General features: G+C 36.5%; 1 protein-coding gene and 2 non-coding genes across 3 annotated transcripts; 1 reads left to right on the top strand and 2 right to left on the bottom strand.

Moving 5' to 3' along the window:
* The first annotated feature begins 5,850 nt into the window (after positions 1-5,850).
* Positions 5,851-5,956, top strand: LOC119986358. The gene has a single exon (XR_005465246.1). It is a non-coding gene; the product is annotated as a small nucleolar RNA R71 (small nucleolar RNA).
* A 36,433-nt stretch (positions 5,957-42,389) lies between these two features.
* LOC119986350 lies at positions 42,390-42,494 on the bottom strand. The gene has a single exon (XR_005465240.1). It is a non-coding gene; the product is annotated as a small nucleolar RNA R71 (small nucleolar RNA).
* A 5,610-nt stretch (positions 42,495-48,104) lies between these two features.
* Positions 48,105-49,957, bottom strand: LOC119986158 (premnaspirodiene oxygenase-like). The gene is made up of 2 exons (XM_038830712.1): positions 49,036-49,957; positions 48,105-48,955 (listed from the first exon to the last, which is right to left on the bottom strand). Exons 1-2 carry the CDS (start codon positions 49,936-49,938, stop codon positions 48,329-48,331), a joined length of 1,530 nt encoding a protein of 509 aa, XP_038686640.1. The 5' UTR covers positions 49,939-49,957; the 3' UTR covers positions 48,105-48,328.
* Between the last annotated feature and the right edge of the window lie 22,132 nt (positions 49,958-72,089).

The following is a 72,089-nucleotide window of genomic DNA, read 5'->3' on the forward strand; positions in this document are numbered from 1 at the left end:
AACACAATTTCCATGTAACTCATCAAAGCACATCAAACAATCAATTCTCGTTCAATTATTCATTCAACTCAATGGCTCTCAAAAGGAAATAGGAAATTCAGTTTCATTGATCAAAAGAACCTCAATTAAATATGGTAAGGTTGATTAGCCATGAACAAAAAGGTTTGTGTTTAGGTCCAAAAAGGGTACTAGCGATAAACATATGTAAGGGTAGGCTAGAAAGATAAACAAACAAATCGAAGAAGACCTACTTTCATCTCTCGAGATCAACATGATCATCATAAGAAAAGTTCATCAAGACACAAATTCACGAAGATGTATCCTAAGCAAAGTGATCAAAACAAGGAATATAAGATCTATTTCATTAAATATTAAGCACGGAAGAAACTATGGAGTACAAACAAAATCCCTCAGAATAAAATGATTGGCTCAAAATCTCACTGGATATAAGTCTCAACAATTATGTATGTGATGAACAACACCATGTAATTTTTTTACTTCACATGCAAATTAATGATTAATGAAACATGTAATCTTCAAATCAGAAATTCAAGCCAATAATCTTTAGAGCAATTAAATGGCACAAAATTAATTTCATCATTGTGAAGGAGTATTGAACCCATGTCTCATGACAAAGACTCTAACTAATCCTAACATCCCATTGTCATAGAGAATCACAATGGTATTTAGTGCATACCACAAGTCTTTAAACCCATAAGTGTCCCCAGTGGACGAGTTATAGTCTCGTGAGTCACCAGGGCAATACCCACAAACATCACAATATTTTTTTTTGGTTTTTTTTTTCTTTTTTTTTGAACCAAAAAGAACGAGACTCCACCCCCACAATTGAATCGTGCAATGTCCTCAGTGCATACAATAAAGGAAACGTGCTAAGTTAGGGTAACACAACCTGAAACGAAACCATCTAGGAAGGAATTCCCGTGTAAACTTCAGCACTGTGCAGTAGTCACAAAATTATCAATTTCTTCTTCATCTGAGCTCCGATTGATGAACCGTAAAATTCTACAGGAACTAGACATCCGCAGCTTTCTGCAATATATGGCTTGCATTCTGATTCGTCCTGAGCGCTTCCCAGAAAACTTTTCAATCTAGCACTTTTGTACAGCTTTTTCTCGGCGGCATTTGCTGCACAAATAATCAAACTCAATTCAGTGTGGGATGAGTGCTCTTCTATAACGAACTAAAAAAAATAATATGAAATAAAAGGAACGAATTTACCGGGTGGGTTGCCTCCCACCAAGTGCTTTATTTAACGTCTAGGCGAGACATAACTCTTCAAGTAGCTAGATTAGTGAACTTGGAAGCCCACTTTCAGCTCATTGGGTTGTAGCAATCGCCTTCCTCTAGCCACACCCACTTCAACATCCAGAGCATAACTTCCGTCCTTTATACCGGAAGTATCTCTATCTCTAATCCCTGTTATGTCTAACAATCAGATTCAAAAGACAAAGACCCATTAAGATTTATGGATTAACCATTTAGCGATTGCATAGGTCACGCCCCTATATTTCTATGGTCAATGCATTCTCTATCATCTATGGCTTGAGGCAAACCCTAGAAATCTCATTCCAATCTCAATCTAGGCAACAAATCATTTAGATGGTGATCAAACATCCAAAAGCATTCAGCACACCCATAAACAATCAATAAGAGAGAGAAATCAAGAAATGTGGAAACCAAGTTTATTGAATCTTCAAGGTTTAGTTACATTAAGACCCTAGTAAAGAAATCTAACCACTCATGGAAGCAAAATACATCAATAAACACAGGAAATCAACCATAGAAGCTAGGATAGAAAATGAGAGAGAAAACCCCCTTGTAGACCCTCTTCTTCTCCAAGCTCCAAAGGTGCCTCCAAGCTCTCCAATGGTGGTAGATTGTGTGAGTGTGAGAGAGATCCCCCTAAAACCCTAAAGACTACTATTTATAACTCTCTAAACCCCATAGTCGTTTATAATGATGATTGGTGTCGTTTGTGTCGGACCCACATGAGTTTTGGGTGTTTTTGAAAATCTGGAAAGTGCAGAAATCACGATCTGGGCTGGTCCGATCGATCGGAATTGGGGCCTGATCAATCGAATTTTCGTTCTGGGAAGTCTTCATTAAACCAGTCAGATCGATAAGAATCGCGACCCGATCGATCGGATTTTCGTTCTGGCAAATTCTGGAACTTTCTTCAATCTTTGCTCCGATTTGACTCCAATTCGTCCCGTATGCTCCTAGGCACCTGCAATGTGCAAATATACAATTCTTAGGTAACATAAATCCCAATTTGACTCTGAACAATACAAGATTGCATGTAAAGGATGTATAATTATATGTATATAATTATCACATCAAACACCCCCACACTTAACCTTTGTTCGTCCTTGAGCAAACTAAGGATCAAAGGACAGAAGTTCTCAATTCAGCTCAAATGAAAATCAAAACAACAAATACTAAAGGAAAAATAAGAAACTAAACTACGTCAATTTTGTAGGGCTCACGATGACACTTAGCATGTGCCACAAGGCTTTAAACCCCTAGGTGCCCTAGTAGGAGGAGTTGTGTCTCCTGAGGGTTTACCCTGATGAAATCCACAAACATTAAACAACTTCAATGGTAAAATTCATGCCATCAACAAGAGTATAAAATGGATTCACAATTGCAACCTTATCCACACTAACAAATCCAGCATCAAGGCATTCAAACCAATCAAAGCATTCCTTCAAGAATCTTATCTTATTCATCTTGCTTAACAATTCAAAAATTGATGCACATAATGATTTCACTTGATATTTGGCTTCAAAGTGACATAAACAAAGGCCATGTAGTTTTCCAGGAACAATAAGAATCAAAGAGCAAAAACAATGAGCATTTATTCAAACTTCATTCTTATTCACATTCTTCTTTTCTTTCTTTTTCTTCTCAAATGTGACTTGTGCAATGCTCAACCCCCTTAAGCTTTCTAAATGACCCACGTAACGAGCTTTCAAACAATGACTCCCAATCCAGTTGGCTTAGGGCACTAGGTGTTAAGACACCCCAACGGATTTAATTACCCGAGTCAAAAAGGCTACGAGCTTAAACCAGTCACCAATGTACTCTAACATTCATTTCCTACCTTTTTACGTGAAACTCATCGCTTGCTAGGCAAGAGGTCCGGTTACTTAGCAGAAAACTTATGAAAGAAACCATTTATTTATAGACACAATTGTTTTTTTTCCTTTATGTTTTCTATATAAATATATTTTTTTTTCTATTTTTTTTCATTGCTCAAGTAGTGGTACTTAGAATCAAATTGATCTCAAACAATCACAAATGTTAAAGTCAAGTCATATTTCATACCCCACAATCAAGTGTTCCATATTCACAAAAGCACAATGGACAAACAATTTTGAAGATAGGAAAAACTCAATTGGAGAGAATGTCCATGGCAAGATCCATCAATGCTTCAAAGATCACAAAATTCATCCAAATACACTCAAGAATGAAATGATATAAGACATTTGAAGTCAAAAATTTTATTTTTTTACAAAAAACTAGAAACCTAAATTCCCACCCCCACACTTAAAATATGCAATGTCCTCAATGCATGGAATAGGTGAAAATAAAACTAAAAAGACGGGGATATAATAATACAACCTGGGTTGCCTCCCGCAAACGCTTGGTTTATAGTCTTTAGCCTGATTCCCCTTGTTGAATTCAACTGGGGTCCCTGAGGGTTGTGGTGTAGACTCCCCTTGATGGCTTCTTGGGATTAATATTTGATGGCTTAGATATCATACAAGGAGCACAAGTCTTCATCACTATCTCTTCTTTAGGATATGTATTTTTCTTCATTTTCTTAGTCTTCCTCTTCTTTTGCTTCTCTTTGGCTCCTCAACTAGAGACTTTGATACATCATTTTCAGCTTGGGTGGCTACCTTGGGAACTTCATGCGTCACTTTGGAGTCTTGGCCTAGGAAAACTACAATCGGAATATAATGAGCTTCCTTCTCAATAGTGTCGGGAATGACCACGCCAACATGCTCCACCTGGAAGCATTGTTGAGAAACCTCCTCTTGCCTTCTATTACCAAGCACCTTAAAAGTGATTTGGTCACGTCCCGCACCTCTCAAAGTAAGCTTCCCTTTTTCAACATCTATCAAAGCTCTCCCGGTGCTCAAGAATGGCCTTCGCAAGATTATGGGAGTAGTGGGGTTGACTTCCATATTTAAGATAAGAAAATCCACCGGGAACATAAGCTCACCTACCTTCACAAGAACATCGTCTACTATGCCAATAGGGTACTTTATAGATCTATCCGCCATTCGTAAGAACACCGTGGTTGGACTAATATCTTTCACTCCAATTTGCTTTGCAATCAATAATGGCATCAAATTGATACTCGCTCCAAAATCACACAAGGATCTCTCAATCAAGGTGTTACCTATAGTACACGGGATTGTGAAACTTCCCGGATCTTCTTGTTTGATTGGGAGTTTCCTTTGCACAATGACACTACACTCTTTGATTAGTTGAATCTTTTCATACTCCTTCAATCTCCGCTTCTTGGATAAGATCTCCTTCATAAACTTGGCATAGCTAGGAATTTGCTCTAAAGGTTCGGCAAATGGGATGTTCACTTGAAGCTTTTTGAATACCTTCAAGAACTTAGAGAATTGATCATCCCTTTTCTTGTTGCTCCTTAACTTTTGACTGGAGGTGCAGGAAGCGAACTATCAGGCCAATCTAATTCCACAGTATACCACGTCTGTATATTTTTCTCATTTTTCACTTTTTCACCCTTTTCTGCATCTTGCCAATCGATCGGGATGGGGTCCGATTGATCGGAATTCGCCTCGGGTAAATTTTTACCAAAGAGGTTTGATTGATCAGGAACCCCCTCCGATCGATCGAAAATAGCCCCTAGACACTTTTCAACTTCTTTTCCCCCTGTTTTGCCGCACTCCTCCTTTTCCTGTAAAATTTTTGCCTTTTCGACATCTAGATCAACAACAGTTTTAACTACCTTATCAGTCCAGAGAGTGATTGCCATGCATTGCACCTTATCCTTCCCTTTTGGATTCACCTCCAATTGGCTTGGCAATGTACCCTTTTTCTCTAGATGATACAGTGTTAGCTATTTGCCCCATTTGTACCTCAAGATTTCGGATGGAATCTTCATAGTTTTGCATCAAATTTGCTTGAGCTTGAATAGTGGCATCGGTTTCGCTCATGTATTGTTCTGTCCTTGTCATAAATTGGGAGGTATGAGTTGTAAGTATATCTAGGCCTCTGGCTAGCTTTGAAAACATCTCATCAAGATCCCTCTCCTTCTCTTGGGGTTGCACTAGATGTTGAGGATTTTGTACATTTTGAGTATTGCTCCAAGAGAAGTTGGGTGATTCATAAATCCCCGAATTGTAGAAGTGGGAATGAGGATCATTGCGGGGTTGATTGAAATTACCTCCACCAAGGACATTCACTTGGTCACTAGATTTAGAAGAAGAAGCAATAAGACACTCCCCCGTATGATGACGTCCACAACAATAATCACAAGACATATGCGAAGGTATGCTTTGCATAGCATGCACTCCTTGAGCTTGATTTAGCGTCAATGCATCAATCTTCTTTGCCATAATAGCCAAGGTAGACATAACTTCATCATCTCTACAACTTTCCCCTTGCTTTGGATTCCCCCTCATCGAGGACCAAGAGTTAGTGGTCTTGGCCACTTTATCAAGTAATTCTCGAGGCTCGTCTTGATTTTTGGTCATAAAAGAATGTCCCGCAGCCATATCAATAGTCTCCTTAGTATGCATGCTCAACCCATTATAAAAGACTTGATATACCACCCATTCCGGAAGTTCGTGGTTTGGGCAACTTCGAATAATGCCTTTAAAGCACTCCCAAGCATCATAAAATGATTCAAGAACCTTTTGAGCAAAAGACAAGATATCCACCCTAATTTGCACTGCCTTGATCGGAGGAAAGAATTTTGCCAAGAATTGCTCCGCCATTTCATCCCAAGTGGTGATAGCATTGGGAGGCAAGGACATCAACCATCTCTTAGCCTTGTCCCTCAAAGAAAATGAGAATAATCTCAACAAGATAACATCCTTAGAAGCTCTGTTAATCCCAAAAGTAGTGCACACATGCAAGAAAGAGCGCAGATGGACATTGGGCTCTTCATTAGGAAAACCATAGAAACTCACCGAGTTAGAGATAATGTTGATGATAGCTGACTTGATCTCAAAATTAGTAGCATTGATAGGAGGATAGCGGATGCTTGAAGGAGATGTATCCCAAGTAGGCCTAGCACAATCCTCAAGAGAGCGAGGATCAAATTTCCTAGGAGGGTTTCAACCTCTTCACCACCATTTCTTCCATTAGCACCTCCACCATTACCATTGCCATCATTACCATTTAAACCTCCACCGGGCTCACCAACATTCCTCCTTGCTTGATTGTCTCTCATGCCTTCCATGATATTATTAGTATGCTCCCGCCTAAGATTGTGAAGTGTCCTCTCAATTTCCAAATCAATATCAATCAATTTCGAATTAAGAGTACGCCTTCCCATGCTCATAAAAGAGACAGAAATTCTGTAGAAAAATTAAAAACCAATTAGCACAATTGAAAAACCTAATTTGACAGAAACCAATTGCCTCAATCCCTGACAACAGCGCCAAAAACTTGGATATGGATTTAATTACAAGCGCACAAATCGCACAAGTAATAAAAAGCTAGTAAATTATCGTTCCCACAAGGATATGTTGGCAATCAAAATCAATGTCAAAATAAGCAACAACTATGAAAATTGGGTAAAAGGATTCATGATTGGTTTTTGTTTTTAAACTAAACTAAAGCAAGGAACAACAGAGCAATTAAGTAATCACAAATCTAATTAAAGATGGGAAGCACTAGGGCAATTAATTTCACCTCACCTATCCAATTCAACTCCCTTGGTTCCTTAATCCCTAATTCCTCTCTTAATAATGACAATTGGTTTCCTTATCCTATCCAATGCTCTATGTCTAGTCACACCGGAAGTATTTCTATCTCTAATCCCTGTTATGTCTAACAATCGGATTCAAAAGACAAAGACCCATTAAGATTTGTGGATTAACCATTTAGCGATTGCATAGGTCACGCCCCTATATTTCTATGATTCATACACCTTATGTTATCTATGGCTTGAGGCAAACCCTAGAAATCTCCTTCCGGTCTCAATCTAGGCAACAAATCATTTAGATGGTGATCAAGCATCCAAAAGCATTAAGCACACCCATAGACAATCAAGAAGAGAGAGAAATCAATAAATAAGGAAACCAAGTTTATTGAATCTTCAAGGTTTGGTTACATTAACACCATAGTAAAGAAATCTAGACACTCATGGAACCAAAATATATCAATAAACACAGAAAATCAACCATAGAAACTAGGATAGAAAAGGAGAGAGAAAACTCCCTTGTAGACCATTTTATTCTCCGAGCTCCAAAGGTGCTTCCAAGCTCTCCAATGGTGGTAGATTGTGTGAGAGTGTGAGAGAGATCCCCCCTAAAACCCTGAAGACTACCTATTTATACCCCTCTAAACCCTATAGTCATTTATAATGATGATTGGTGTCGTTTTGAGTCGGACCCACATGAGTTTAGGGTTTTTTAGAAATCTGGAAAGTGCAGAAATCACGATCTGGGCTGGTGTGATCGATCGAAATTGTGGCTCAATCGAATCGATCTGATTTTCGTTCTGGCAGATTTTGCAACTTCCTTCAATCTTTACTCTGATTTGACTCCAATTGGTCCTGTATGCTCCTAGGCACCTGCAATGTGAAAATATACAATTCTTAGGTAGCATAAATCCCAATTTGACTCTAAACAATATAAGATTGCATGTAAGGGATGTATAATTATATGTATATAATTATCACATCATTGTTCCAACTGCATGATCTTGTCCATTAATGCGTCAGTTTTCTGAGTTGAGAAAATTTCTCCAAGAACTTGTTTTGAATCTCTGTCTACATACGGAGTGATCCAGGCTGCAGACTATTGAGCCACATCTTCGCATTGTCCTTCATAGTGTAAGGGAAGATCTTCATCCTTAGATGTTCCTCAGTGACTCTTGTAGTTAAAGACATGCTAGAAACCATATTAAAAATTTCACGAATGTGATTAAGCAGATCTTCCGAACTTAAACCATGAAAAGAATGCATCATATTGAAGTGAATGGTCTTAAGCTCATAGTTTCTAGATGCTATCGGAAGTATGATACAAGATAGGGATTCCGGAATGGTGGGGATGCCAAGATCACCCATCGTCTAAGCTGGAACTATTGCTGTCATTGCTTACAACTTGAAAAGTAAAAAAATTAAAAATTAAAAGAAAACGCAAGCTATGTACACAATTAAATTAAACTAGTCCCCGGCAACGGCGTCAAAAACTTGATATAATAATTCTCGCAAGTGCATAAAAGTCTACGATTAGCACGGTGCATGCAAGTATGAGGCTGATCCCAGATAGACTAATTAATCTAATTAATGTACCTAACTTGATGAATGATTGAGATTTGTGAAAAAAGGAAGAATTGATTGATCTAAATAAAATAAGCAAGCAAAGAAATAAAATTCAGATTTTGTATCCAATAAGAGAAGAACACTAGGGCAATGATTTCACCTAGTAATCCTATTACAAGCATTCAATTAACAAATACACAGTTATGGTTCTGATTTAAGCGTTGATTATTTCTTAAATATGTTGGTTCGTTTGTTCGTGGTGCCAACAAATATTATTACCAATCGATTAATCCTATTCGGTTTGTAGTTTTTAACCCCAAGGCTAACAACTCATTACGATCTAAAGAAATATAACAACCAATCAATCCACTAAACCTTGTTCATGGCTGTCGACAATTGATTTCCTTAATTCTAGTTCCGCTAGAACATGTGAATTCGGTTCATTCCTTAGTCTTAACTAGATGAATCTAATTGAGCATTCAATTGGTGCCCAATCAATCAAACAAGCAATATATTAGAAGCTTGGAAATTAAAGGCAAGAATCATGAACCAAAATTATGCATTCAATTAATTGACATACTTGCAACAATTATACTAGGCTACGTGAAGCCCTAACAAAGAAGTTTAGCTACAATTCATCATTCGAGTAACACAATAAAGTCTAGAGAGAGAAGAATATAAGAGAGAGATGAATGAAAAAACCCCTTGAATTGATGAAATTGTGGTTGGATCGGAAGCCTCAAATCTCTGAATCTTGCAAAAGCTTGAAGAAACTTGGTTTTGCTGCTTGGACAACCCAGGGAAAAGTGTGTCCAACCCTAGAAACGTGGCCCCTCTTTTATATCCTACTTAGGAATCAAAAGAAACCTAATTTTAGTCAATCTCATAAAACTATCCCATCAAGCACCGCTCCAAAGGTAATGGCCGCTCGATCCGTGGTAAATGCAGCTTCTGGTCCTGCAGCTTTGTTCTAGTCCGCTCGAGCTCTACTGGCCGCTTGAGCGGTGCTTTGATGACCCTCTATTGCAGGAGATAGATACTGGGTCGCTTGAGCTAAGATTTGTGCTTAAGCTACCTGTACAAGATCCAACTTCAATGTTACTCCTTCCTTGATGCAATTTCAACCATCTTCACATCTTTCCATTTCATACTCTTGTGCCGGCTCTCCTACAATAAAAACGCAAAGAATTCATGTAATATCAACCCAATTTCATCAAAAATACCAAGAACGAATATAGAAATATGCACAAGAGTGGGATCAAATGTGTGCATAACATGACTCCTTTTCTCAATAACCCTTCTCCTTCCTCTATCAGTCTACTCGGACTTCTCAGATCCCTTACATGTTTCTTTCTTTTTCTTCTTCTATTTGAGAAGGGTCCCACAACCAAGAATCTATTGTTGGCCTTGATTTTAATCTCAACAACACTTTTCTTTGCAAATCATAACAAGATCAATCAGAGCTTCTCAATCGTCAAGCAACAATAGGAGTCGAACTCGAAGAAATTTGGGTTTACTTCGTGGATGAGACCGCATAAGAGACCCCACTATATATATATAAGGACAATGTTATATACCCCCAAAAGTACCCCAAATCTATGCTCTCTCTCTTTCTCACCCGTACTCTCTCTCTAACTGAAGACCCTAGCATAGCCGTAGCCACCTCAAACCAGAGGCATCCGCACAAGCTTGGGTATCATCAATGACAGCCACAGGAGGGAGTGAACGACTAAGTAGTTCTCTTCTTTTCAGCTTGCTTTCTCTAAAATTTTGGGTAACCATGGTGGCAGCACCGATGGTCACTTTGGGGGCTTGCCGCATGTAATAGTGCGTGCTCCTGGACAAGGGGAAATCCATCATATGTAAATTTGGTAGGAGATGGGTTTGGTCGGGAGAGAGAGTCACCCGATAAATTTTCGTTACAATAATTATGTTTAACTAGTATGCACAAAATCTTAACTTAGAATTAGAGGTCATGTTGCAAATTTGAACTTTGCATAGATTTGGTAAAGCAAGCTTTATCATATGTAAGAAAATTGACATCTGATACGAATCATTATCTCATGAAACAAAGTCATATTTGCCCAATATAATATACATTCGTTGGGTTGGATTTGGATTGGCACTGGGGTAGGATCAAGATCATCAGTTGCAAGGTAGAGCTAATTACACTATTGTGCACATCAAATTGCATTACACACTTTAGGATTAAACATCAGTTGGGGCATATGAAAGTAATTTGAAGTTTGGCCTTAATTTCTCAAAAGAGTCGTATTTTATAGACCTGAATAGGTCTTTAAAATTTTTGGGAAATTGGGTAGGTTTATTCAAGGTTGTCCGGTATTAAATTAAAAATTTTAATAATCGAAAATTTCTTTTTAGGTGATCGAGGAGATTAGATTGACGTGGTAGCACTTAGAATTTTGTCACTGCTATCAAGATAAGGGTTCTCACATTCTTGGCCTCTAGTGCCTGATATTTTCTTGCTTGTTATAGCTCTGTGAATTGTTCTTCGCTTGACTATTCGTTACTATTTGTTCATCGATTGCTTCGTATTCTATTATTCGCTTCATTACCTCTATTTGTTGATTAACAATAGTGCACTATTGCTAAATTCTTTTAGTTATTGCTGATTATACCTAATTGTTAGTGTGCTTCAATATTCGATTGTTTGTTTTAGTTCTTGTTATCCTCTTAGTTGATTTATCCTGTTCGATTGGATTCTAAAGTAGTTTTGGAATCGTTTTGATTGGATTGGTAATTTATTGGAAATTCAGTCATTAAATTATTGACAATTTGTTGATGGATTGATTGGATTGTTGGAGGGATTGTCAATGATGGTGGTTGGTATTGGTTGGTTGGCCTAGAGGGCCGTGTGGTTGTTGACTGGCCTAGTGGATCATGTTGCTGCTAGATGGCCTAGTGGGCCTTGTTATTGCTGGATGACCTAGTGGACCTTATTGCTGTTGGATAGCCTATTGGGCCTTATTATTGTTGGATGGCCTAGTGGGGCTTGATGTTGCTGATGTTGGCCTAGTGGACCTTGTAGCTGGATGTAGTGGTTGGGCTACTTTGTTGGTTGTTGTTTGATAGTAGCTAGATGTTGTGGTTGGGCTACTTTGCGATTATGTTGTTTGATAGTAGCTGGATGTAGTTTTTGAGTACTTTTCGATGATTGTTTGATATGTATATACATATACATATTACTATGCATGGTTGGTTATGACTTGGTATGCTCATTTGCATGATTACTTGCCTTTTCATTGTCGTTGATTTGCTAGCTTGTTTTTGATATTGGTAGATTAAATCTACATTTTATTTGCTCGCTTCTTCAATAGGTATACCCTAACCTAGATATTGTTTTGTTTGTTTTTGGTAATTGTTTGTCATTGTTCGTTTCATTGCCTGCTGCTCGCGTGGATATCTGTCCCATAAGTATCCAATATCTTGTCCAGTACTTACCTCTACTGGGCTTTATAGCTCACCCTCTCTTTTGTTTCCCCACTTTCATGGGAATTCGTAGATAGCGACAAGCTTCTGGCGACGTGATCGCGATATACCACAGATACTGAGATTTTGGGTTATGGATAGTGTTTGTTAGATTGATGTCGTTTGAGCTTCCACATATTTGATTTTATTCATGTTGTTTGGACATTTCTTGTACTCATTTTAATAATAAATGCACTTTGAGGACTTTGATGAAATTTTTTTGTACCCTAGGACTTTAATGAAATAAATATTTTCAGCCCCAGCTCAACTATGTTGCCAAAGCACTTCAATAGTTTCTTCTTCTGTAGAAGGCCAAGCTCCACGTTAGGAATGTTATATCTAACGAATTGAAAGTGAATACCAAATTTAAGATTTTAACACTTAGTTGATTCTAAAAAGATAATACTTGAGACCTCCAAAAGGTGACTCCAAAATACCCCTATTTAATGTGAAGTATTGGATGTGATATGAGTTCTACATGTGTGTTTTTAATGCTACATAGATTTGGAGTATTTTTGGGGGTCAAATTTTGGGGGTCTCTAGCATTATCCATTCTAAAATAATACAAAGTCGTTGGAAACAAAAGGTGGCTCGGCTCTGCAATTTTATTTAACTCAAAAAAACTCCATTCCCTCAGTGAGGTTTATAAACTTAAACAATAGTGATAAGTAGACCAAGTCTTAGCATCCTAAATCTATGTGGCATGACCAAGTCCACAATCTAGTTGGCAAAAGTTTTAAATTAAAAAACTTCACTCTTTAACGATGCGATTTATGACATTATTGATAATGACCTTCGTTACAACTTTGCCCCTGAATTACTACAACAATCAAAATTCTCCATAAATACGAGATCTATACAATCCACATTATATACGTCTCTGGCATTGGTACTTCACTAGAAAACACTAGGCAATCTAGTAATTTCTTCCACCATCTGCAAAGCAATTCATGGTTGGTACAGTGTAAACTGTCACAAATTCAATATTAATTCAATTTTTAGGTTTGGATGAGAGATAATGTAAGCCCAAACAATAATAGTAATATTGTAGTATTTACATACATTGTGACCAGACATGAGAATCCAATAGAAAATAAAGTTATCATATTTTCTTCGAAACCCTTTGGCTATGGTCATATCATTTCCACAATATAATGGACACACGATCCAAGTTTAAATAAGATTATAAGCCATTCCACTCGATTCATATAGACTTTCATTAAATAATAACAAAAGATTGTGCCACCGTTCTTAAGTTTTGTTTCATGGATAGTAATATGAATTTAATTTTTACCTAAGTTTCTCGACCCGTACTTCTGAATCTTTGGTTGAGCATATGAGATCAAGCTATCACAACAGAAACTTTAATTACGAAACATAAATTTATAAATAATAAATAAAAAGTGAAAATAATTTGTATTTGTGCATTGTAATATGGTCACACTCACGCCTATGGTCAACATTGGGTCAACCTGAAAAAATTCAATAAAATCAATGCAAAAATTAAAAATGACATAAGAGAATTATTACATTGAATCACTTAATTGCTCTTACATTGTTGTTGATATTTACCTCATCAATTCTAGTTATCATGTACTCTTCACTAAAGGCAATACGAAATTTTTTCGATTTGATCTTCGCAACTATCCGTGAACAAAAAGCATATATAAGCCCTTTATCTGAAGATAGAAGTCATTATTAATTAGCCTAAAATGTACACATTAATATTTGAACAACAAAAGAACTTACATTATATTCTCAGGAATAATTTTTAGCTTCTTTCTACTAAAGTCATTATTCATTAAGCTAGACATGTTAACATGAATCCTCTTAGAACCACGATCCGCCAATAAGTCATAAAAATCATGTATTGTTTATGTGATTGCAGTTAACGAATACATATATTCCTGAGATATTGGGCTGAACAAATAGGATGATTATCGCGCTGAGGGAGCTACTAACGTGGAGTCAATTGGTACGATTACAAAGGAAGTGATGGTGCAGGAGGCACGTTGAGGAGAGTATTACGTGAATTGAAAAGGCCTAACAGATAGAGGGATTACGTGTAAGGCTAGGATTGTATGAGTCATAGAATAAGGGGACTGGGGGTATGGTTTTGGGTATGGAATGCGTGATGTTATGATCTCTCTTCTTCTCCCTCCAGACTCTCTCTCTGGTTCTTAATTTCTTATTTGGAACTCTATATTTTTCGCTTATTTGCATATCAATATAGTACCAGTTTGTCCAGTTCATCCCATTTGGTGCTTTCATTGAGTCTGCCATGGCTGAGGGTACCCGTCTCAAGTTGTTGGATGAAGCTATTCGTCGCCTCCAAGAAACATCCTCCTTTCATGAGTCCTCGCTCGATTCCCTTCAGTCTTCGATGGTGGATCTGACTCAAGTTTCCTCTACCCATCAACAATCTGTCAGTGACCTTACTAATCGAGTCACTGCCATGGATGGTAAAATCGAGCAGGTATTGCGTTTAGCTCACTCGTCCATTTCGATTCTGGTAGTTCAAAGGCGATTACGGCTCCTCCGGAACCTCTCACACCGACGTCTACCGTGATGACTTCTCCTGGGGGGAATATATGGCCGGATCTTTGGGAACCTTAAACTATGGGTTAGTCCGATTGGAGTTCCCACGCTTTGATGGCACTAATCCTATGGAATGGGTTTCCAAGTTTGAGTAATTTTTCCATCTATTTCACACCTCTAAAGCTCAGAAGGTCAAATTAGCTTCGTATCATTTGGATGGTCCGACATGGCAATGGTTTCAGTGGGCTACAACGGAGATGCCCTTTGCTTCCTGAACTTTGTTTGCTCGATCATTGGAGACTCGATTTGGCCCGACGGTTTTGGAGGATCATGGCGTTGCTTTGGCCAAACTCACTCAAACGGGATCTCTCAACGAATTTTTATCTCAATTTGAGCTTTTCTCTAATTGGGTTCCCCGACTCGTTCGGCCTGAGTATGCTCCTGTCTGGCTTACATGTTGATATTTAGCACTACGTCGGGATTTGCAAGCCCTCTATTGTAGCTGATGCTATTGGGCTGGCCCATTTGCATAACGCTAAGTTACAGGCATTGAAGAAAGCTAGCCCAACATGTTTGCACCCCGCTTGGATTTTAAGCCTGCAGCCCGACAGCGACCATAGCCACTACGGCCACCTAAAACTGTTACACCAGTAAAACCTACTGCTAATTTTACTATTCAACGATTGACAGCAACGGAAATGCGAGCTCAACCTCCGCTATCATTGTGATTCTAACTTTGTTCCGGGGCATCAATTACCATGCTCTGAATGCAATAACTATTCCGGATCGGTTTCCCAATCCAATGGTAGATGAGTTACTAGATGAATTGAGTGGTGCAGCTATATTCTCCAAGATGGATTGATTTATTGGCAGGTTACCATCAAATCTATGTTAGGGAGGAGGATGTGGCTAAGACTGCTTCTCGGGCACATGAAGGACACTATGAATATTTGGTGATGCCATTTCGGCTCACCAATGCTCCCTCTACATATCAAGCAAATGTGAATACTATTTTTCGGCCTTTTCTACGATGATTCATGATGTGCATATTATTATACACCTTTTTTTATTATGTTTTTAGGTTAAATTGATGTTTTGTTTATCGAAATAAGTTCGGATTTTGCATACATTATATTTTTTATGTTTTTTCAGCTCCTTACGCTCAACAGCTGCTCAACCCACGCTTGAGCATAGATGTCACAATGTTGGCCAGCAGCTAGTGCTCAACAGATGCTCAACAGGCGTTCAACAGCCGCTCGACAAAATAAAATCCGAGAATTAGAAGTTTGCCTTGTTTTAGAAGTTTTCTTTGAGGTTTACGTACTTTATTATTATTGAAGGAAACCCTAGGAGGTGGGGGAGAGTTTCAAACATATATAAATACCTTATTACAAGTCAAAAAGAGAGATCTTTGGAGGTTAACGGGAGAGAAAGAAGAAGAAGGGATTTCGGCAATCGGGTTCCATCATTCTTGTGTTTTCTTTCCTAGATTTTCATGGATTCTATTAGTTTTATTTTCTTTTGTTTTGTCACCTAAGTAGATAAACCTTTTGCAAGGTGGACGATGTGAATTTGGTTTGATTAATTATTAATTTCTTTTTGCTATGCCAAGTGTTGATTGTTGTGTTTAATTGATGATTGAATTGTGATGCTTAGCTACCATCTAGGTTTGATTATTCTAATGCAATTCGTAGTAGAGCCATGATCGGATAGGGAATAGCTTCTTGCTATTTAACACCATAACTGCCTAGACACAGACGCCATATGCTAGGATTCATGTGATTGCTACATAAGTTGCCATAGATCCAATTGTGTTCTTGTTTGTTAAACTAGTCTAGACGCTATGGATAGTTACAAATTAAGAATAGACGTAGTAAGTTAGACGTCATGACTACTACATGAATCAGGGGACTTGATCTTTGACATACATAAATGAATTGATAATTGACAACTAAAGGATTTAAGTATAATAGAGATGGTGAAATCGGAACCCTAGCTCACCCATTTGTTTGTTCTTTGCATGCTTCTTATAATTTTCTCTTTTAATTTCATAATTTTTCAATCATAAATAAGCTTTTGTTTTTATTCGGTGATGTCTATAGTGAATTTTAGAATTAGGATAGATTAATACTCAATCCTCATGGATTCGACACTCGTATTTCCTAAGTTATACTGTCATTGATTCGTGCACTTGCGAGTATAAACTGAGTTTTGCATCGCTATAATTTTAGTGGTTCGGAATCTCATATCAAGTTTTTGCCGTTGGGGATTGAAATTATTAGTTTGTTTCTAATTTCAATAGTTTCCTAGTATTGCCGAATTTTTTATTTTGTGTATAATTATTTTATTTGATATGTTTTCACCAGTGAAAAATATGGATGGAACAAATGCTGAAAAAGACTGTGTACAAGTGCTGGATTGAAATTATTCTGGGAGCCGTTCAGGATGAACCAGAAAACGTGCCATATATGGGCAGAAAGCTACGGATGTCTAGTTTCTGTAGAATTTTACGGTTCATCAATCATGTCTCAGACGAAGAAGAAATTGAGGATTTTACGACCACTGTGCAGTGCTGGCAGTCTACACGGGAATTGTTTCTCGAGTGTCAACACTGTCAGGTTGTGTCGCTTTGACTCAGTACTATTTATTTATGCTATTTTTCACATCATTCCATGCACTAAGCACATTGCATAATTCCAGTTTTTGGCGAAACAACTATGTTTTGTTTTGCAAAAATTAAAAAAAAAAAAAAAAAACCGCTATGCCTTTGTGATTTTCATGAATGAAATTTGATGAATATGATGTTGTGATTAATTTAAGCACTAATGAATCTTGCTAAGGACTCGTGCCCAGTTGAGTGTTTATATCTTGAGCTTTGTTTATCTTGCGTGATCCAATAATTTGAACACTTGTATTGTCGGGTATGAGGTGACGCTTTATGTTGGACACTTGTGGTATATCAGGAACATTAGTTTTCTAAAGTTACACATCCGGGAATAAAATCAAAAAAAAAAAAGAAAAAAAAAAGGAAAGAAAAATAGAATAAGTGGATTTTTCTCATGGGTTTTCTACTGAGTAACTGTGCCTCTTGCTTAGCAAGCAGTGAGTTTCGCGTAAGAAGGTAGACCATGAGTGACTTCTACAGTGACTTGCTTAGCCTCTCGTAGCCTTTTTGACCTGAGAGACATTGGTTGAAAACTCGTTGCATGAGTCAATTAAAAAGCTTAAGGGGATAAAGCATTGCACAAGTCACGGGAAAAAAACAGTTTGCTTTCAAAATAAACAAATAAACAATCCGGTGTGCTTACTTGTTTTCGCTAATGATTTTCGATATGCTATGATTGTGTTCATGTCGAGTTGTTATTGAAATCCCTATACAAGTGTTATTTCACATTCCATAAGCACGTCGGACATAATGAAGTTTGCGAATGAATGCTTGTATTGGAAAATGTTGTCCTGATGCTTGGTTTGTTGTTGTGAATATGAAAGCAAGATTGTATTCGCATGTTTCTATTAGTGGAATAACCTGGCATTGTGGTGTCTTATAATGTTTGTGGGTGTCATTTTGGTAAGCCTTCACGAGACTATAACTCGTCCACTAGGGGCACCTAGGGGTTTAAAGGCTTGTGTCACATACTAAGTGCTACCGCGATTCCTGCGACAATGAGTTAGTTTCTATTTTAGTTCTCCTCTTTGTTGTTTTACTAGAGGACGAGCAAAAAGATAACTGTGGGGATATTTGATGCGCATATTATTATACACCTTCTTGCTTGTGTTTTTAGGTTGAATTGATGTTTTGTTTATCGAAATAAGATCGGATTTTGTATAAATTATATTTTTTTGTGCTTTTTCAGCTCCTTACGCTCAACAGCTGCTCAACCCACGCTCGAGCATAGATGTCACAATGTTGGTCAGCAGCTAGCGCTCAACAGATGCTCAACAGGCGTGCAACAACCGCTCGATAGAATAAAATTCGAGAATTAGAAGTTTGACTTGTTTTAGGAGTTTCTTTTGAAGTTTACGTGCTTTATTATTATTGAAGGAAACCCTAGGAGGTGGAGGAGAGTTTCAAACATATATAAATACCTCATTACAAGTCAAAAAGAGAGATCTTTGGAGGTTGACAGGAGAGAAAGAAGAAGATGGGATTTTGACAATCGGGTTCCATCATTCTTGTGTTTTCTTTCCTAGATTTCCATGGATTCTATTAGTTTTATTTTCTTTTGTTTTGTCGCCTAAGTAGATAAACCTTTTGCAAGGGGGACGATGTAGCCTTTTTGATTGTGCTTAATGAATTTGGTTTGATTAATTATTAGTTTCTTTTTGCTATGTCAAGTGTTGATTGTTATGCTTAATTGATGATTGAACTGTGATGCTTAGCTACCATCTAGGTTTTATTATTCTGATGCTATTCGTAGTAGACGCCATGCTCGGATTGGGAATAGCTTCTTGCAATTTAACACCATGACTGCCTAGACATAGACGCCGTATGCTAGGATTCATGTGGTCGCTACATAAGTTGTCATATATCCAATTGCGTTCTTGTTTGTTAAACTAGTCTAGATGCCATGGATAGTTGCAAATTAAGAATAGACGTAGTAAGTTAGACGCCATGACTACTACATGAATCAGGGAACTTGATCTTTGACATACATAAAGGAATTGATAATTGACAACTAAAAGATTTTAGTATAATAGAGATGGTGAAATCGGAACCCTAGCTCACCCATTTGTTTGTTCTTTGAATGCTTTGTATAATTTTCTCTTTTAATTTCATAATTTTTCAATCATAAATAATCTTTTGTTTTTATTCGGTGGTGTCTATAGTGAATTTTAGAATTAGGATAGATTAATACTCAATCCTCATGGATTCGACACTCGTATTTGCTAAGCTATATTGCCATTGATTCGTGCACTTGCGAGTATAAAATGAGTTTTGAATCGCTATAATTTTAATGGTTCAGAATCTCACATCAATTCGGACTAGTTTTCTTTTTGACGATATTCTGATCTATGGCAAAACTTGGAAGGTTCACTTACAACATGTGAAAACAGCTCTACGAGTCTTACTAGCTAATCAATTTGTTGCTAAGAGGAGTAAATGTACCTTTGGTCAAGCCACTGTGGAATACCTTGGACACATTGTCTCGGGTAAGGGGGTTCACATGGATCAAGATAAATCATAGCTTTTGTTAATTGGCTACAGCCGCAAATAGTCAAGGGACTACGCGGATTCCTTGGGCTTACTGACTACTATCGTCGTTTTGTAAAGAGGTATGCCATGATTGCCTCTCCTTTTAACTGATCTTCTACAAAAAGATGCTTCGGTGCGGATAGATAAGGCTCAAACAGCTTTTGTGCCACTCAAGGAGGCCATGACCACAGCTCCTATTTTATCGCTACCCAATTTTTCACTCCCATTTGTGGTTGAAACTAATGCATCAGGGACGGGGATTGGCATTGTGTTAACTCAAGCGGGACATCCCTTCACCTACTATAGTGCGAAGCTCTCATCTTGCCTGTAGGCGACATCGGTTCATCATAGGGAAATGTTTGATGTGCTAATTATATACATAGAGTTATACATCATTTACATGCAATCTTGTATTGTTTAGAGTCAATTTGAGATTGATGCTGCCTACGAAATGTATGTTTGCACATTACAGGTGCATAGGAGCATGCAGGACAAAAATGAGTCAAATCAGATCGAAGAATTGAAGAAATTACAGAAAATGGCAGAAGATAAAATCGATCGATCGGAGCCCACCTCTGATCGATCAACTAGGCTTATTTCAGAATTTAACAGAGAATAATTCTAACCGATCGGACCAAACCCAGATCACGATTTAAGAGTTTTAACTTTTCGAAAACGCCCTAAACTCATGTGGGTCCGACTCAAAATGATACCAATGGGTATTATAAACGATATATGGGTTTAGGGAGTATAAATAAGTAGTTGTTTAGGGTTTTAAAAGATTACACAACATTCTAGACTCTTGGGGAGAGAAGGAGAGCTTGGGGGCCACCATTGGAGCTTGAAAAAGAAGAGGGTTCACAATGAAGTTTTCTCTCTCCTCTTTTATCTTAGTTTTTATGGTTAATTTCCATTGCTTAATGCTATATCTTGACTCTATGACTGGCTAGATTTCTTTACTAGGGTCTTAATGTAACCAAACCTTGAAGATTCAATAAACTTGGTTTCCTTATTTCTTGATTTCTCTCTCTTATTCATTATCTATAGGTGTGCTTAATGCTTTTGAGTGCTTGATCACCATCTAAATGCTTTATTGCCTAGATTGAAACCAAAAGGAGATTTCTAGGGTTTGCCTCAAGCCATAGATGACATAGGGTGCATGAACCATAGAAATATAGGGACGTGACCTATGCAATCGCTAAATGGTTAATCCACAAATCATCAAGGGTCTTTTTCTTTTGAATCCGATGGTTAGACATAACAGAGATTAGAGATAGAGATAGTTCCAGTGTGACTAGACATGGAGCATTGGATAGGTTAGGGAGACCAAGTGTCATTATTGAAAGAGGAATTAGGGATTAAGGGACCAAACGAGTTGAATTGGATAGGTGAGGTGAAATTAAGTACCCTAGTGCTTCCCATCTTTGATTACATTTGTGTTTACTTAATTGCTCTTTTGTTCTTTGTTTTAGTTTAGTTAAAAACAAAACCAACCACTCATCTTTTTCACCCAATTTACATAGTTGTTGCTTGTTTGAGATTAATTTTGAATGTCAATACATTCTCATGAGAACGATAATTTACTCATTATTTTATTACTTGTGCGATTTGTGCGCTTGCAATTAAATCCATATCAGTTTACCATCACAAAGGGTGTGGCAAAATGGAGACAATATCTATTGGGTAACCGTTTTATCATCAAGACGGATCAACGAAGTTTAAAAGAATTTATTGATCAAACAATACAAACAACTAAATAGCAGCAATGGTTGTCAAAACTACTTGGCAATTGTTTCGATATTGAATGTCGCCCTGGAAAAGACAAGGATGCGTTGTCTAGATAGCAATGGCATAATGCTAGTTTTCATTCTTTATCTATTCCTTCGCTTGACCTCGTAACTCTACTGCAAGAAAACACAAAGGCAGCTGGTTGCAATTCAGCAAGCGATTTTTAATAATCTAGGGTTAGTTCCATACTATTCATTCAGACAAGGCTTGGTTTATTTCAAGAATAGAGTGGTGATTTCGACAACCTCCACCTTGCGCCAACAGTTGCTTGAAGAATTTCATTCCACCCCATTTGGAGGATATGAAGGAGTTCTGCACACATATAAACGTCTAGCCTCCAATTTCTTTTGGCCACACATGAAGAAAGATGTCCATCAATTTGTGACAGAATGTATGAGCTGTCAGTGGATGAAGGCTTCTCAATTAGCTCCAGCGGGTCTATTACAGCCCCTTCCAATTTCAGATAAGGTATGGGAAGATATAGCTATGGATTTTGTTATTAGGCTGCCAGCATCGGGAGGGAAAGATGATGGATCGTACTTAACACAAGAGGGGGGGTGAATTGTGTCCCCAAATTCCGATAGTAATCTCTTTTTATAATTTAAAAAGAAATCAATGTCAATTAACAATTAGCACACAAATTTGAACTCTAATGATTATCCTAATCAACATTCATTTCAATGCAAGATGTGATACAATATGGTGAATGATCAATTATCAAATAATCAAGGAATTGCAAAAACAGATTTTTTTCAAACAACACACTGCGCACAGATTTTACAACTCAAATTTCACCTAGCAAATCAAGTCAGAATTCAATGAAATTTGGTATGCAGTATCACAACACCCTAATGAATACTATATCAAAAATTCAGATTAAAATTCAAAGTTTAGCTATGTGAACAGTGCACGGACAGACTAGTGGTTCAGAAAATTCTGCAATCAAAACACTTAATCAATCAACAAGCAAACAATGCAATCAAGAAAGTCCACACAGCAATTTATAGTAGTTCGGAGACTCTTATCCTACATCTACTACCTAGGTTGACCAACCTAGGATTTTTCAATCTCCACTAAGGATGTGGTTTTCTCAAGAGCTCCACAAAACTCACAAGGGTTTTTAGGTCACCCTTAAAACTGAAGATTTCAAGATAATCTTCAAACTTTACAACCAAGGGTTTCAAGCACTCCCTTAAACTCAACCTCAACAAGGTTTTTACCCAATGAAGGGACTTTTACAAGTGTTCGGTATAAATGGTTCACTCAAGGTTTGCACTAAGCAAATGGGGTTGAGGAACACTCAAGAATCACAATATCACCTCACGGGTTGGATAGAAAATGAAGAATAATGAGGATTTTCGAATCTGAAAATAGGAAGTCAAATGAGAAGCACTCCCTCTTTGCAAAAGCAAAATAGTGAGGAAGTCTTTAGAGTGGCTTGGGTAGAAGCTTGGATTCAATGGCACAAACTAGCTTGGAAGCTTTGAGAACAAGAATTTTTTCAATGTAATTTTGGCTTCTCCAAGTTGGAATGAGGAAGAACCTCTCTTTATAATTTACCAAGCTCTTATGATTTCCACCATTGGATCTTTTTCCATCTTCAAATCTTGACCTTCAATTACATGTGCAAATCTTGGCCATTTAATGAATAGATCATTAAATCTTGACCTTACAATATGTAGCCGTTGCACTTGCATTATTTTCCAAGTCTAGCTTTCCAAGATTTGAGTTGTCATGTGCACTTGCAGCCATTTTTGACAATTTGATCAAACTTGCACCAAATCTTGACCTTGGTATCTCCAACAATTTTGTCATCTTTGACCATTTGATCAAACTTCCACCAAATCTTGGCCTTGGTATCTCCAATGATTTCCTACAAAATGTGTAGCAACTTGCAACCATCTTTGACTCCAAAAATCAAGTAAGATCTTCTTCTAAGTCAAAAATTGCAAGCAAGAATATGGTCTTATGCACAACCATTGGATTCACCTTTTAAATGGTCATCTTAACCCTTCAAGTCTTGTTGTAATCTGATCCATTCATAATTCAAAACAATTCAATCTCTGCCATAGATTAGTGTACCGTTGGAGCTTGTAGTCTTCAAGAATATCTTCATAATCTAAGTCTTGTCTAGTTGCAAAATATACTTTCTCATCTCTTACAAATTTCAACCATTGCATTTGTCCTTTAGCTTCATCAATTTTCTTCTCACAAAAATCTTATCATTGACCTCAATAAAGGAAGCATGTGCAAGATCTTGTTTGATGAAGATAAGAGATCCTTCACATGACCAAACATGTCCCTCCAATCTTGACTTCAAACTCTGAATTTGGCAGCACCAATATATCCATATTATACAGCCCTAAGGCTAGTTCCAATCATCAATCAAAATGCCTTAGTGGAAGGTTGATGAACATAGGTTTTTCTTGGTTTTCTAGAGATCCAAGCTCATACTTGAAAACCGGACTTCAATTCACCTGAGCATACTGAACTCTGAGTCATATGAGACCACAATGATGATTAACCTACAAGGAAATAGGAGGTAGAACTCCTCAATTGTATGTAAGCTCAAAGAGCTTCATATGGAGCGCATAGGTTAATTACATTAGAAAAACAACCCAGAAAATTCATATTACTGCATGATAAATCATTTTATATGTATTAGAATGTCCATGTAAAATTTCATAACAATCGGAAATCGTTTGGTCACTCAACCAAGCAATTTGATCACTAATAGTGAAACCGATAAATTCTAAGTGTAAATTCAAAGTCATTTTGCAAACTCAGTGTAAATGACCTTTTCTCTTGAACTTTACTAAATCAAATATGTTCATAGTGATGAAACTAAGATGCACACGAAATTTCATTTAAATCGGAGTTCATTTGGTTCACTACGTTCACAAAGAACACATATGCACAAAATTAGGTAAAACCTAGTTTTGGCGGAATTTAAGCATATGACCAAATATATATGTGATGCACTTAATTTCTCATGATTATAGTCCTAGAACATATATTAAACCTTCATGTGCATGTGGTTCAAGTTTCAAGTAATTTGGACCTAAGTAAGATAAATTATGATCATTAGAAGATTAATGCCCTAACTTAGTCCATGTATATTTATTTTCAAAACTTAATTTCCAGCACTATCTCAAAAATATATAGATACCAAATTCACATAGAGATATGCATAAGCCTTCATTTGTATATGCACAATTAAGATATTAAACAATTAACCAAATAACCATTTAATCATGTTTTCTAGCATTTTAGGATATGTTCAAGTCAAGCATGCTCACACACATTTTAGTATACAATCATACACAATCATCAAAAACACAATGTTGACTAGACACTAAGTCTTGGTCCAACAAAAGAGGCCTTACTGATAGTCATTGATCGACTGACAAAGTATGCCCATTTTTGTCCATTACCAGCTCATTTCACTAGTGCCATTGTGGCTGCTATCTTTGTGAAGGAAATCATACAGTTGCATGGGATTCCACGTTCTATAGTCACGGATCGTGATCCTTTATTTTTGAGCCATTTTTGGCAAGAAATATTCAAACTCCAAGGTACTCAATTAACAATGAGTAGCGCTAATCCCCCAAACGGACGGACAAATGGAAGCTTTAAATCGCTGCTTAGAAATGTATCTCCTTTGGTTGTATAGGATAATCCAGCACATTGGCTCAAATTTTTGCCTTGGGCAGAATTTTCTTATAACACGGCTTATCAAACTACTGCGGGCATGTCCCCATTTGAGGCATTGTATGGTAGACCACCTCCTCTGATTCATAAGTATTTACCAGGGTCTAAAATTTTTGATGCGGTTGATCAGGAGCTTATGGCTCTAGATGAATTGTTGTGCCATCTTAAGACCAATGTATAACGTGCCCAGCTGCGTATGAAGAATCAAGCTGATCGGCACCGACGAGAGGTTCAATTGAAGTGGACGATCTTGTCTTTGTTCGTCTCCAACCATATCGCCAACTTTCTTTGTGGTTGCGTCAAGATCAGAAGCTGGGTCCACAGTTCTTTGGGCCCTTTCCAATTGTCCAGAAGATTGGGTTAGTTGCCTAACTCCTAGCATCAGCAAAGTTCTATCCCGTTTTCCATGTCTTTGTCCTTAAGTGATGTATGGGAAATCCAGCAGACCAGCATATCCCTTTTTCATTGCTCACTAGTACTTCAGGGCCAATTGTGCGACCAATAGCAGTACTTAGTCAGAGAAGTATTAATCGTCAAAGGCAAACGGTACCGCAAGTACTTGTTCAATGGGAGAATTTGCCTCAAGAGGATGCCACCTGGGAGGACTTGCCACATATTGCCATACAGTTTCCTAATCTGAACCTTGAGGACAAGTTTCTTAACACCGACGGGAGTATTGTCATAGGACTAGCTGTTTATAATGGGCTAAACAAAGAGGATGATTATCGCTCTGAGGGAGCTGCTGACGTGGAGTTAGTTGGTACGATTACAAAGTGATAAGAACCTGGTATCCAGACTTGAAGCTGCAAGCATCTGAGTAGTTACTTCAATTAGTCTGTTAATTGTAATCAGTTAGGTTTGTAACTGTCTTTAGTAGGTTGTATCTAATTGGAAGTGCATTGACTAAAATGCCCTTGGCTTGTATTGTACGATAAAGGTAACCCGGGGTTACTCTGTGAGGCAGTTTTTGGATGAAATGAAATTGTCTTTGTTCTTGTTCTCCATTTCTCTCTCAATACTAGGTTAAGATAGAAAGACTTCTATCAATTTGGTATCGAAGCCGTTCCCTTCCTGTGTATGCCGAGAAAGACTGTTCAATCCGCCATGGATGCTCGTATGTCCACCTTGGAATCTACTGTGGAACGTATTGCTTCTTCTCTGGAAAGAATGGAAAATTTCCAAGCTTTTGTTCATAAAGAGCTTGAGAAACTACCCATTCTAATTGAGACTCAGATTGAAGCTCGATTGTCAACTGGTTCGAGTAGAGGTAAACAAGAGATGCTGCATCCAGATCCAGACGCTGTGGATGATGAAGTTCGCTCAGAATTAGGGCTTATCGTGCGGAACAGTATTTCACCTATTTCAATATCCCTGAGAATCAGAAGGTGTTGGTAGTATCGTTCAATCTTCAGGGTGAATTTCTTCAGTGGTTCAGATGGGTAGATTGCCTCCATTCAACTCCTGTTTGGGAGGAATTTACCAAGATTTTTTGTCAAGAATTTGGGCCATCTGCGTATGAAGATAGTGTGGAGTCATTGTTCAAGCTTGAGCAGAAGGGAACTTTGAAGGATTACATTATTGAGTTCAGAAAATTAGCAACAAGAACTACTGGGCTGAGTCCTGCTCAATTGAAAAGTTGTTTTCTGGGAGGATTAAAACCAGAGCTGAGGTATGATGTTAAACTCCTAAAGCCTTCTACTGTCCATGATGCTATGGCACTTGCTGTGCAAATTGATTTCAAATTGAATCTAATGCGTTCAACTATTCCTAAAATTGCTGCTGTTAAAACTGAATCTGTTATAGTCAGATCTGATTCAATGTCTGTGCCTACTCTTCCTAAGGGAAATGCTAATTTTTCTGCTACTAGTAAGAGTTTGGATTCACTCAATGCTAATTTTTCTACTGCTAATAAGAATTTGGATTCATCTTCCAAGAAACCTCTTGTTGCTGGAAATCTTAGCAGGAAAATAACACCAGAGGAATTTCAGGATAGGAGATCTAAGGGACTTTGTTTTTACTGTGATGAAAAATACAATAGAGGGCATAAGTGTGCTCGAAAACAATTGTTGTTGATGGAAGTAGATTTTGATACAGAATTGGAAGATGTTGGTGAGAAAAATTTTGAAGTAGTAGAAATGGAACCTGAATGTAATCAAATGGAGTTGAGTTCTAGTGCCTTTTATGGTATAGCTTCTGTTCCAGCTTTGAAAACTATGAAAGTGCAAGGTGTAGTTAAGAATCAACCTGTTACAATATTAATTGATTCTGGGAGTACCCATAATTTCATTGATTCTAAGTTCATCAAGCATTTAAGTGAATATTTGGAAACTACTTCTGAATTTGAAGTAATGATAGCTGATGGAGGCAAGGTAAGAAGTATGGGTTGTTGTCAAAAAACTCCTTTATTCATCGGGCAATTTAGTTGTTTAGCTAGTTTGTATGTGCTGCCTTTGGGGGGCTATGATGTGGTCTTAGGGGTTCAATGGCTTTCCACTGTAAGTCCAATTTTGTGGGATTTTAATGCTTTAACAATGGAGTTTTCTGTGGGGAATACAACCTATCAATTGAAGAGTGTACATCATAATAGGCTCTTGACTCAGGGTGTTTCTTTACACCAAATTGAGAGGACTTTACAGGAAACTGGTATTGGATGGTTGTTGTACTCTCATGAATTATTGAATAAACAACCAGTGAAATTGTTGACTACAGTTCAGAATGCGGAATTACAGGAGTTATTGTATGAGTTTGAGGATATATTTCAAACTCCTTCAACTTTACCACCTGTAAGAAAGTATGATCATAGAATACCTCTTTTAGCAGGTTCTAAACCATCTAGTAGGCGGCCTTACCACTATGGCCCTATGCAAAAAACAGAAATTGAAAATGCAGTAAAAGAGTTGTTGCAAGCAGGATTTATTAGGGAAAGTCACAGTCCCTTTTCTTCACCTGTGCTGTTAGTTAAGAAAAAAGAAGGGAGTTGGAGGATGTGTATGGATTATAGGGAGCTAAATCAGTTGACTATTAAGGACAAATATCCTATTCCCTTGATTGATGATCTATTGGATGAACTTCATGGTTCTAAATATTTTTCTAAGTTGGATTTGAGGTCGGGTTACCATCAAATTAGGATGTGTGAGGAAGATATCGGAAAAACTGCTTTTCGAACACATGAGGGGCATTATGAATTCTTAGTAATGCCTTTTGGTCTTACTAACGCCCCTGCTACCTTCCAATCACTTATGAATGATATTTTTAGGCCATTGATAAGGAAGTCAGTGCTGGTTTTCTTTGATGACATCTTAGTATATAGTGTTTCCTGGGAAATGCATTTGAGAGATTTGAGGAGAACATTTGATATTTTAAAGCATCATGAGCTATTTGTTAAAAGACAAAAATGTGCTTTTGGTCAATTACAAGTGGAGTATTTAGGGTATGTAGTCTCTGGTGATGGAGTAGCAGCTGATCCTAGTAAAATTAAAGCAGTATTGGAGTGGCCTCTACCAACAAATGTTAAGGAATTAAGGGGGTTTTTGGGTCTTACAGGATATTATAGGAAATTTGTACCTGGTTATGGTAAAATCTGTCAGCCCTTATACTTATTGACCAAGAGGGATGGGTTTCATTGGTCTACTGAAGCTACTGTTGCTTTTGAGAAGCTTAAAGAAGTCATGACTTCATCACCAGTATTTGCTCTTCCAGATTTTTCAATTCCATTTGAAATTGAGTGTGATGCATCTGGGAATGGCATAGGGGCTGTTTTACAGCAGCAGGGGAGGCCAATAGCCTTTTCCAGCCAATCATTTGGGCCTCGGAATCAAGCTCTATCAACTTATGAGAAGGAATTAATTGCCATAGTTTCAGCAGTGAAGAAATGGCAACATTATCTTCAAGGAAAACATTTTGTTATAAAAACTGATCATAGTAGCCTCAAATATTTCCTTCAGCAGAAAGCCAATGCAGCATTTCAACAGAAGTGGGTTGCAAAGCTCTTAGGGTTTGATTATGAAATTCAATACAAGAAAGGAGAAGATAATGTGGCAGCTGATGCCTTATCTAGGATGCCTAATATTGTTTCTAAAGTTGAGTTACCAGTACAAGGTTCTGATTATGTTGGTGAACTTTGTGCTATTTCATATCCCTATTTTGGGTGGTTGGATGATCTTAGGAGGGATTTAGAACAAGATGAGTGGATCAAGGCCAAAATAAATGAAATAAGGGAATTATCAGTTCCTTTAGCAGAAGAAAAATATCATTTGGATAATGGATTCTTGAAGTATAAAAATAGGATTGTTATAAGCCCCTCTTCACCTTGGAAGTCTAGATTATTTCATGAATTCCATAGTACACCTGTTGCTGGTCATTCTGGTGTTTTGAAGACATATCATAGACTTAAGAGAGGCTTTTATTGGCAGAGTATGAAGAAGGAATTGAAGGTTTTTGTGGCTGAATGTGCGGTTTGTCAACAGAATAAATATGAAACCTTATCACCTCCTGGGTTGCTTCAACCATTACCAGTTCCTACTAGAACTTGGAGGGACATTAGCATGGATTTCATTACTGCTTTGCCATTGTGTAAAGGAAAATCAGTAATAATGGTAGTGGTGGATAGGTTGACTAAATATAGTCACTTTATGGCTCTTGCTCATCCTTACACAGCTAGTACAGTCCCACAAGTGTTCATAGAGAATATATTCAAATTGCATGGTATGCCAGCTTCAATTATAAGTGATAGAGATCCCATCTTTATTAGTGATTTCTGGAAAGAATTTTTCAAATTACATGGTTCAAAGTTATGAATGAGTTCTGGGTACCATCCACAAACTGATGGTCAAACTGAAGTTGTTAACAGATGTTTGGAGACCTACCTTAGGTGTTTTACCAGCTTGCAGCCTAAGCGGTGGTTGAATTGGTTGGCCTGGGCTGAGTGGTCTTACAATACAGCCTTCCATACTTCAGCTCAAGCAACTCCATTTGAGTTGGTGTATGGTTACCCACCACCACAAGTTAGTTCTTTTGAATTGGGTTCTGCCAGGCTGGAGATTTTGGAGAAGGCTTTGTTAGAGAGAGATGCTATGCTATCTGTGTTGAGAACAAATCTGTTGAAAGCTCAAGAGAGGATGAAGCTTCAAGCTGATAAGAATAGAACTGAGAGGGAGTTTAGTGTGGGGGATTTGGTATATATTAAATTGATTCCATACCAGTATCCCTCTCTTACTGCACATTCATTTCACAAATTACTTCCCAAGTATTTTGGCCCTTATGAAGTTGTAGAGAGGATTGGCATGACAGCTTATAGATTGAAATTACCTCTGAATACCAGAATCCATCCTATTTTCCATGTGAGTAATTTGAAGAAACACTTGGGTATTTCGGTGACTCCTTTCCCAATCCTTCCTACAGTCACTGAGCAGGGTTTGGTTCAACAAGAGCCAAAGGCTGTGTTACAAAGGAGAATGTATAAAAAGGGTAATATAGCTGGTACCCAACTTTTGGTACAATGGCTTGACCATAATGAAGAGGAGGCCACTTGGGAAGACTATGAGGAATTTAAACAGAAATTTCCTACATTTCAAATCTGAAATTGTGTGTTTGTTGCGATTCAGGAGGGTGTCTCTATACTTGTCCTATTGTCTCATCCTTCTGTGATATCTGCTCTTCTATTATTGGCAAATTCCATTTCAGCATATTCTTGTCCTTTACCATCCTTGAGGACAAGGATCAAGTGAAGAGGAGGGCAGTTGATAAGAACCTGGTATCCAGACTTGAAGCTGCAAGCATCTGAGTAGTTACTTCAATTTGTCTGTTAATTGTAATCAGTTAGGTTTGTAACTGTCTTTAGTAGGTTGTAACTAATTGGAAGTGCATTGACTAAAATGCCCTTGGCTTGTATTGTACGATAAAGGTAACTCGGGGTTACTCTGTAAGGTAGTTTTTGGATGAAATGAAATTGTCTTTGTTCTTGTTCTCCATTTTTCTCTCAATACTAGGTTAAGGTAGAAAGACTTCTATCACAAAGGAAGGTGGAGGAGAATATCGTGTGAAACCAAAAGACCTAATAGATTGAGGAATTACCTGTAAGGCTAGGATCGTATCCGTCATAGAATAAAAGGGGATTGGGGGTATGGTTTTGGGTACGGAATGCGTGATGTTATGAGCTCTCTTCTTCCCTCTCCAGACTCTCTCTTGTTCTTAATTTCTTATTTGGAACTTGTAAAAGTCCCACATCTAAAGATGTGGGCACTCATGCCTTATTTATAAGGCCAAGCCCACCTCTTACCACCAACAAGGCCTTTTCCTAGGTTTGAGTGGGTTGGGCCTAGCCCACCTGCTTGGGACTAAGGAGAAACAAAGCCGTGTGGGCCCGATGTATCCACGGGAACCGGACAACCCAAAGCGGGCAATATTGTTGGTGTGTATAGGGGTGTGGATTTACAACAGAACTCTGTATTTTTCCCTTATTTGCATATCAATATCGTACCAGTTTGTCTAGTTCATACTAGTGAGCCACGAAACATGCCGCATTATTATTGCGCTCACGAATTATTTGTTGAAGTCGCTTCTACATATTCATGGTTTTCAAGATGGCGCTTTACTTCTTTAGCCAAACTGCCCTCACAAATGGAACCACATTAAATTAAAATCACTATGATGAATTATATGCACATATGTTTAATAGATAGTTTAGAATCTCAAAGCTACTGAACTTGTATGATGCCTTTATCTCTTCAGGGGAGGCTAGAGGTTGTGGTTGGCAGCATTTGGTTGTGTATGCCAACTTGGCAACAACATTCTATCTTATTGGCATGCCAATTGCAAGCCTTCTTGGACTTAAGTTGATAACCAATAATTACGATCCATTATTCAGCGGTGCCAACTTGAGAAGAGACGGATCATTCGAGTTGGAGGATTTAACACATTAAATCTATTTGAAGTGAATTGCCAGACTTTTTTGGGGCAATTACCAATAGGCAAATAGTCCATAATTTGGAAGACTTATTTTAATAAAGACAATCAGGAAAAAAAAACTTTTAATTATAAAGACACACAAACATCATTAGTTTGACTTTTTCATTTCTTAAATAGAATTTCATAACGATTTCTCTCTCAAAATACATGACATATTTCGAAAGAAATTATATATTATAAATCAACATGAAAAACTCTCTCAAACAAGATCGCTCATTCGTATATGCTGAGATGAAAAAAAAATTGCATGTAAGTTTAGTGCAGATGAAATGATGAATTTATCTATAGTGCATAAGAATTTATCTACAATGCAGAATAATTTATCTTCACTCAATATTATTTATCTACATAGTATATGATTTCTCTACAATGCATAAAAACTATTTATCTGTAGTGTAAAGTTAGTGCACATAAATTTCAATATATACTAACCATAACAACTTAAACGACAACATATAATGCACATAGATTTAGTGCATATAAGGAGCCTCTAAAATGGAACAATGAAGATTGCAGCTAGTGCAGCAAAGGGTTTGTAATAATTGCAATATTTTTTTATGTTGCAGGTAGATGATGAGAAGAAGATCGAAAAAGAAGATGTTGCATGAGGAGTAGAGGAAGAGATGGAGAAGAAGAAGAAGAAGAAGCAGCTGAAACAAAAATGTTCATTCACTTCATGATGATGTAGAACGACAATTTACAAATATAGATGGAGACAATTTGAGATTATTGTCTCTAACGGTTACAAAGGAATAATGACAAGACATATAACAATATTGTTTTGTTTAAATACGAGAGTCGCAACTCTATTCTATAATGTGGGCCCAGATCAACAAATGATCCATAAGAAGCTGGACCGAAATGATATGATCCAGAGAATTGAAAGCCCAATGTGATAGTGAGCCCAAGAATGAATACAATGGGATAGCTTTAGTCATACTTCGGTTTTTACTAAGGATATCCCGACTTATGTTGACTTCGTATATTTTGAAACTTAGGATTAAAACACCCCATAATATTCCAAGCCTTCAAAGCTCAAAACAGGAGAAACAGGGGAGAGTGATGTGTCGACAGAGAACCTAGGGCGCCACTCGGTATTTGGAAGTTGGAGTTGCTCTTGGTTGGTGCACCGGTGGATTACTTGTGCACTTATGTCTCGGACTTCGGAGACCACCGCGCACTCGAGCAGCTTCGGCGCATCCTGCGCCTCCTTACCTCTCTCAAATTATTTTGATGAGAACCATTTGCACCAGTTACTTAACTAAGCACACCCTATTCTAAATAAACTCTAGCCAAAAACATAACATTTATGAGTACACCCCAATTTAAGTTATTCTTCAATTTAACAATCTACATCCCCTAATCTCAGCCGTTGGATCTCACCAACGGTTGAGATTAAAGAAAATTTTAAAAAAGAAACAATTTTCTTCATAACCCTAAATTCTTCTTCTTCAGTCGTGGGTATTTCTTTGGCTAAAGCAGCCATTGAATAAAAGCTTCCCTCTCATCAAGTCTTGAAACATAAAAGTTTCGATCTTGCAGGTGTTTAATCTCAGAAAGAGCCATTGAAACTGAAGTTTCTGTGTTCAATAGCTAAAACCCAAGATGAAGTAAGAAGAAAGTTGTAGTCTTGTTCATTCTCCCATTGAATCTCATCTTCTTCATCTCAAGTAGATCATTTGCCACATTCCCACTGTAAGCTCGCTCACACCTTGGAGAAGATCATATCTTGCTCCCAAATTTGTAAGCCACAACGTAGTAAAGTTGATTCCTCACCTTTTTGTTTTGTTTTCCATTTGTCCTTCCACTTACCAGGTACCAACCAGTCCATTAACTATACTTGAATTCTACTAGTGAAATCCTTTATGATAGGGAACTCTGGTCTCTCTCTGTGCCTCTGTGTGCTGTTTGTTAGGAAGTCCTAGACGTTGGGTTCAATCAGTTGAGAACTATAGCTCCAATTGAGAACTAATTCCCCTATTTTTCGGCTTTGTTTTGGGCATGGGGTGTATTTCTAAAATGTCTAATATTTTATGTATTTTTGGTGCCATTAATAAAATTTACAAAAAATTGGGTTGCTATTAACATGGAATGTGTTTAGTAAAAAGAGGGTGCGACTAAAACTCCTCAATACAATGTCCTAAGGAACATGAACTTCGCACTAGGGATGTTAAAAACCGAACCAAACCAAAAACCAACCCGGAAACCAAATCGTAAATCTTTATTTGGTTCGGTTTTTCGGTTTTTGGTGTGGTTTCAGTTTCAACATTTTATCAAATTCGGTTTTCGATTTACAGTCTGGTTTGAAAAAAAAATTAAATTTAGTTTAAAACCGAAAAACCGAATAAATTTGTATGTAATATAGAGTACACAGATACATAGCTTGAAATACATTAAAGTTGCATGAACTGGTGGACACAGATACATATCCCGTCTAGAGTGAAAGCCCCACACTTGTCACGTGTGTGGCTAAATAAATATTTTATTTATATATTAATTTATTACTAATACTATAATACTCTAATACTATATACTTTAAAAGTTTAAATATAATAACTTTTCAACTTTTCAATTTTTTTTATCTGATATTAGAATTATCTTTACTTCATTCCTTCTTATCCTCTCCCTTCGTCTATGATATCTCCGCCTCTAATTGCACGACAAAATAAGGGTTGAGGGCACTTTAATCAATAAAAAAGCTACTATTTTAAATAATTTGCCTTTATTGGAATAAATTTTGTTCATTTATTAAGCTACTCTCTTATCAATACCTTCTTAAATAAAGAAGAATATATATATGTACTTTCAGGTCTCACGAATTCTGGCGGTTCAAAAATTGGTCAGTCGGGTTGGGTCAATAGGTCCACATTGGTTCGCCGGAATCCGTCGTCGGTTTGATCAAAATCTGGTTGGAAAAGATGCAGCTCGGCAAGACGAATTGACAGGTGGTGGTGTTGATAGCCGGATATGATAGCATCCAGTAGCGGATCCAAGATCTGAAATCACTGGGGTCCGGGGGCAGTGCCCCCGGAATTTTTTTTTGAGGTTCTTTCTATGGCACGAAGAAAATAACTATCAATAACTTCAAGTAATAAAATATTACATATTTAATTATAATTATTCTCTACGAATTTTCATTTTTTGAAAACGCTCTATAACAGCATCGTTATTAGTAATATTTCTAAACAACTCTTTTTTTAAGAAAGAAACCTTAATAAATTGAGATGAAAAGATCAAAGATGGGGCATGGGTCATTAAAAACGCTGTCAATGGGATGTTAAGTGCTAATAGAAATTGAGCCAAGTAGCCACTCATGGGTTAGAGGGCTTCCATTTTTAAATTGGGACTGGGGGCCTAAAAGAAATTTATTGGGGGCCTGGTCAAAAGGTATACTACAACCCAATATTATATCAAATTTTCATTGGGGGCCTGGGCACCCAGTGAGATTAATGTCCATCCGCCCCTGATAGCACCTTCAATAGCACTTGTTGGAGAAATTTCGACAATGTAGAATGTTGGAGAATTTTTGACAATTTAGATTTTGCTTCAAGGAACGGATTAACGGTTTCCTTAAAGTGTTATTTGCCTCCACCAATTGGTGTGCACAGGATAGCAACAAATACACTTCCAAGATACAATGAAGCACCACGTATTTAACCTTTTGATGTTCGGCCTTTGCACAAAGGAAGAACACCCAAGAATGACCAAGAAAAATAGAACTTTAACAAGTTCTTGGAATTCTTTTTTGCAATGATAGAATCCAAGTTTGAGAGTTTTTGAGATGATTTTTAGATTGTAATTGAATGTCTTGGAATGATGTATTTATAGAGAATAACACACCTTTTGGTGAAAGGTTGTGTCCAAAAAGAAACACACCTTTTTGGTGAAGAGTTGTGTTCAAGAGAAGTTGTAAGAGAAGAGTTATGTCCATTGGTATGAAACTACCAATGTAAAAATTTCTTTATTATTTTGAAAATATTTCAACGTTCCTCCACCATTTTCAAAATACAGATGAAAAATTCACTTGTTGTGTTCATTTGAAAATTTATGCATAAACAAAGGTGTCTTTAGGACTTGAACCTTCATGTAGTGTATGTATATCAAGGTTATTCAGGATGACATAGTAGACGAACTTTGAACTAGTGATCCTTTTCGAATAACCGGACACACAACACATACAAACTTTCGATATAAAGGTCATTCTTATTTGTCGATCCGTGGATTGGCCTTGCGTCTATATCCTATTTTAGTGAGCGCTTTAGAGACAAGTCCAAGTTGCATAGAAAGCGGCATCACTTTCGACACTCACATAGATAAGCTTATCAAAGGTACTCCTATAAGTATAATACCTCACAAGCTTTGTTATAAGCTTATTAAGAACTTTATAGCTCAACCTCCTTCTTTACCTTATAGGTCCAAAACACTTTTTCCTTGGGATGTATATACACTTCAAGTACTTTTCATCATCTAATATGATGTACTTTGCTCGTTGAACTCAAGAACATGAAATTTTCAAGTATTGAGTTGAGTTTCCACCATTGGTGATTGCTTAGTAATGGACTTTAATCCCATCCCTTTTGATGTTTTCCACACCATATCTCTTGCGAGACCCTTGGTTAATGGATCAGTCAAATTTTGACTCGACCTTACAAAATTTATTGTTATGGTACCATCTGTGATGCATTGTCTCACCATACTATGTCTCAAACCAATATATCTAGGCTTGCCATTATAAACTTTACTATAGGCCCTTTATAGTGTTGCCTCACTATCACAATGTAAAGATATAGGCGCCATTGGTTTGGGCCAAATAGGAATTTCTAATAATAAATCCCTTAACCATTCAGCTTCTTTACCACAAGAAGCTAAAGCTACAAATTCTGATGCCATAGTCGAATCTGTTGTACATGTTTGCTTCTTTGAGCCCCATGTTATAGCTCCTCCACCAAGAGTGAAAATCCATCCACTAGTAGATGTATGATCATCAAGCTCAGTGATCCAACTAGCATTCGTGTATCCTTCCAAAACTATTGGATAACCACAGTAATGGATTCCATAGTTCATAGTGTTCTTTAAATATTTTAGAACTCTATACACAGCTTGCCAATGGATATTGCTAGGATTAGATGCATACCTACTAAGCTTGCCCACAACAAAAGCAATATCAGACATTGTTGATGTCATGACATACATTAAGCATCCAATCACTCTAGCATATTCTAGTTGATTGATTTCTCTTCCAGTATTAGTATACAACTTCAAGTTTGGATCATAAGGTGTGTTCACTGGGTTTCAATCAAAATGATTGAATTTTTTAAGAATTTTCTCAATATAATATGATTGGGTTAAAATTAGTCCATCTTGATTTCTCAAGATTTTAATACCCAAAATCACATCTATATCACCCATGTCTTTCATATCAAACTTGATGATAAAACTTTCTTGACATTTTAGATACTTTCAAGATCGATACCAAAAATTATCATGTCATCAACGTAAAGGCAAATAATTACACCTCTACCTTTAGTGAATTTGCCATATACACACTTGTCGGATTCATGTATCCGAAATCCATTTGACAATATAACTTGGTCAACTTTTCATGCCACAGTTTTGGAGCTTGTTTAAGTCCATACAACGACTTAATCAATTTAAATACTTTAGATTCTTGACCGGGCATAACAAATCTCTTAGGTTGTTCCATGTAAACTTCCTCTTCCAACTCACCATTTAGGAATGCCGTTTTGACATCCATTTCATGAATTGAAAATTTATAAATTGATGTTAAGGTTATCAAGGCTCTTATAGTTGCTATTCTCGCAACGGGAGCATAGGTGTCAAAGTAGTCTACGCCTTCCTTTTGTGTGAAACCTTTGGCCACTAGTCTTGTCTTGAATTTATCAATAGTTCCATCTATCTTCATTTTCTTTTTGAAGATCCATTTACAACCTATTGGTTTTGAACCCTTAGGTAAATCGACTAATTTCTAGGTCTTGTTACTCATAATTGATTCCATTTCATCATTAATTACTTCTTTCCAAAAAGCAGCATCTTTCAGATTTCCTAGCTTCCTCATAGGTGAGAGGATCCGATTCTATATTTTGAAAAACCGCTATTTGTCTAGAGAGTGTATCTCTAGAACCTTATACTAAATAGACAATGAAATCTGGTCCAAAAGACTTAGCTACTCTAGCTCTTTTGCTTTTCCTATCTAAAATAGGTTGGATAGATTGAGAGCTTCCACCACTTTCATTATTAAGTGATTCATCATTTAAATTAAGCGGTGCTAATATTATTTCATCCAATTCATTAGTTGCACTACGTTTTTGTAGCGTTGTGAATCTTTCCTCGTAAAAGAACGCACCTCTAGATTCAATTACATTATTCACATTAATGGAATCATTTGGTTCAATTACCAAAAATCTATATGCCTTACTATGTTCGGCATATCCAAGGAATATACATTCAATTCCTTTTTCCCCCAATTTCTTTATCTTAGGTTGAGGTAGCCAAACAATGGCTCTACACCCCCACACCTTTAGATATTTTAAATTTGGTTTTCTTTTCTTTCATAGCTCATATGGGGTTATAGTAGTCCTTTTTAATGGGACCCTATTTAAAATATGATAGGCCATTACTTAGTCCGGAATTAGATAATATGGCATTAACCATTTCAACCAAGGTCCTATTTTTCCTTTCGGCTACACCATTTTGTTGTGGTGTATAAGCTGTGAAAGTCTCATGAATCAATCCAATTGATTCACAACAAGAAGAGAATTGATATTCACCTCCTCTATCCGACCTTAGACATTTTATTTTAGTGCCAAGTTGATTCTCAACTTCTGCCTTAAAAATCTTAAATTTTTCAAGGACTTAATCTTTTGTATACACAACAATATCTAGAAAAATCATCAATAAATGTAACAAAATATTTTTTACCACCTCTTGTAGGATTGCCATGTAAATCACATACATCACTATGCACTAATTCAAGTAAAGTAGATATTCTATTTACTTCAGAAAAAGACTTTCTTGTTATTTTTGTTTTCATGCAAATACTACACTTTTCATTCATATCATTAGTGCATGTAGGAATTAATTCCATGTTAGCCATACTATTTAGTTTAGTAACATTTATATGTGATAAACAATTATGCCATAAAGATAATGAATCAACCATATAAAGAGAAGCAATATTCTTATTAATATTAAGATTAAACATCCCCTCATACAAATAACCCTTTCCCACAAAGACACCACCCTTCGACAATACAAACTTATTGGACTCAAATACAAGCTTGAAATCATGCTTGCTAAGTAAACTACTGGAAAAAGATTCTTCCTAAAGGAAGGAACATCGTACACATTGGTGAGGGTTAAAGTCTTGCCACTTGTGAATTCTAGAATAACTTCGCCCTTGCCTTTGATTTCAGCGATAGTGGAGTTGCCCATGTAAATCACATTGCTATCTTTTACCGGCACATATTTAGAGAACATAGACTTGTTTTTGCAAACATGCCTAGTTGCCCCAGAATCAATCCACCAATTTGTGTCATCCTCAATAGAATTGATTTCAGAAATCATAGCCACAAAGTTGTTATCTTTTGGCTTCTTTTCTTCTTGCTTCTTTTTGAAGCTATAGCAATCCTTCTTGAAATGATCACTTTTCCCACAATGGAAACATGTACCCTTGAGCTTCTTGTTGTTTTTGAACTTGGCATTATTCTTCATTTTCTTGTTCCCATCCTTGAGTGATGTGTCTTGCTTTGAGTTTTGGCCTTCTTCCATCATATGAACCTTTGAAGAATGTTCTTCAATTCCACTTTGGTTGCTTCTAAAAGCCTCTTCAACTTGGAGATGTTGCCCAAGTTGATCCAAATTCATGTCATCCTTTTTGTGTTTTAAGGATTTCTTGACATCTTTCTATGATGGAGGGAGTTTTTCTATGATGGAAGAAACCGAAATGGACTCATACATATTCATGTTGTGTTGAGTGAATTGGTTAAGAATATGCACAATCTCATGAAATGTTCCATAATAGATCGACTATCTACCATTTTGTAATTTATGAATTTACCAACAAGAAACTTCTTACTTGTAGCATCTTCGTTAAGATACTTAGTTTCCAATGCATCCCATAACTCCTTAGCGGTATCCTTGCCTTGATAGATGTCGAAGAGAGCATTGGACATTGAATTGCAAATGTGGCCTGATGTGCCAAATATATACATACATTTGCACATCCTTTACACATAAGTTCATCCCATTTTGAGTTGATTAAGAGTTGATATTGCCTAAGAAAGTTATATTTGCATATTGTAGGTGTCAAGGCAAGAAAGGAAGGAAAAGAGTGCAAAATGAAGATTTTTACTCCAGAACCGATTTCCGATCGATCGGATCAATTCCCGATCGATCGGACCTGCCAAAACAGCCTTGAATTCATGGAGACAGTTTGTATTTCCGATCGATCGGAGGTACTATTCACAGCACGCGCAGTTTCGCGAAAATGTTCTGAATTCACTTGTTTTTAAGCCAAAACGACCCCAACTTGTTTTGAAAACGACATAAGAGTTTGGGGAAGTATAAAAGGGCATAAAATAGGGTTTTGGGATAGTTCTTGGATGGTTTTTCATTCTACCACCATTGGAGAGCTTGGAGCCACCATTGGAGCTTGGAGAAGAAGAGGGTCTACAAGGGGGTTTTCTCTCTCCTTTTCTATCCTAGTTTCTATGGTTGATTTCCTTTGTTTAATGATGTATTTTGCTTCCATGAGTGGCTAGATTTCTTACTAGGGTCTTAATGTAACCAAAACTTGAAGATTCAATAAACTTGGTTTCCTTATTTCTTGATTTATCTCTCTCTCTTGATTGTCTATGAGTGTGATTAATGCTTTTGAATGTTTGGCCTTCATTCAATTGATTTGCTGCCTAGATTGAGACTGGAAGGAGATATCTAGGGTTTGCCTCAAGCCATAGATGACATAGGGTTCATGAACCATAGGAATATAGGTTTGTGGCTTATGCAATCGCTAAATGATTTCCATAGTTCTTAATGGGTTTTTGATATATTAATCCGATTGTTAGGAATAACAGGGATTTATGTTGAAAATACGTTTGATGTATCTAGGAATAGAACATTGAATAGTTGGGAAATCGATTGTCATTATAGAGAGAGGAATTAAGGATTAAGGGGACCAAGGGAATTGAATTGGATAGGTGAGGTGAAGTTAAGTACCCTAGTGCTTTCCATCCTTGATTTCACACTTGTGTTTGATTTGTCTTTGTTCTTTTTAATTAGTTTAGTTAAAAATCAAAACAAACCGCAAAACCGTTTCCCAATTTGCATAGTTGTTACTAGTTTGACATTGATTTCTATTGCCAACACATCCCTAGTGGAAACGATAATTTACTCAGCTCTTTATTACTTGTGCGATTTGTGCGCTTGCAATTAAATCCATATCAAGTTTTTGGCGCCGTTGCCGGGGATCGAACCCGGGTAATTGTTTTTTGTGTCAAATTAGGTTTTCAATTGTGTTAATTGGTTTTTATTTTTCTACAGAAATTCTTTCTCCTGTATGAGCTTGGGAAGACGTTCTATTAATCCGGAATTAATTGCTATTGATTTGGAGATTGAAAGGACTTTTCACAATCTTAGACGGGAGTTTATTAATAATCAAATGGAAGGCATGGGAGACAATCAAGGAAGGGGGAATGTTGGTGATCTTGGTGGAGCTTCAATTGTGAATGATGGTAATGGTAATGGTAATGGTGGAGGTGCTAATGGAAGAAATGGTGATGAAGCAATTGAAAACCCTCCTAGGCAATTTGATCCTCGCTCTCTTGAGGATTGTGCTAGGCCTACTTGGGATTCAAATCCTTCAAGCATTCGCTATCCTCCTATCAATGCTACTAATTTTGAGATCAAGCCGGCTATCATCAACATTATCTCTAATTCGGTGGTTTTCTATGGTCTTCCTAATGAAGAGCCCAATGTCCATCTTCGCTCTTTCTTGCATGTGTGCACTACTTTTGGGATTAATGGAGCTTCTAAAGATGCTATCTTGTTGAGGTTATTCCCATTTTCTTTGAGGGATAAGGCTAAGGGATGGTTGATGTCACTTCCTCCCAATTCCATCACTACATGGGATGAGCTTTCGGAGCAATTTCTATCTAAATTTTTCCCTCCGGCGAAAGCGGTTCAAATCCGGAATGATATCATGAATTTCTTCCAATTTGATCTTGAATCTTTCCATGAAGCTTGGGAGAGGTTCAAAGCTATCTTGAGGAGTTGTCCCAATCATGGATTTGCGGAGTGGATTGTTTATCAAGCTTTTTATTCCGGATTGAGTATGTCCACGAGGCAAATGTTAGATGCAGCCGCGGGTGGTTCATTTATGACTAAATCTCAAGAGGATGCTCGAACTTTGCTTGAGAAGGTTGCCAAGACAAATACTTCTTGGCCTACGGAGAGGCTACCACAAAGGCAAGGTAATTCAAGAGATGTCGATGTGATGACCGCCTTGGCCGCTATGGCTAAAAAGATTGATGCTTTAACGGTGAATTCTCATCAAGGAGTGCATGCGGTTCAAGGAATGCCTTTCGTATCTTGTGATTATTGTGGTGCTAGCCATCAAACCGGAGAATGCTTGATTACTAATGCATCTTCTTCTCAAAGCAAGTAAGCTAATGCTATTGGAGGTGGGCATTACAATCGGCCAAGAAATGATCCATACTCATATTTCTACAATCCAGGGTTTAGGAATCATCCAAATTTTTCTTGGAGCAACACTCAAAATGTGCAGAACCCTCCTCCTCAACAAATTCAGCCCCAAGAGAAGAAGAGGGACATCGATGAAATGTTTGCTAAGATGGCCGGGAGTATGGAAGCATTAGCCAACAACACAAACAACTTCATTAGCAAGACTGATTCTGCATTACAAACTCAAGCATCATTGATTCAGAATCAAGGGGCTTCCATTAGAAATCTCGAGATACAAGTGGGGCAACTAGCTAATGCTTTATCATCTAGAGAAAAAAGGGAATCCCTAGCCAAACGGAGGTGAATCCGAAATGGAAAGATCATTGCTATGCTATTACTCTACGGAATGGGAATCTAGTGAAAACTGCTACTAATCTAGATGCTGAAAAAGCGAAAAAACTAAAAAATGTAGAATTACGGGAAAATGCAGCTGAAAAGTTACAGAGCCCATCTCCGATCGATCGGACATCCTCTCCGATCGATCGGACCACAATTCCAGCTGAAGATGAAATCGAGACAGAGCCAAAATCCGATCGATCGGCCCAATTTTCGATCGATCGGACAACTGCAGATCACGCTGAAAATGTTGAAAAAACACAGAAGAGCAGGGATGTGCAACCCCGGTATGCAGTTGAGTTAGATTGGCCTGATAGTTCTCTTCCTGCACCTCCAATCAAACCTTATGTGCCTCCAATTCCATTTCCTCAAAGATTGAAGAGCACTAAGAAGAATGATGATCAATTTTCTAAATTTTTGGAGGTATTCAAGAAGCTTCAAGTGAACATCCCCTTTGCCGAAGCTTTAAAGCAAATTCCTTGCTATGCCAAATTCATGAAAGAGATCTTACCCAAGAAGCGGAGGTTGAAGGAGCATGAAAAGATACAATTAACCGAAGAGTGTAGTGCCATTGTGCAAAGGAAGCTCCCAATTAAGCAAGTTGATCCGGGAAGTTTCACAATCCCGTGCACTATAGGTAACACCTTGATTGAAAGATCTCTATGTGATCTTGGAGCTAGCATCAATTTGATGCCATTGTCGGTTGCTAAGCAAATTTGGATGAAGGAGATTAGTCCAACCACGGTGTCTTTGCAAATGGCGGATAGATCTATCAAGTATCCTATTGGCATGGTGGAGGATGTTTTAGTGAAGGTGGGTGATCTTATGTTCCCGGTGGATTTTCTTATCTTGGATATGGAAGCCAATCCCACCACTCCCATAATCTTGGGAAGGCCATTCTTGAGCACCGGGAGAGCTTTGATAGATGTTGAAAAATGGAAGCTTACTTTGAGAGGTGCGGGAGGTGATCAAATCACTTTTAAAGTGTTTGGCAACAAAAGGCAAGAGGAGGTTTCTCAACAATGCCTCCAAGTGGAGCATATTGACATGGTTATCCCCGACACTCTTAAAAAGGATGCTCCATATATTCCGGTGGAAGTTTTCCTAGGCCAAGACTCCAAAGTGAAGCATGAAATTCCCAAGGCAGCCACCCAAGCTGAAAATGATGTATCAAAGTCTCAAGTTGAAGATCCCAAGGAGAAGAAAAAGAAGAGCAAGAAAAAGAAGAAGAGGAAGTCCAAGAAAATGAAGAAACATGCCTTTCCTAAAGAAACGGTGGTGATGAAAGCTTATGCTCCTTGCATGGCACCTAAGCAATCAAATGTCAATCCTAAGAAGCCATCAAGGGGAGTCTACACCACAACCCTCAAGGATCCCGGTTGAATTCACAAAGGGGAGTCGGGCTGAAAACTTTAAACCAAGCGCTTTCGGGAGGCAACCCAGGTTGTATAATTCTATCCCTATCTTTTTATTTTATTTTCACCTATTCCATGCATTGAGGACATTGCATATTTTAAGTGTGGGGGTGGGAATTTAGATGTCTCGTTTTCGTAAAAAAAAAAAAATTTAACTTCAAATGCCTTGTGCCATGTCACTCTTGAGTGTATTTGGATGAATTTTGTGATCTTTGAAGCATTGATGGATCTTGCTATGGACATTCTTTCCAATTGAGTTGTTCCTATCTTGAACATTGTTTTGTCCATTGTGCCTTTATGAATATGGAACACTTGATTGTGGGGTATGAAATATGACTTGACTTTGGCATTTGTGGTTGTTTGAGATCAATTTGATTCTAAGTAGCACTACTTGAGCAATTAAAAAGAGAAAAAAATATATAGAAAAGAAAAAAAATAGAAAAGAGAAGAAAAAAAATTGTGTTTATTAATAAATGGTTTCTTTCATAAGTTTTCTGCTGAGTAACCGGGCCTCTTGCCTAGCAAGCAATAAGTTTCGCGTAAAAAGGTAGGAAATGAATGTTAGAGTACCTTGGTGACAAGTTTAACCTCGTAGCCTTTTTGACTTGGATAATTAGATCCGTTGAGGTGTCTTAACACCTAGTGTCCTAAGCCAACTGGATTGGGAGTCATTGGTCGAAAGCTCGTTATATGAGTCATTTAGAAAGCTTAAGTAGGTTGAACATTGCACAAGTCACCTTTGAGAAGAAAAAGAAAGAAAAAAAAATGTGAATAAGAATGAAGTTTGAATAAATGCTCATTGTATTTGCTTTTGGATTCTTATTGTTCTTGGAAGACTACATGGCCATTGTTTAGGTCACTTTGAAGCCAAATATCAAGTGAAATCCATTATGTGCATCAATTCTAGAATTTATAAGCAAAGTGGATGAGATAAGATTCTTGAAGGAATGCTTTTATTGGTTTGAATGCCCTAATGTTTGGTTTGTTAATGTGGATAGGGTTGCAATTGTGAATCCGTTTTATACTCTTGTTGATGACATGAATTTTGGCATTGAAGTTGTTTAATGTTTGTGGGTATCATTCTGGTAAACCCTCAGGAGACACAACTCCTCCTACTAGGGGCACCTAGGGGTTTAAAGGCTTGTGGCACATGCTAAGTGTCATCGTGAACCCTACGAAAGTGGCATAGATTAGTTACTTATTTAGAGTAGGTCTTAGTTGTTTTATTTTTCATTTGAGCTTAACGGAAAATACTCTTTCCCTCCTTTATTCATTCTCAATTTGCTCGAGAACGAGCAAAGGTTAAGTGTGGGGGTGTTTGATGTGCCAAATATATACATACATTTGCACATCCTTTACACATAAGTTCATCCCATTTTGAGTTGATTAAGAGTTGATATTGCCTAAGAAAGTTATATTTGCATATTGTAGGTGTCAAGGCAAGAAAGGAAGGAAAAGAGTGCAAAATGAAGATTTTTACTCCAGAACCGATTTCCGATCGATCGGATCAATTCTCAATCGATCGGACCTGCCAAAACAGCCTTGAATTCATGGAGACAGATTGTATTTCAGATCGATCGGAACAGTGTTCCGATCGATCGGAGGTACTATTCACAGCACGCGCAGTTTCGCGAAAATGTTCCGAATTCACTTGTTTTTAAGCCAAAACGACCCCAACTTGTTTTGAAAATGACATAAGAGTTTGAGGAAGTATAAAAGGGCATAAAATAGGGTTTTGGGGTAGTTCTTGGATGGTTTTTCATTCTACCACCATTGGAGAGCTTGGAGCCACCATTGGAGCTTGGAGAAGAAGAGGGTCTACAAGGGGGTTTTCTCTCTCCTTTTCTATCCTAGTTTCTATGGTAGATTTCCTTTGTTTAATGATGTATTTTGCTTCCATGAGTGGCTAGATTTCTTACTGGGGTCTTAATGTAACCAAACCTTGAAGATTCAATAAACTTTGTTTCCTTATTTCTTGATTTATCTCTCTCTATTGATTGTCTATGAGTGTGATTAATGCTTTTGAATGTTTGGCCATCATTCAATTGATTTGCTTCCTAGATTGAGACCGGAAGGAGATATCTAGGGTTTGCCTCAAGCCATAGATGACATAGGGTGCATGAACCATATCAATATAGGTTTGTGGCTTATGCAATCGCTAAATGATTTCCATAGTTCTTAATGGGTTTTTGATATATTAATCTGATTGTTAGGAATAACAGGGATTTATGTTGAAAATACGTTTGATGTATCTAGGAATAGAACATTGAATAGTTGGGAAATCGATTGTCATTATAGAGAGAGGAATTAAGGATTAAGGGGACCAAGGGAATTGAATTGGATAGGTGAGGTGAAGTAAAGTACCCTAGTGCTTTCCATCCTTGATTTCACACTTGTGTTTGATTTGTCTTTGTTCTTTTTAATTAGTTTAGTTAAAAATCAAAACAAACCGCAAAACCGTTTCCCAATTTGCATAGTTGTTACTAGTTTGACATTGATTTCTATTGCCAACACATCCCTAGTGGAAACGATAATTTACTCAGCTCTTTATTACTTGTGCGATTTGTGCGCTTGCAATTAAATCCATATCAAGGCCCTTGCATATGTAGTCATCTTGCTCTCATTTGAGTCTTGTCCGAGTTTGCTCCATGGTTTCTTCATCTCCTTGTGTTGACTTTGTGGTGGTGAGTACATACACAACTTTGAGACTTGCCAAAAGGACATGCATCTTCTTTTGCCACCGACAAAAATTAGAGCCATCAAACCTCTGTAATTTGACAAAATCTAAAGTAAACTCTCTCAATGAACCGGCCATAGAGATAACACTTTAAGATTGTTGGAGAAATTTCGACAATGTAGAACGTTGGAGAATTTTCGGCAAATTAGATTTTGCTTCAACGCACGGATTTACGATTTCCTTAAAGTGTTATTTGCCTCTACCAATTGGTATGCACAGGATAGCAGCAAATACACTTTCAAGATTTGAAGCACCACGTATTTAACGTTTTGATGTTCGACCTTTGCACAAAGGAAGAACACCCAAGAATGACCAAGAAAAACAGAACTTTAACAAGTGCTTGGAATTCTATTTTGCAAGGATAGAATCCAAGTTTGAGAGTTTTTGAGATGATTTTTAGATTGTAATTGAATGTCTTGGAATGATGTATTTATAGAGAATAACACACCTTTTGGTGAAAGGTTGTGTCCAAAAAGAAACACATTTTTTGGTGAAGGGTTGTGCTCAGGAGAAGTTGTAAGAGAAGAGTTGTGCCCATTGGTATGAAACTATCAATGTAAAAATTTCTTTATTATTTTGAAAATATTTCAACAACACCTTCATTGTATTCAACAAAGTTACTGAAATTAATCATTTTCAAGTGGTTAATAGGATATAATAGACATTAGTCATCTATTAGCAATGATTATATATATATATATATATAATAGAGTTAATGAACAATTAACAGGAATTGCAGAACAAAGTATTTAGTACAAGATGCATATTCCACGCCCAAAGTAAGCGTTGGAAAAACAACAACAGAGATAGAAAGCAAACAATTCAATGCGTACATAGGAAATGATAACCACAAGTGAGAATTTATTCTGGATAAAACGTAATTCCTTATGTTTTTACTCAACATGTGTAGCTTGGTAAGGAATGGGGATTAAATAAAGATCATTTTTTCTTCGAACTCCGACACCAAAACTCTCCGTCATGTCTAGTTCTTCTGGTTTGATGTTGTAATTAGGGAGCTTCCAGTCAAAATGGTAGAGTAAATTTGCAAGCGTAAGCTCAACGTTTGCTAGCCCGTATGACATGCCAGGGCACATCCTCCTTCCAGAACCAAACGGGATAAATTCAAAGTTATTTCCCTTAAAATCAATCGAACTATTAACGAATCTCTCAGGAGAGAACTTCTCGGCATCAATCCAGTACCTAGGATCCCTTCCAATAGCAAATGCATTAATGATGATTTGGGTTTTGACTGGTATGTCATAACCAAGAATCTGACACTTCTCTCTACATTCTCTCGGAAGTATCAAGGGAAGGGGAGGGTGCAACCTTAGAGTTTCTTTGATAACTAGTTTCATGAATTCTAGCTCTTCGATTCCTGCTTCGTCTACACATCCCTTTCTATCAAAGACCTGCCTCACCTCTGCTTGAGCCTTTGCCATAACCCTCGGATTTTTTAGCAACTCTGACATTGCCCATTCTAACGTCGTAGAAGACGTTTCGCTCCCAGCAATGAAAATGTCCTGAAAGATATATTTCATTCAATAGGTGAAAATTGACATAATTGGAGCCAAATTCTATTAGCTTCACATCGACCACTTACCAGTACAACTGCTTTGATGTTGTCTGTTGTTAAGGGAAACTGAAATTCTCCATGTTCTTGAAGATTTAAAAGAACGTCGACCAAATCTTTGACGACCTCTCCATTGGAATCGATTCTTGACTTGTTGCCTTTATGTTCAATGATAAGGCTTTCAAGTATCTCATCAACTTCATGATGCAGGCTCTCAAGTTGAGTCTTCATCAGGACGATTGTACGAAATAATTTTATGGAAGGGAACACATCAGCCAAACTAAAACCTCCTAAACCCTTTATTATTTGTCTTACAAGTGGTACAAATGCTCCATGCCTCTTGCCACTCCCACCAAATGCTGCCATTGAAGTGATCACATATGTTAAACAGATTAGCATCTCGCTGAGGTTGATTTCTGACCTTGCCTTTGAAGAAATGGATTTAACAAGCTCCGATACCTCTTCCTCTCTGATCCATCGCATTGCTTGAACCCTTTTTCCACTAAAGAGTTCCATTGTGCATATTTTACGCATTTGTCTCCAGTATTCTCCATATGGTGCAAAACCAATATCGCTTAAATTATATAGCAGGATCTCCGCAGCAAGGACATAAGGTCTTGAAGCAAAAATAATGTCATGGGTTTTCATTACTTCTTTGGCAAATTCTGGAGAAGAAATGACTATGGTGGAGACTTCACCGAGCTGAAGGTGCATAAGAGGTCCATATTTGTTGGCCAAATCTCTTAGCCGCCGATGAGGCAGAGAGCAAATCATTTGGTGCATGTTTCCTATCAGTGGTAGCTTCCATGGAGAGGGAGGAGCCACTGAATTTGACTTCTTGTTTTCCGATTTGCTGCATATTCTTAGCAGCACAAATAGGAAAACAAGGTCGGCCAAGAGAATTACAGGAAGAGAGAGAATTTGATTATCCATTTATGGAGGTAAAGCTATTCGTTTTTTTACTGACATATACACATGATAACCTACTCTTTTTATAAGAATCTTGTATACTGCAGAAGATACCTCAAAAGTCCATATTTTACTGACTTACACATGATAACCTACTCTTTTTATAATAATATTGTATTTATTTTCTTATATAAACCAGCAAAGATAAGAGAAATAAAAGATTCCTATCTTGTAGAACATGTGGTCTGGTATCACTAGTTACATGTGTAAGACATGCCTTATAGACAATGTAGGTAGTTGACATGCGAGGGAGAGTGTGCACTTGGTATGAAACAGAAGTGATAGAGATCATTGTAAATGATATCCCAATCATTCTAGTGATTGATATATCACTCTCTGGTTCAATCACTAGATTTTGTGGGTCCCCACAATTATATCAATCAAGGGACAAGATGAATTATTGCGATGACTGTGATCCCTAACTTTTTGGGAGGATTGGGGGTCATAAAATCATGTACAATGTTTTTAATCTCATCCCTCCATTCCATCCAACGGACATGTAATAAGTATTTTAGGTCTCTGTCAAAAAAAAGGTAGGGTAAAAATTTCTCTCAATCTCTTCGCCTTCGCTATTTCTTCTTGGTCTCTGCTTATATTATTTCTTCCCTCTTTCTTCTTCCCTCTTCCCTCTTCCCTTACCTTTCATTGAAGTCTTTATCTCCTTATAGCCGCAGCAATGACCCGGAATCAAATTTCCCACGGATAGGTGGTAAGGGTGTGTGATCTCCTTTGACTTGAGCTTGCAAATGAGTTCGACAGTTTCCGATGATTCAGATGAGTTCGAAAATTTGTGATAATTCGGATGAGTTAGACAAATGATTCTTCCATCAGCAAATCTAGGGTTTTTTATTTTTTCTAGGTTTAAGGATTTTTTTTTTGTGACAGCTTATGATTTTGAAATTTTTTTTATTAAAACTTAGAACGAAAGCTAACAAAAGACATAAATCAATTTTTTTTATTAGAAAGAACGAGAGCTAACAAAAGACAAATCTGAGACTGATAATGAAAACCCTCTTATTTCCAAACAGTAAGATAGCGAAATCTGACATCAATTTGGAAAAATTTTCCAAGTCTTTACCATTCATCACAATGATGATTTTATGAACGAAGGGGTCATGAGGAGTACATGAGATTGGTCACCCCTGAGGTCTTTCTAGCATTATCCTACCTTTTGTTTGACAGAGACCTAAAAGACTTATTACATGTCCGTTGGATGGAATGGCGGGATAAGATTAAAAACATTGTAGGTGATTTTATGGAAATGGATTGCAGCCCCCATCCCCTTTTTTGGATATGAAAAGGAATCATAGGGGAGATTGTTGGGTCAAGTATGACAAAGTTAATAATACCTAAGGCTTTGAGTTTAGATGGAATTCGAATGTGCACATAAGCTCACATTGCAACTACGTTCGCCGGCATGTCCAATTTTGTTCCACTAAAAATGAGTAGTGTTATAGAAATAGACAGTTATAGCATGAACGTTATCTAAAGAACATGTTTGAAACACTAAACATTCACTTCGGTTAGACATTCAACAAGACCAATACATATTAGGGTCCGTTTAGTAGGGCGTGTGCTCAACGGTGCCACTAATGGAATACGTTGGGATGCACCATTGCCAAATGGGCAAAAAATGGCAGCGTATCTTTTCCACCCATAAAACACATGCTCACAAACTGAGTTTTTTTTTACAGGAAAAACTGCCAATAAATACACAATTGAGAAGATATGTTCAAATAAGAACATAAAATATTAATAAAAACAAAGCTCGTTGAATTACCTATATGTCCCTCTTCATTTAAAAATTTGTAAACTATTCATTTAGACTTTTTTCCTATCCACATTTCTTCATGCGTGACGTAATCAGGTTAGACTTTGTTCTTTTCTTAAATGGAACTTCAAATTGATTTATGTCTCAAAATACATGATAGATTTTGAAAAAAAAATTATATATTCTAATCAGCGTGAAAAATCCTTTCAGACAATATCACTCATCTGTATATTCTAAGATAAAAAAATCTCGCATATCTGAAAGATCGATAAATAGAAAATCGAAATAACAGACCGTACCACTACGTTAAATTTATGTTAAAAAAATGAAAAAAAAACTCGAAAAACCTGTTGGGCCACCATATATTTTTTGAATACAAGTACAGATACAATATACGACACACTACCAGATCAAGCCTATGAAAGTATAGGTGTCAATAGACCTGACATAGGAGGTACAAACCAAACACACGCAGGTGCACAAACCAAGTCCATGCAAGGGCAGACTAAGCCCACACACCTCCTTATAAATATTTAGGAGGAGGTGAGAGTAGAACTCATGACCTGAAGTCAGAGACATGTAAAGTCATTGCCACTCAATCAATAATTCATTTGCTCGGCCACCATATATTGACTACACATACACATACTTATACTTCCAAAAACGTGTCTAATTCTTTTAACCAATTTTCAGAATTCCAAAAACATGTCCTATTCTTTTAACCAATTTTCGGAATTCCAAAAACGTGTTGAGCCACCATATATTGACTTAGACCTACTTCCAAAAACGTGTCCAATTCTTTTAACCAATTGCTGGATCGGGTATTATAAAATTAATGTAAAATTAAGATATCATTGGAATCATCAACTTTTGAGATACCTATGCAGTCTGTCTGAATTGAAAAACATAACTCCAGCTTAGCAAAGAATCTGGTTCCAACAATCTCCATTGTTCCATATTCCGTAGCTTCACCTCCAATCCATCATGGATTATCAAAAACATATTCCGTAGCTTCATCTCCATTGTTCCATATTCTTGTTTTCTTATTGATGCTGCTGAGAATATGGAGCAAACCAAAAACAATCAGTCAAATTCAGTTGCTCCTCCTTCTTCATGGAAGTTACCCTTGATGGAACGTGCTTAACACAAGAGGGGTGAATTGTGTCTCTAAATTTTATTTTGAATCCCTTTCAATAATTTCAACAATTAATCACATATAATAAATAACACACAAATTAGGTCTCTAATGATTTTATCCTAATCAAGTTTCGATCAAATGCACCATGTGATACAATACAATGAATGAAAAGGTATCAAATATTCAAGAATCACAAAACCAAATTTATGTAACAACAATCTACGCATATTTTGTAACACCAATTTCACCTAACAAATCAAGTCGAAATTCAATGAAATTTGGTATGCAGTATCACAATACCCTAATGAATACTATAGCAAAAATTCAGATCAAAATTCAAACTCTAAGGCATTCTGTTATTCACGGACATATTAGGGTACAAAAAATTATGCAATTCAAAACACTTGTCCTAATGGTTTAGAGAAACCTTCACTAATACAATTAACAACCTCAAGCAAATGATCAACACACGTGCAGAAAATCAGTTTTGATGCAAGGTCTTGCAATGACCAAAATGGTTTCAAGCTCGTGCGCACAAGGTCACCCTTGAAACTGAAGATTTCAAGGCAATCTTCAAACTTTACAACCAAGGGTTTCAAACACTCCCTCAAACTCAACCTCAACAAGGTTTTTGCCCAATGAAGGGACTTTTATAAGTATAGGCTCAAATGGGTTCTCACAAGGATAACACTAAGCTAATGAGATGTGGAACTCTCTCAATACAACCATCGATTAGTATACCGTTGGAGCTTGTAGTCTTCAAGAATATCTACATAAGCTAAGGGCACTGACGGATCGAGTTTAACACAAGGGGGGGGGTGAATTGTGTCCCCAAATTCCAATTGGAATCCCTTTTTCAATTTAAACAAATTAATGGCAATTAACAAGTAGCACACAAATTTGGACTCTAATGATTTTCCTAATCAATATTCAATCCAATGCAAGATGTGATACAATATAGTGAATGACCAAATATCAAATAATCAAGAATTGCACAAAACAGATTTTCAAGCAACACACTGCACACAGATTTTTCAACTCAGATTTTACCTATCAAATGATGTCAAAATGCAACGAAATTTTATATGCAATGTCACAACACCTTAATAAACACTATATAAAAATTTCAGATCAAAATTCAAAGTTTAAGGCAGTCTGCTAATCTCGGACAGATTAGGGTTTTGAAAATCCTGCAGTTTGAAACAAGTAGTAAATATAAACAAGTAAACAAAGAAATCAACACAGCGATTTATAGTAGTTCGGAGACCCTTCTCCTACGTCTACTACCTAGATTCACCAACCTAGGATTTTCCCAACTCCACTAAGGTGTGGTTTTAAGAGACCCACAAAACTCCTTACACCAAGGGTTTCTAAGAACTCCCTCAAACTTCAATGTTTACAATTTCCCCTAACAAAGGGAATTTCTCAATGGGATTTTCAGCCAAGGTTCTCACAGGTTACCTCAAAGGTATTTGGTATGGAACTCTCAAGATTACAGCAACACTCTCAAAGATAGGATTTTAAGAACAAGAGAGGTTTAGATTGTAAGTAAACAAAGCCAAAAGGATATAGGAACTTCCCTTTTGTAAAAGCAAGAGTAGTGAGAAGTCCTTGATTGTAGAGGCTTGTATTGGAGAAGATTGTTGTAGCAAATAGCAAGAAAGCTTGATGATTGATGAACTTGATAGCAAGAGGTTTCTCTCAAGGATAATTTTTCAATTTGCTTCTCCAAGTTGTATGAAAGGGAAGATCCTCTTTTAAAGGCAATTCTCTCCTATGCTTGTAGCCATTGGATCAAACTTCAAGAGTTGATCTCTACCATCCATTGCAGCTCCTAATCTTGGTCATTGATGATTTGAGCAAACAAATCTCCACCATAGAGCATATAGACGTTGCACATGCTCCTCTTTTTTAAGTCAAAAATTGCAAGCAAGAAAGTTGTCTTATGCACAACCATTTGATCAATGTATGTCTTCAAATCTTGACCATTCAAACTCTCTTTAATTCTCAGCCATGGATGTAGATTGTACTATGCCATCTTGTCCCTTCATTTTGAATCAAAGACTTCAAAAGTGATCCCTTAGTCAAGGATCTTGTTTGATTGCACCAACATAACTTTCTTGGTAGCACATGTCTTGAGTGAAAATGTCAAGGATCTTGTTTGATTGCACCAACCTAACTTTCTTGGTAGCACATGTCTTGAGTGAAAATGTCAAACAAGAATATATCACTAATGATAGAGAGGACAAGGTTTGTCCCACATGTTTGAAAAGAGTTGTATCTCCATGAAGACCACAACCAATAGCCTCAATGTTTGATTCATTCAACTTGATTAAGTGCCTTAGTGGAAAGTTGGCAAATATAGGATTTTTCATAGTTTCCTAGAGCTCCAAGCTCATTCTTAGAAACTGGACTTCGACCACTCTTGAACATACTGAATTCTGAGGCATATGAGACCACAATGATGATTAACCTACAAGGAAATAGGAGGTAGAACTCCCCAATTGCATGTAAGCTCAAAGAGCTTCATATAGAGCGCATAGGTTAATTACATTAGAAAAACAACCCAGAAAATTCATATTACCGCATGATAAATCATTTTATATGTATTAGAATGTCCATGTAAAATTTCATAACAATCGGAAATCGTTTGGTCACTCAACCAAGCAATTTGATCACTAATAGTGAAACCGATAAATTCTAAGTGTAAATTCAAAGTCATTTTGCTAACTCAGTGTAAATGACATTTTCTCTTGAACTTTACTAAATCAAATATGTTCATAGTGATGAAACTAAGATGCACACGAAATTTCATTTAAATCGGAGTTCATTTGGTTCACCACGTTCACAACGAACACATATGCACAAAATTAGGTAAAACCTAGTTTTGGCGGAATTTAAGCATATGACCAAATATATATGTGATGCACTTAATTTCTCATGATTATAGTCCTAGAACATATATTAAACCTTCATGTATATGTGATTCAAGTTTCAAGTCATTTGGACCTAAGTTGGTTAAGATATGATAATTGGAAAATTAATGCTCTAACTTAGTTCATGTATGTTTGTTTTCAAAACTTAATTTCCAGCACTATCTCAAAAATATATAGTCATTTAAATTCAATTCATATAAATCAAATATTGCTTTAATGTTTCATTATCATTTATAAATGATTTAATATCATCAAAATTAGACATATAGGACCATAGGTCCAACAATCTCCCCCTTTTTGATGATTACAAAACATGCATGATATAAATGTCTATTTGATTGTAATTGAATTTAATATCAATTCAAAGTGCATTAAAAAGTTTAATGATATCAATTTAAAACACTTTTGAAACTCATATACAACTTTAGTTAAGTAAGCTTAGCTCCCCCTTACTTTAACATCTATTCTCTCCCAATCATGGCATATACACTCCCCCTTAAGTTATGCCTATATATGCATTTTGGCAAATGATTTTAATGCAATTTATCATCATGTATCTCCCCCTTTTTGTAATAAATCAAAAAGTGGAGAACTAAGGGGTTGATGCAAGTTTTGTAAAAGATTTATAAGCATTTTTGAGATTTTATCACAAAAGTGATTTAAGACCATAAACATACTTCAAATAATATCAAAACTAGTTCTCATCAACAAATGGCAACACACCAATTGAACTAATAGAACCTAAGTGACCCAATTTGGAGCCTATCACACTAAGTGACCCATGGCCTCCTAATGACACTAGGTTACTCCCCCTTCAATCATGCATACCAATTTATATATTTAGCTTATAAGCACATATCACCAAGAAAATATAATAAGCATTCAAGTAATATGCACTCAAGGTGCTTCACACAAACCCAATGCATTTCTTAGTTTTATGAATCTATCCTTAGCTAAAGGCTTAGTGAACAAATCGGCAATATTATGTTCCCCTTCTACATGTTCAAGCACAATGTTCTTTTTAGCAACATGATCTCTAATGAAATGATGTCTAATGTCTATATGCTTGCTTTACCATGATATCTAGGATTCTTAGACAAATGTATGGCACTTATGTTATCACAAAGAATTGGAATGTTTGAAAATTCCATATTAAAATCAAGCATTTGTTGTTTAATCCAAAGCAATTGGCAAGTACAACTACCAATAGCCATATATTCGGCTTCGGTAGTGCTCAAAGCAACACATGTTTGCTTCTTGGAGAACCAAGATATGAGCATATTTCCTAGGTATTGACAAGTACCACTAGTACTTTTCCTATTTATTTTGCAACCCGTAAAGTCGGCATCTACAAATGAATGCAAGTCAAATGAAGATTTCTTATCATACCACAACCCTAGTGAAGGTGTGTCTTTTAAGTACCTAAGAATCTTCTTTATGGCCATGAGATGTGTTTGCTTAGGATTAGATTGAAATCTTGCACACATGCAAACACTAAACATAATATCGGGCCTAGATGCGGTCAAGTAAAGTAAACTACCAATCATTGACCTATATCTCTTTTGATCAACATCATTACCATCTAGGTCGGGTTCTAATTTGGTTCCCACTCCCATAGGTGTGGATGAACCTTTAGAAATATCCATGCCAAACCTTTTTAATATCTCATTTGTATACTTAGTTTGACTAATGTGAGTGCCAAGTGGGGTTTGTTTAATTTGTAAACCTAGAAAGTAAGTCAACTCACCCATCATACTCATTTCAAATTCATTCTTCATGCATAATGCAAAATCTTCACACATAGATTCTAATGTAGCACCAAACACAATATCATCAACATATATTTGCACAATTAGCATATCAAGACCTTTGTATTTAATAAACAAAGTATCATCAATACTACCACATTGAAAACCATTTTCAAGCAAGAACTTAGACAATCTTTCATACCAAGCTCTAGGAGCTTGTTTTAAACCATATAAAGCCTTGTCTAGTTTGTAAACATGGTTTGGAAATTTCTTACTTTCAAATCCGGGAGGTTGTTTAACATAAACTTCCTCATTTATCACACCATTTAAAAATGCACTTTTCACATCCATTTGAAAAAGTTTGATATTTTTGTAACATGCAAATGCAAGCAATAATCTAATAGCCTCTAACCTTGCAACCGGTGCAAAGGTTTCATCAAAGTCAATGCCCTCTTCTTGGCAATATCCTTGGGCCACTAATCTAGCTTTGTTCCTAGTTACATTACCATTTTCATCCATCTTATTCCTATAGACCCATTTTGTTCCTATAATGGTGTGGTCTTTAGGTTTAGGACAAAGAGTCCAAACCTTACTTCTCTCAAATTGTTCTAACTCCTCTTGCATGGCATACACCCAATCATCATCATGCAAAGCATCACGTACATTTTTAGGCTCTACTAAAGAAAGCATGGCAAAAGAGTTTAAAGGATTAGAATTGACCGTAGAGTCCCTTTTGGCTCTTAGTTGTCTTCCTTGATGCAAGTCTCCAATAATTAGTTCTTTTGGATGAGACTTCATCACCTTGTATTTGTGAACACCCGGTTGTTCCATAGCATTTTCAGCTTCTTTTGGTTCTTCATTTCCCTCGGGTTCACCTTCACTTTCTTCATTTGGTGGTGTTTCTTCATTTGAGATATTCATCTCCCTTAAGTTCTCCACCAAAGGGACATCATCTTCATCTTCTTCTAGCAATTGTACTCCATATGTACCTTCATTTTTGTGCTTCAAAGGATGTTCCAAATCTGAAAATTTATTTTCTACACGCACATTTGGAGCAAGTGTGGTCATATCATCGAATTTAACATTTACACTTTCTTCCACAATTTTAGTTCTAGAGTTAAATACTCTATATGCTTTAGATGATGATGAATATCCTAAAAATATTCCAATGTCACTCTTTGCATCAAATTTATCCAAATTGTCTTTGGTATTTAAAATAAAACATTTAGCACCAAAAACCTTAAAGTAATCTACTTTAGGTTTCTTGCCATACAAGAGTTCATAAGGAGTTTTCTTTAATCCTTTTCTAATGCTAAGTCTATTACTCACATAACATGCATTACTAGTAGCTTCGGCCCAAAAATATTTAGGAAGATTATATTCTAGAAGCATGGTTCTTCCTAGTTCTTGTAAAGTTCTATTCTTCCTTTCTACAACCCCATTTTGTTGAGGTGTCCTAGGAGCACTAAACTCGTGTTTAATACCAAAAGAAGCACACAAAGAATCAAAATTAGCATTTTCAAATTCACCTCCATGGTCACTTCTAATTTTTGAAACTTTTAAGTTATGCTCATTTTGCAATCTCCTAAGTAAGTTTTCAAAAGCATGCAATGCATCACTTTTATGCACAAGAAACAAACACCATGTAAATCTAGTATAATCATCCACAATAACAAATGCATAGTATTTTCCACCTAGACTCCTAACTCTACTAGGACCAAATAAATCCATATGTAACAATTCTAGAGGCCTAGAAGTACTAATATCAAGTTTAGGCTTAAAAGACTCTTTAGTTTGTTTACCCCTAACACAAACATCACAAACATGTTCAACATTGAAATTTAACTTAGGCAATCCTCTAATAAGTTCATTGGCACACAACTTTTTCAATGTAGACATTCCGATATGACCTAATCTTCTATTCCAATGCAAAGCATCATCATTCTTAGCAAGCAAGCAAGATATTTTAGAATTTTTCATAGCATCAAAATGCATTACATACATATCACCACTTCTACTTCCTAATTTCACAACATTACCATAAACATCAAACACATAACATTTATCATTTTTGAAAAGAATATCAAAGCCTTTATCGGCTAAATGACTAACACTCAATAAATTAAAAGATAAATTTTCAACCAATCTTACTTCACTAAGGGAGAAAGAAGAGTTACCTATGGATCCCAAGCCTAGGATCTTACCTTTGACCTTGTCTCCAAAGGTCACACATCCTCCATTCTTCTTTGCTTCAAAGGATGTGAATAATGAAGCATCTCCCGTCATGTGTCTAGAACAACCACTATCCAAATACCATTTGCATGATTCGGATTTGGATTTTAAGCACACCTAGATAAACACATGTTTAATATACCTTAGGTATCCAAACTTTGGATCCTTTGGGGTTAGTAGCAATAAAGGCATATGCATCAATTTTGAAAGTTCTCATCACATATGCTTTCTTTTCAAAGTCATTCAACCCTTTAGGCACCCAAACCTTCTTCACATAAACTTTTCTCTTCCTAGGTGTAGTTCCCTTAGGAACATTAGCCTTACCCTTGGGGTAGGTACCATTTTTGTTCACATTGACCGTGGCCTCCTTAGCCTCTAGGGTGTCCTTAAGTTTCATAGGATCATATCCTAATCCACTCTTGTCAAGATAATGTCTTTGAGATGCAAGAAGTTCATCCAATTTAGAAGAACTCATAGAAAATTTTGAAAATTGTTTTTCAAGCATATTGTATTTCTCATTGGCCATATCAAGCTCTTTTTGTAGAGAAGAAGAGTTAGGCATAATAATGCACTCATGATCATCCCATGTTTCCAACTCACCTTCTAGCTCATGAATCCTAGCATGCAAAGCATCTAAGTCATGTGAATTGCTAGATGATGCAATGTCACTAGAATTAACACATGTTTTCAATTGATCTTTTAAATCCTCATTTTCTTGAACTAATGCATCAAGTGAAAAACATACATCATCATATTTAGATTTCAAATCACAACACTCATTTAGATGCATTTTTTCTACTTTAGAAAGTCTACTAACTTCTTTCTTAGTATGCTTGTGTTTATGCATTAATTTCTCATAAGCAATATAAAGTTCATCATAAACACAAGAGAGCTCATCATAAGAAGGTTTAGAAGATGTTACCATCTCATCCGAATTTGATGAGGACACTTCCTCTTCCTCATTTGCCATGAGACACAAGTTGGCTTGGAGTTCCTCTTCACTATCACTTGAAGATGATGATGAAGAATCATCCCAAGTGGCCTTGAATGCCTTCTTCTCCTTCTTCCCTTTGTCCTTCTTCTTCTCTTTCTCTCTATATTCCTTATGCTTCTTCTTTTGAAGCTTAGGGCAATCGGCCATAAAGTGACCTACTTTGCCACACTTAAAGCAAGTACTCTTTTCTTTCTCTTTCTCCTCTCTCTTTTCTTTAAAAGCCTTTCTATTCTTGAATCCTCCACGTTTGTTCATCTTCAAGAACTTCTTGAAATGCTTAGCTAATAGGGCTGCCCCTATTTCACTATCATCATCACTAGAATCCGAACTAGTGTCACTATTGATCCTAAGAGCTAAGCCATTTTTCTTAGGTGGTGCATCTTCCTCATCTAATCTTGACATCTCCAACTCATGTGTCATTAGACTTCCTATTAATTCCTCTATCTTAAGCTTCCTAAGGTCTTTAGCCTCTTTAATGGCTACTACCTTATCTTTCCAAATCCTAGGTAAACTCCTAAGGATCTTTTGGACCTTATCAACTTCCTCATATGGTTTGTTCAAAGCTTCTAATTCATTACATATGCAAGTAAGTCTAGAAAACATCTCCCTAATGCTCTCACCCTTCTTCATTCTAAAGGTCTCAAACTCGGTGACTAGCATGTTTATCTTAGAGTCCTTCACTTGACTTGTTCCTTCATGCTTCAACTCTAACATATCCCAAATCTCCTTTGCACTCTTACATTGAGCTATGTAATCAAATTCACTCCTAATAAGTGCAATGTGCAAAGTGTTGATTGCCTTATTATTTAGGCTAAGTAATCTCTTATCTTCCTTAGTAAACTCACTCTTTTCCTTATCTACCATCTCATCACCCAAAAGTTTCCTAGGAACATAAGGACCATTCTCTACAACTTCCCACAAATCATAATCAATGGAATTTATAAAAATTTTCATCCTATTTTTCCAAAAACCGTATTGCAAGCCATTGAAAAATGGTGGTCTATTCATGGATAGGCCTTCGGCCTCACCATAAGAATTAATATTTGCCATAAATATGCCAAATATGATATAACTCCTAGTTTTAGCTAACCTGCTCCGATACCAATTGACGGATCGAGTTTAACACAAGGGGGGGGTGAATTGTGTCCCCAAATTCCAATTGGAATCCCTTTTTCAATTTAAACAAATTAATGGCAATTAACAAGTAGCACACAAATTTGGACTCTAATGATTTTCCTAATCAATATTCAATCCAATGCAAGATGTGATACAATATAGTGAATGACCAAATATCAAATAATCAAGAATTGCACAAAACAGATTTTCAAGCAACACACTGCACACAGATTTTTCAACTCAGATTTTACCTATCAAATGATGTCAAAATGCAACGAAATTTTATATGCAATGTCACAACACCTTAATAAACACTATATAAAAATTTCAGATCAAAATTCAAAGTTTAAGGCAGTCTGCTAATCTCGGACAGATTAGGGTTTTGAAAATCCTGCAGTTTGAAACAAGTAGTAAATATAAACAAGTAAACAAAGAAATCAACACAGCGATTTATAGTAGTTCGGAGACCCTTCTCCTACGTCTACTACCTAGATTCACCAACCTAGGATTTTCCCAACTCCACTAAGGTGTGGTTTTAAGAGACCCACAAAACTCCTTACACCAAGGGTTTCTAAGAACTCCCTCAAACTTCAATGTTTACAATTTCCCCTAACAAAGGGAATTTCTCAATGGGATTTTCAGCCAAGGTTCTCACAGGTTACCTCAAAGGTATTTGGTATGGAACTCTCAAGATTACAGCAACACTCTCAAAGATAGGATTTTAAGAACAAGAGAGGTTTAGATTGTAAGTAAACAAAGCCAAAAGGATATAGGAACTTCCCTTTTGCAAAAGCAAGAGTAGTGAGAAGTCCTTGATTGTAGAGGCTTGTATTGGAGAAGATTGTTGTAGCAAATAGCAAGAAAGCTTGATGATTGATGAACTTGATAGCAAGAGGTTTCTCTCAAGGATAATTTTTCAATTTGCTTCTCCAAGTTGTATGAAAGGGAAGATCCTCTTTTAAAGGCAATTCTCTCCTATGCTTGTAGCCATTGGATCAAACTTCAAGAGTTGATCTCTACCATCCATTGCAGCTCCTAATCTTGGTCATTGATGATTTGAGCAAACAAATCTCCACCATAGAGCATATAGACGTTGCACATGCTCCTCTTTTTTAAGTCAAAAATTGCAAGCAAGAAAGTTGTCTTATGCACAACCATTTGATCAATGTATGTCTTCAAATCTTGACCATTCAAACTCTCTTTAATTCTCAGCCATGGATGTAGATTGTACTATGCCATCTTGTCCCTTCATTTTGAATCAAAGACTTCAAAAGTGATCCCTTAGTCAAGGATCTTGTTTGATTGCACCAACATAACTTTCTTGGTAGCACATGTCTTGAGTGAAAATGTCAAGGATCTTGTTTGATTGCACCAACCTAACTTTCTTGGTAGCACATGTCTTGAGTGAAAATGTCAAACAAGAATATATCACTAATGATAGAGAGGACAAGGTTTGTCCCACATGTTTGAAAAGAGTTGTATCTCCATGAAGACCACAACCAATAGCCTCAATGTTTGATTCATTCAACTTGATTAAGTGCCTTAGTGGAAAGTTGGCAAATATAGGATTTTTCATAGTTTCCTAGAGCTCCAAGCTCATTCTTAGAAACTGGACTTCGACCACTCTTGAACATACTGAATTCTGAGGCATATGAGACCACAATGATGATTAACCTACAAGGAAATAGGAGGTAGAACTCCCCAATTGCATGTAAGCTCAAAGAGCTTCATATAGAGCGCATAGGTTAATTACATTAGAAAAACAACCCAGAAAATTCATATTACCGCATGATAAATCATTTTATATGTATTAGAATGTCCATGTAAAATTTCATAACAATCGGAAATCGTTTGGTCACTCAACCAAGCAATTTGATCACTAATAGTGAAACCGATAAATTCTAAGTGTAAATTCAAAGTCATTTTGCTAACTCAGTGTAAATGACATTTTCTCTTGAACTTTACTAAATCAAATATGTTCATAGTGATGAAACTAAGATGCACACGAAATTTCATTTAAATCGGAGTTCATTTGGTTCACCACGTTCACAACGAACACATATGCACAAAATTAGGTAAAACCTAGTTTTGGCGGAATTTAAGCATCTGACCAAATATATATGTGATGCACTTAATTTCTCATGATTATAGTCCTAGAACATATATTAAACCTTCATGTATATGTGATTCAAGTTTCAAGTCATTTGGACCTAAGTTGGTTAAGATATGATAATTGGAAAATTAATGCTCTAACTTAGTTCATGTATGTTTGTTTTCAAAACTTAATTTCCAGCACTATCTCAAAAATATATAGTCATTTAAATTCAATTCATATAAATCAAATATTGCTTTAATGTTTCATTATCATTTATAAATGATTTAATATCATCAAAATTAGACATATAGGACCATAGGTCCAACAATCTCCCCCTTTTTGATGATTACAAAACATGCATGATATAAATGTCTATTTGATTGTAATTGAATTTAATATCAATTCAAAGTGCATTAAAAAGTTTAATGATATCAATTTAAAACACTTTTGAAACTCATATACAACTTTAGTTAAGTAAGCTTAGCTCCCCCTTACTTTAACATCTATTCTCTCCCAATCATGGCATATACACTCCCCCTTAAGTTATGCCTATATATGCATTTTGGCAAATGATTTTAATGCAATTTATCATCATGTCTCTCCCCCTTTTTGTAATAAATCAAAAAGTGGAGAACTAAGGGGTTGATGCAAGTTTTGTAAAAGATTTATAAGCATTTTTGAGATTTTATCACAAAAGTGATTTAAGACCATAAACATACTTCAAATAATATCAAAACTAGTTCTCATCAACAAATGGCAACACACCAATTGAACTAATAGAACCTAAGCGACCCAATTTGGAGCCTATCACACTAAGTGACCCATGGCCTCATAATGACACTAGGTTACTCCCCCTTCAATCATGCATACCAATTTATATATTTAGCTTATAAGCACATATCACCAAGAAAATATAATAAGCATTCAAGTAATATGCACTCAAGGTGCTTCACACAAACCCAATGCATTTCTTAGTTTTATGAATCTATCCTTAGCTAAAGGCTTAGTGAACAAATCGGCAATATTATGTTCCCCTTCTACATGTTCAAGTGTACCTCAATTTCCTTCTCAAGTGTAGCGAAACAAAGAGTTTGACAATTCTGAAATGTAGTACACAATAGGTCCCATATGTTGGTCCTTTAAAGAGAAAGATGATGTGGTCTATTTTATTTTCTGTTTTCAAATAATTTTAATATTTTTTTTAATTTTCTGGATTTTCTAAAATAAACGACCAATGGTTTTTTTGGAATTATTTTCTGAAAAAGAAAAGACATGAAAAACAATTAAATCCTAGCAAATATAAGTCCACATATATGGTTCACGATAAATTCCATGCACAAGACAATGTTGCACAACTTGTCACTCTCCGGTCCAATGCACACTACCATGCACAGCTTCAATTCTTCACATGATAAATTGAATATGCAGCTCAATATACTCCAGAGAATTAGCCATAAGGCTGGTTCCAATCAACAATCAAATATGTCCTTAGTGGAAGGTTGATGAACATAGGTTTTTCTTGGTTTTCTTGAGCTCCAAGCTCATACTTGAAAACCGGATCATAATCATTTTCCAAACTGAATATTGAGGCACATATGATCATCATGATGATTCACCTACAAATAAAAAAGAGGCAAAACTCCCCAATTATATGTAACCTCAAGGAGCTTCATGTAAAGCACTTAGGTTAATCATATTCAAAAACAACCCAGAAAACTCAAATTACTACATGATAAATCATTTTATACATATTACATTGGCCAAATAAAATTTCATAATAATCGGGAATCGTTTGGTCACTCTACCAAACAAATAGCTTAAAATAGTCGAAAACTGATAAATTCGTAGTGTACAACTACTGCACTGTGCAGCCCCTATGTGTGGTGGTCTAAATTTGGCCCTTATGCATTCATATGAAAGATCACAGTGGATATAATGTACACACAAAATTTTAAGTCAATTGGTTCACAAATGACAAAGTTATGGCCTAACCAAGTTGACTACACAAATAGGACACATATAGTCAAGTATGTTCATAATGATAAAAATAAGTTGCATACAAGTTTTCATATAAATCGGAGTTCATTTGGTTCATCACGTTTACGAAGGAACACATATGCACAAAACTTAGGTTAAACCTAATTTTGGCGGAATTTAAGCATTTGACCAAATCTAAGTGTAATGCACTTAATTTCACTTAATCCTTGTACTAGAACATATATTAGACCTTCATGGACAAGTGGTTCTAGTTCTAAGTCAATAAGATCTAAGTTGGTTAAATTATGATAAATCAAAGTTTGTAACCTTAACTTAGTCCATGCATGTTCATTTCCAAAACTGAATTTCCAGCACCTTGGAATGTGTCAAATAAGATCAATTTTCAAGTATGTGACACAAGACCAACACTTAGCATAATAGGCAGAAACTAACACTTAGCACATAAGGCGTTTGGCCACACTTTACTCAAATGTATAAGATCAATAACTCGGTACATGTAAACATTTAAGCATAAGCATTTAACCCATTAATCATTTACACAAGATATGGTTCACATGTATGATCATAAATCCAAAGCATATTATGCACAATTAAGATTAAACAATCAACATGTAGTTTGGTAAACTACCATTTAAGCATATTTTCTAGCATTTTAGGATGTGTTCAAGTCGAGCATGCTCACACACATTTTGGCATACGATCATACACAATCATCAAAAACATAATGTTGACCTAGACACTAATTCTTGCTCTAACAACCCCCGATAAGAAACATTCACCAAATGATTGGTTCTCTGCCGCATCGTCGCCTACATGAGTTAGCCAACAAATATGGACCTCTTATACATCTTGAACTTGGTGAATTGTCCACTATTGTCGTTTCTTCTCCAGAAGTCGCCATAGATGTCCTGTTCTAGAACAACAGTAATGTGGGGTTTTCGCCATATGAGATTACTGGAGACAGACGCGTCAAATTTTGACAGTGGAGCTCTTAAGCGGAAGAAGGGTTCAAGCTTTGCGATCGATCAGAGAGGAAGAGGTATCGCAGTTTGTTAAATCCATTTCTTCAAATGCAAGGTCAAAGATCAATCTCAACGAGATGTTAATTCCTTTAACATATGCAATCACCACAAAAAGATGGCATTTGGTGGGAGTTCAGAGAAGCATGTAGCATTTGTACCACCTATAAGAGAAATTGTAGAGGTTACTGAAGGATCATGTAGGACCCAGGCTACATAAGAGAGGGGATGAATTATGTCCCCAAATTCCTTTTAGGAATCCTCTAATACAAAATCGTCACACAAAAGCATAACACACACAAAGACTTGGTCTCTCGTAGGATATCCTAAGCCAATTCAAGTAAATTTCAATGAGGCCTTCAATCAAGTCAACCAAATCACTTGTAATACAAGTATGACAAAAAAAAGTTCCAACAAGATATAGAACAAAGTCAAGACAATGTATATAATATTAGATTTAAGATAGTGAGCAAATATTCGAGTTTTAATCAATGCATAATTTGTATGATAAGCGGAAGCAATTTCATCAATTAATAGAATAATTTCAAATCAATGCAAACTTGACTTTCTCCAATTAGACCCGTATGTATCAATCAAACAAACATATTAGTTTTCAATCATATAAAACAATCACATATAATTACATAATATATATTAAACTATGAACAATATAGAACATATAAAATCATATTAAAGCAATAAAACAAAATTGTAAAAGAGTAGGGTCTAGAGAGATGCAAACAATGATTAATAGTGGTTGGCGACTTCACCAAGTCCTCCTACGTCCACTCCCTAAGCACCCTTGCTTAGGAGCTCAATAACGGTGATTTTCCGGAGTTCACCACCAAAACTCAAAGTTTTTAAAAGTTAATCCTCCTAACTTTTACACACGTGGTTTTAAAGGTAAACCACAAAACTTTCACTAACTCACTAGGGTACCCTCAAAAGAGTTTACAATGAAGTCTCAAAGGCTCAACTCAATTGATTTGTAGAGATAATAGGAGATGGAACTCTCTTGTTTTTCAAAGCTCACGGACAGAGTATGACTTCAGAGTGTAGGAGCTCTTTCTAATCAAGAACAAGTATAGATAGACTCGAAAGCCTTTCGGGAAGAGAGAAGAATGGATGGAATGTTTGTTTGCAAAGTTTCTTGAATTAGTTGAGACAAAATTCGACCACTCCACTTCTGCTTGTTGAATTGACGGGCTGCTGTATAGAAGAAGAAACAAAGAAGGTAATATGGTTTGAGACCCTTAATCTTCTCCACCTTAATTTCGGAAATCATGCTTCTTTTTTATTTTGAAATCTAACTCCATAATCTTCTCTTTGTGGAATAGGAAACCAACTTGATTTTGTTCTCCATGAATATGGGAATGGAACCTTCAATTTGACGTTGTAGAAACGGCTAGAGCACTCTTCAAGTTTAGGAAACAATACTTTAATTTTAGCCTTCACCAAATAGGAAAACAAGCTCTCCAATATTGCTTCACGTAACAGACTAGGATTTTCTTCATTAAGATTGAATGAAACTCTTCAATCATCTTGATTTGATTTCAGCAATCATATCTTCACACTTGACTTTGTGATTTTGTCTCCATAATCTCCATAGAATCAGCAATAGTGCTTCATGAGATTAGATGTAATCTTTTCTTGTTTGGGAACATGTCTTGAATTTTGGTCTTCAAAAAATTAGCAAAGCAAGTTCCTCAATTTGACTTTAGTTGCAACGGCTAGCTCCTCCTTAATGTTGAAATAACTTCTTTGATTATATTAATTTGAAAAGCTCCTTTGATTTTCTTCCCTTGATAACCGATTCAATCATCCATACAATTTAGCATACTCGACAACTTCAATTGCCAATATGACATTTTCCAAATTTACTCCAATTTGCTTCTTGTCAATTGTCAAGGGTACTTAGAAATTTCTTAACAAGCCCTAGGTCTTCCAAGACCATTATTGGACTGCCGAATAGCTCACATATTCATTGAAATATTTAGATTTAACCTGAAATAATCTAAAAAATGTTTGTAAGCTCGTTTGAATTTCATGCTTAAAACATAGATTAGTCTGGAAATAATAGCATATATATATATATGTAAAGTTTCAGTTCAAGCAATCAACCTTTGCACATAGAGCATTATAAGCATAAGCATTTATCAAATGAATCGTTGAATCAAAGATGTAATCATATTCGGAACATTAAATATGTTCCATCAAAACATGTTTTCTCATATTTTAAGACATATTCAAGTCAAGCATGCTCACACATATTTTGGCACACAATCATCAAAAACACAATGTTGACCTAGACACTAAGTCTTGGTCCAACAGATCGTGCTTAACATAAGAGGGGGGTGAATTGTGTCCCCAAATTCCTATAGGAATCCCATTTCATAATTTCAACAAATAATCACCAAATAACAATTAACACACAAATTAGACCTCTAATGATTATCCTACTCCAATTTCAATCAAGTGCAATATGTGATACAATAAGTAGTGGATGTCAAGTTACCAAACAATCAAGAATCACTTAACAATGTCAAGAACACAATGCTAGGGCTTGATGTAGCCTAATATGATTGTTGCAAGTATTTCAATTAATTTAATGCATAATTTTGGTTCATGATTCGTGTCTTTAATTGCCAAGCTTATAATTTATTGCTTGTTTGATTGAGTTGCCACCAATTGAATGCTCAATGAGATTCATCTAGTTAGGACTAAGGAATGAACCAAATTCACATGTTCTAGCGGAACTGGAATTAAGGAAATCAATTGTCGATTGCCATGAACAAAGTTTAGGAGATTGATTGGTCGTTATAGTTCTTTAGATCGTAATGAGTTGTTAGCCTTCGGTTAAAAATTGTGAACGGAACAGGATTAATCCATTGTTAATAATATTTATTGGCACCGTGAACAAATGAACGAGCATATTTAAGAAAGAATCAACCCTTGATTCGGAATCATAATTGTGTGTTTGTTAATTGAATGCTTGTGATAGGATTACTAGGTGAAATCATTGCCTTAGTGTTCTTCTCATATTGATATGTCAAAAATCTGAATTTTAATTCCTTTGCTAGTTTAGTTTAATTACATCATACATATTTTCATTCATTACATTTTCTCAATCATTCATCAAGATAGGTACATTAATTAGATTAACTAGTCGCTGTGGGATCGACCTCGTACTTACATACACTGCGCTCTTCGTACTCTTGTGCACTTGCAAGAATTTATTACATCAAAGTGTGTAGAGCTAAAGAAGGTACAAATCCTTTGTACACTTGAGAGTGTTGGTTTTGTATCTAGCTCTGTTTTTCTAACTAAATCTCGTCCTTCATGGATTGTAGACTCAGGGGCTACAAACCATGTAGCAAAAGATAGACATGCCTTCGTTGAATTCCAAAAATTCCCAACTGGAACAAGGTGGATATATGTAGGAAATAATTCACGTGAGGAAGTGAAGGGGATCGGCACCTATTGTCTAGACATGTGTGGTGGTCAACCCCTATTTCTACATGATGTTCTTTATGCTCCAGGAATTCAGCAAAACCTTGTCTCTGTTCTTGTACATTTCTCTAATAACTCTATTGAACTTGGTTTAGGAGCAACTTTTATTGGTTTTGGATCCTTCGAGGATGGTCTTATTGTACTTAACAATAATATGGATGTTGTTAATGCTAGTTATTCCTTGTTTGCACCATCAAATGATTCTGATATTGATGTGAACGTGTGGCATGCTAGACTTGGTCATATTGGCCAATAACGAATGAATAGTTTAGCAAAAGCGGGCATACTGGGCAAAATTAACAAAGTTAATTTGCCCACATATGAGCATTGCCTAGCTAGACAAACAACAAGGAAACCATTTGGAAAGGGCATTAGAGCCAAGGTTCCTTTACAGTTAATCCATTCTGATATCTGTGGTCTAATGACTATAAGAGATAGGCATGGAGCTGTATATTTCATCACATTCATAGATGATTTCACTCGATTTGGTGTTGTCTATTTGATATCTCATAAATCTGAAGCACTAAGTTGTTTCAAAAGATTTATAAACTTAGTAGAAAATCAATTAGACAAGAGAATAAAAGCTCTTAAAACCAACCGAGGGAGAGAGTACTTACCTGATCAGTTCAGAGAACTTTGTGATTAAAAAAGAATACAATGACAATTGACTATTCCTGCAACCCCACAACAGAATGGTGTTGCGGAAAGGTGAAATAGAACCTTACTTGAAATAGTTAGGTCTATGATGGCACAAGCGAACTTGCCAATCTCTTTTTGGGGAGACAACTTGTTAACTGTAGCTTACATACTCAATAGAGTACCTTCAAAATCAATAGCTTCCACTCCATATAAGTTGTGGATAGCTAAAAAACCTGAATTAAACTTTCTTAAACCTTGGGGTTGTGTTGCCTATACACATGAACCCTCCCATAAATGTGAGAATTTGGGTCCAAGAAGGACAAAGAGTATCTTCATAAGATACTCTGCGCATTCTAAAGGGTATGTGTTTATAGGAGAACAATAAAATAGGAGTATAACTGAATTTGAATCACGGGACGTTACATTCTTGGAAGATATCTTTCCTAAGAAGGGCCAGATAGTTCTATTTGAAACACAAGATCAACATGATGAGGGTGGTTCTTCAATAGAAGACCAAATGTCATTATCTCATCCAAGTGGGAGCAATATGAGAAGTGAGAATATCATTTCTGACGAGTCTTAATTGCAACCACTCGATGAGTCAATGAGGGAGAATATTGATCCTAGTGGGAGTAATGAGAACAATAATGAGTTATTGTCTAAACCATTGCCATTGCAAAGGAAAAGTCGTAAAGTAATTCCTCGATGATGTTCTGACATTGAAGGGGAAGCTTTTATGGTTACTGTTGTAATTTTAATTAACTCGCAAGCGCACGAATACAATTATAGCATAGGTATGCAATAGCGAGGTCGATCCCACGGAGATTTGTCAAGTAATTCCAATTTCTACTCAATTCGAATGTCTCGAGATAAAACTAAATTATTTCTGAAAATTAAAGAGAAGTTATGTGAATTTGAA

The sequence above is a fragment of the Tripterygium wilfordii genome, chromosome 19 (genome assembly GCF_013401445.1).
Source record: "Tripterygium wilfordii isolate XIE 37 chromosome 19, ASM1340144v1, whole genome shotgun sequence".
Taxonomy (NCBI): domain Eukaryota; kingdom Viridiplantae; phylum Streptophyta; class Magnoliopsida; order Celastrales; family Celastraceae; genus Tripterygium; species Tripterygium wilfordii.

What these genes read in the sequence shown, in the direction of transcription:
- LOC119986158 (XM_038830712.1), bottom strand. Translation starts at nt 49,938, where the DNA reads ATGGATAATCAAATTCTCTCTCTTCCTGTAATTCTCTTGGCCGACCTT. An exon ending in ACATCAAAGCAGTTGTACTG is followed by an intron (nt 48,956 to 49,035) that starts GTAAGTGGTCGA and finishes TATATCTTTCAG; the next exon opens with GACATTTTCATTGCTGGGAG.